Below are 72,089 nucleotides of genomic sequence, written 5' to 3' on the forward strand. Positions count from 1 at the left end.
GTAGAGAAGTAGTGCTGATACATTAATTTCTGGTAGTGAACAAAATATTAGACCAAGCTGTCTGAGAGCTACATTATTAATATTCTGATACTTTTTGAGTTTTCTTAAGAAAAAGGAACAATGAAGAGTTGCTATTCTCCAGGAACCTGTATCTTCCATTTATTAAGGGTGCTATGAGGTGTTTCAAGTTGTTTCTAATTGAAAAGATTTTGCTTGGACTTTTTCATATAAAATCAACACTGCTATATACTTGAAGTGAATGACTCCAAGTCAGATGTGTTCTGGAGAGGAAAAGACTTATATCAAGTAAAGATGCCAATCTCTGTTTAATGATAAATTGTTTTGATATAATACGATAATTGGGCTTTCTATGGAGAAATATATCAGAGATTAAAATTACTTGATCTTTCTTTATTCTTTACAGCAGACAGCAAATAAAGTTAGATTTTCATGAAATGTTATATGCCTACAGAAACTGATAGGAAATGGGGAATAAATTTTACTCTGTAGCCCCTTTATGAAATACAAATGAATTTTCCATTGTCTGCTTCCATTCATAGACTAATGCATTTATTTTTAAACACTAATTTAACACCTGAAAGTTTTTGTTCTCTTCTGATCAAAGGCTCCATGCAGTTTAATATGATATTAACTGAATTTGCTAATGAAAGCTGTGGGTTTTTCTCCTGCTGAGGCTCAGTTTTCCTTACAAACATTCTTTTATTAATATAAGCTTTTCTCTTCATGTAATAGTGAGAAATACATTTTCACCACTTAATTGATTTTTTAATAAAACAAAATAAATGCCCCAATGGTAATTTTAACCAGGCTAGAGAAAAACAAAACCTAGGATAATATAGTACATAACACCACAATTCATGAGAAAATCTGGCATGATGCCCAATTATTTTAAAACATAACAACTTTGATTTGATTTTATTCACACCCAGCTCATGTTTTCAGGATATGTAAGAAGGCATGCTGTTAGGTTATATTATTTCCACACAAATATGGATTTTTTAAATGAAGTAGGAAATATGACCTTGGAATTAAGACAATGGGGTTAGACTCTGTTCACACTTGGTAGATCTGGGTTCAGTTTATGGCTCAGTCAGATTTTCCAGATGACTTCATTTGATTCTCTTCATGACAGTAAGTGAAGACACTATTAATTCTTTTCTCCATCTTATCTATTCAGCTTGTAAAACTTACAACACAAGGATTGTCTCTTCATATATGTGTGGGCAAGACCTAACAAAGTGGAGTACGAATTGCAGCACCAACTATAGCATTGAGGTGCATCCATCATTATTGTTTTCTTTTTTACTCTTTCTTTTAAGACATCATATCATACATGACCAAATCCTTCACCCTTATATCAATGCATCATTTAATTTTAATACATGTACCTGTTTCTAAGTGAAGGTAGAACTTGGCCCTTTAAACCTGATTGTCATAGCACTTCTCATGTATGGAGATCTTTCTGTGAAGTGGTTGATGAATTTTATTTGATTTTTGCCTTGTATACTTTTAAAATCTATCATAAATACTTAATGTTTCTAGTTTGACAATGTCAATATGCTTCTCTTCCCTGCCATGTCTGGATTTTCTCTAGTTATTATTTAATATTTGGAAAATCTAGACTAAGATTTTGTCTAGAAAGGGAGTCTAAAAGTATCTAAAGGTATCTGAGAGTCTAATCCAAATCCTCCAGACTTTAGGAGTGCCACTCCCTGATTGAATAAAAACAGGTAGTGGAGCATGAGTTATAAGAAAACCCTAGGAAAGGAATGTCACAGGTGAGGTCCTACAGGAGGGCTGTGATCTCCTGAAGGCCCCCTTCTCATGCCAAGTTGGCCCAAGGGCACCCTCAGTTTCTCGCCCGCCACATCTTTGATGTTGAAATATGATAGGGAGGCTTCCTTTTTATGCCGTCTTGGTCACGTCTTGTTGTAGTCTCTGCCCTGTGGACTCCCGGACCCCTCGTGGGTGCCGCTCTACAAATGGGTGCTTCCGGGGCACCTTAGCCTTAGGGGCTATGCGTGGCTCCTACCACCCCAATACCACGCCCCAAGCCTCACAGACAAAATGGACATTATTCTGTCCCTTTCTCTGGTGTTCATGCCCTCTCTGGCACTTGGGCTCTCCTCAGCCCTGTCTCTCACTCTCTCTCCATGCCCTCCCTCTGGGCTCCTCAGTAATCATGCCCCCTTCTCTGGGGCTCCTCCTCACAGTAGTGTGGCCCTCTCTCTCCCGGGGCCTTCTCTGTAAAGCCACTCTTCTCACGGGGCTCTTCTACTGTGCCACCCTCTCTCGGGGCTCTTCTGCATAAAGCTGCCCCCTTCTCCAGGGCTCTTCTATTGTGCTGCCCTCTCTCAGGGCTCTTCTACATAAAGCTGCCCCCTTCTCCGGGGCTCACCGCACTGCTGCCCAATTCTCTGGGGCTCACCATGCCCACACTAGGGCTTCTCAGTAATGCCCCTTCTCTGGGGTTGGGGTCCATGCACCCCAAATGCCATGCCCTCACTGGTGCTGGGATTCCCACACTGCTGTGGGTCCCCTATGAGGCCTCTTCCAACCCCTAATAGCCTCACCCAAGCCACCCGTGATAAACAGCAACACAAATGCAAGCCCTTAGGCTATAACTCAAACTGAAGCGGCCTGGCCATAACAACATTCAATCCTACTGGTGACTCTTTTGCTCTCAGCAATGTTAGGTGCTGCTCCTGTATCAGGCTTCCTCTCTCTCCCATAGCAAAGAGCTCCTTCCTCCTCAGCAGCTGGCAGGAAACTGCCAGCCTGGCCTCAGCCCCTGGGCTTTATAAGGGCCAGGCCCTGCCCCTTACAGTCAGCTGACCGCTGGCAGGTGTGATTGCTTCTAGCTCCAGTTGCCCTGGCAACCCACAGCTGGGCTCATCACTCACTCATTGCTACGGTCCCTTCCCTAGCAGTTTCTCCTCTTTAGGAGCAGGGCACCTCAGTGCTCTGCAACAGGGAATTTATACAAGTTTTTTTTCTAGATAGTGCCATCAAAGGAAACGTGGCCTTCCTCCACTCCTGATTGCACAACCATTTTAAATGGGGAGGGTTTTTTGTTTCCTAATGAACTGAAGTAAGTCTGTGATTTCCTGCAGAGCAACTGCACTGTGCTTAAAGAAGAGAGATACCTGATCAAAATGGATTAATAGGTAACAAAAAGTCAAGTAAGAGAAAGAAAATGCTGGCCAGGAAAGCAAAAGGATTAATCTGTATCAAACTAAGAGTTTCATTTTTTCTTACTGACAGTCAGGAGGCTGTCATGCTGTTGTTGTATAAAGAATTACAATGGTGATTTTGCAATGTAGGCAGAAAGTACTAGGGAAAATTGCACGGGAAACTGACCCTAACGTATTGGTCAGATAGGAATTACTGGAGTCCACTGAACATTCATCCTAGGATTAGTTACAATTTTGCAACAGAGAAATTACTCTGGGAATTAGATTGAATTGCCCAAAATACCCTTTCACAAGATCCTATGTCCCTAGACCAGAATGTTTGTTTAATAGAGATTGTTGAAAATTTTCTGAGAAAACATTTTTTTTTTCCAACAGAATTTACTGTTTTATTGCAATGACATGATTTAGTTGGATTTCAAATATGTTCCACAGGAAGGTCAAAAGTACTGTGGCAGAATCCTTCCTGTTTTCCAGCTACCCCCCTTGCTTACCTCCTCTGCAGCCTGTCTAGTGAGCTCACTGAAAGCCAAGAGCCCAAAAACTTTAGGAATACTGGCTCCCAAGCTATGGTTCCTTGGCAGCCCAGACTTTCAAGGCTATTGTGACTGACAATACATTAACATTTTAGCCTTCAGTTTGAAATAACTATTGGATAGAAGAGGTCAGTGGTGATGTATAGGGGGTGCACATGCACCCCCTGTGAGCACTGGTGCACGCCCTGACAAACAGCATTCCTCACTTAGGCAGTGGGTGGGGGGGCAGGTAAGAGTACTGGTTCCCCTCCTGAGAGCACCATCCAGGGAGTGTGGACATCAGGAGAAGTGATCCCTGTGGTTCCCCCATGGCCAATCACGCTGACCGAGGGGGGGGGGGGATTCCCCTGCAGCCAATCATGCCGACCCAGAAGTGCCACTTTGAGGAACCCCCCCCAGTCAGCACAATTGGCTGTGGGGAACCCCACACCCCCAGTCAGTGCAATCAGCTGTGAGGGGACCCTCCCCCGGTTGCTGACTGGATGCTGGAGGGGCAAGTGCCCCGCTTGACTCAGGAGGCACCAGTCACCCATGGAAGAGGTGAGTCCCCTAGATTTCTTTAAATGTAGACTGAAGTGCTTGAAGCATTCTACCTAGTAACTAAATTTAATAAGGGCTTTCATTTAATACTTTTATTTTCATTTGCTTATAATTTACAACTTTCTTTATGGAGACATACTTTCCATCACTGGTCTGATGCCCAAAGAGATTTAGGTTTGACTTTGTGTTCAGTTCGCCTATACAAGTATAATGAATGCTGGTCTCACAAACCTAAAAATTTTGTGGGGGTGTCTTACTGACATGGCACATGTAGTCTTTATTTATAATTAATATGTACCTCAAGCTGTATTTAGCTTAATTATCCTTGGGCGCCTACACATATACAGGGAAGTTGTTCTGATGTGCTTTAATTATGCTTAAGTAATCAAGTCTGTTGGAGCGTGGTAATTACCGTGCCCCAGTAGACTCCAGCATCACATGTATCAGTGTCCCCACCCTGAAAAATGGCAGTGTGGGCATTTTAACTAAAGCTCATTTGACAAGCTTTACTTAAAGCACCCTGCCACCATTTTTCAGCATGGGGAAACTAATAAATGTGGCACTCTGGGTGCTTTAACTAGAGCAGCTATCAGAGATACTCTAATTAAAGCTCTCCCCCACCCCCAATATGTTTATCTGAATTGTGGTATTTGATATTAAATGTATTTCTTATGGGGCCAAAATTGCACAATAAGTTAAAGACTTTCAAGTGATAAATAATGAGTTTGTTTGGCTGAAAGCTTAAATGGCTGAAAAGCAGTAATAGCTTAGAATTAGCATCTGACAAGAGTGTGTTTCAGATAATGAAAAATGTAGTTTTTAAAAGGAAAAAAAATCCTAATGTGATTAACACCTAGGACAAGGAAGAATATTTCCAACTCAGGGAAAATTAGGCAAGAGGCAGGATGCTGGATTAGTTTTCTTCATGTCTGAAAGAATGCACATATTTCTCTGGTCTTTCTTAGATAAGCAAAAAAAAAATTAGCCTGGTAAGCACATGCACCTTTGTGAGGAGCAGGAATAATAGGCATAATGTGCACTCCCCAAAAATCCAATGGGCAACATATATAAATTGCCAGATAAGACACTATAATTAAGCCTTGCCTTGAGAGCAGAATATTATCTCTCATTTTCCTGGTACAGGGAAGGCTGGCCCTCAACCAGGTGGTGAGTAAAGCAAGATGACGAGGCAGACATGAGCTGTTTCCTAGCCTGGTGACCTGAATAGGAACTGCATCCTTGGGTTTATGAACAGGAAATTGTTCTCATATTTTCTTTTGTTTGGTTATTCTTATACCCCTATCTGTATCTTAGCAAATGCTTACTGATTTCTTATGCTTATTTTTTATTTTTATAATAAATATTTTTGTTATCTTTTTAACCCACTTATTGTCAGTGATTTCCAGAGCATTAGAACATACTAGCAAGTATCTTCTTATGAAGAGGGGCTATATCTTTTCTGAGAGCATGACCAGACAAGGGTATGAGGCTTTTAGCTGGCAAAATCCCTTCTGCTAAGACCTGGCATGATGTGGGGGAGATGATGTAGTGGGTTCAGAGATTTACTCACTCAAAAACAGAATCTTTCAGATTTGTTTGAAGTCTTTTAACACTGACTTTATTCCTCTGGGGCAAATCCCTCCCAGCAGGAGTCAACATAAACAACACCTTTGGTGCCTGCCACCTTAAGGGCATAAAGCTAGCTGCAGAACAGCCTACAAGTGGCTCCGCTCCCCAGTGAGGAGTCACATGACCAGCAGGGGATTGCCTGATTGGGGAAGATGGCTCAGCTGCTGGCAATAAGAGAAGGCCTGAGCAGCGGAGCCAGCAGTTTGCTGGATGCAGTCATGGAGAGAACACCACTCAACTGGAGGTGCAGCTCACAACACCTTGGAAGTAAGGGAAGGAGCTATGGGGATGGCAGGAGGCTCCTGGTCCTGGGGAATGACTGAAAACTACACCCTGCTAGGGTAGGATGGTGTGGTGGGTCCACGCATTGCAGGGCAGTCCCTAGGAAATGCCACACCAGTTCCCTCCCTAGTGAACGGCAAGTAAGGGGGTGCCTTATAGCTCCAGCCCCCACAACCTGGTGGCTAACCCTTATGTAGGGTAGGCACGGGGGCCACGCACTCCTAGGGAGTGGCACATGAGCCCCCATAGGGTGCAAGACTCTAGAGGCCCCAGTGAAAGAGGACAAGAGAGTGGTCCAAGTAAGGTGGCAGAAGTATGGGTAGAGGCCCTCACAGAGTAGGGTTTGTGCGCCCTGAAGGGCTGTGTAATAGGGGGTGTGCAAAGCTTCAGTCTACAATTTGATTTGGAGAAGATTCAACCCAATTTGGAAGTCAAATCTCCAAATCAGAATTGAATCAGGAGAAAAAATAAACAAGCCTCTGAATCGATTTGAAAAAGATTCAGAAAAGATTCGGAGATTTGGAAGGCAGTCTTTCAGGGTAACAGAAACTGAGAAGAGGGATGGGGAGTGGGAGGAAAAACTGACATCTCTATCTGGCCAGTGACTGTGATCTTTTCCTGAGTCCCCTTCCAATCACAGTGCTGTGGGGGAGGGACATAGAAACAACATATAAGCCTCTGTCTGCAGACTTTCTGTGCCTTTTGAGCACTTTTTATACCTGAGCAATAGCATCTGAAAGGTATTGGACTGGATGGCTTCCTAACCTTGTCAGACTCCTGCTATTTTCTGTTCTTGGAAAGTATTGGATATAGCTTACTAAGTAGAATCCCTCTACTTATCCCTATCCAATCATTTTTTTTTCAATTTATATTTGTTCTTGTCCATCTCTTTCCCCCCCCTCCCCCTCCACAAATATACTTTTTTTTTTTTTTTAAAGCTGTGTTTTCCCTGGCAGTGTGATCCATCACTGTGCAGGCAAGCACATACAATAGACACACTCACAAACATACATCATAGAAGAAGTCAGATATTAGTAAACAGAGCACAACACAGAAGAATTCAGAAAGTCATAGAAGAAGAAGAAGAGATATTATTTTAGTTACACACACAACAGTAAGCACAACACAGAAGAAGTCAGGCATAGTTATACATCAGAGAAGAAGAAAAAGAGATATATTATTAGTTAATTACACACACAGACACATTTTCCAGCACAAGAAAGATTAATATGAAATGTGCTGGAAAGGCAGGTGCCAGGTCTTCTGCCAGGGGAGGGAGAGGGGCTAGATGGGGTAGAGGGAGAGTTAGAGCTGCATGTTCCCCTCACCCCACACAAAAATAGACACACCTTCTTTTCTGGCAGCCATGAGTCTTATGCTGCCAGTGAAAGCAAGGATGTGGGAGCAATACCTGTCCCTGCACCTGCACCAGGTCCCCTAACACCAGAAATAGGTACCACCAGCAGAATGACAGTCTACTCCACTCAAATTTCATCTCCCAGCATGAGCCTTCCACTGCCAGAGGAGGAGCTGGATCTGGAACCAGGGAACCTGAACACCCTAGCTAAACAAAATCTGGGGACCAAGGGGGAAACTGAGTTTGTGTCCTCACCCCTCAAAGTTATCCTAGACCCAGGTATCCTTCTCAGGAAGGCACCTCAGAGGAGGTTTTGGAGGCAAGTGGTTCAGCTGAGCCTGCTGATGAGCAGGATAAGGAAGGATCCCCACTCTCAAACCAGAAGCAGGGGGGTAGTGTAGTATGGGATCATTTTGAAGTGGTAGATGATCCCATGCATGCTATCTGCGAGCACTGCCAAAGGTAGATCATCCAGGGCAAGGAGGTGAAACACTTCACCACCATGACGATGCTGCTGCATCTAGGAGGCACCACCCCCTTGCCCTTCTTCCTCCTCAGCCTGGCACCAGTGGGAACATTCCCAAAGGGAAGTCCCCCCAATCGCTCCAAAGCCATCATCCCCCCAAAGCAGAGGCAGGCCACCCTGGAGCAGTGAGGGAAATCCACAAAGGGTGGCACATTGGAAGGGTGAGCAAGGTCACCCAGAGCATTGAGAAGATGCTTGCTCTGGATGGCCAGCTCTTCTTAGTTGAGCGGCCAGGGTTCAGGCAGCTCGTGGTGCTTTTGGTTCCATCCTACCACATGTAACCACTCAGGCCATCAGTGAGATCTCCTTTGAGCTGAGGTGATGGATGAGTCCTACACAGCAAGAGAGATCATGGTGGCCATGAACCACATGGTCCAGGGGTGGCTCATTGGGCAAGGTAAGCTCACCTGTGGATTAATGGCCACCAACAGTGGGGCCAATATGATCAAGGCTGTCCATGATGCCAACTTTGTTGGCATCTGCTGTGTGGCACAAAAGCTGTAACTTCTAGTCAGGGATGCCTTGGAGGGGAACAAGGCTGTCGGTGATAGCGCCATCACTACCACCCAGCTGATTTCAAAATGCAGGACTATGGTGAGCTACTTTCACCACAGCATCAAGGGAGGGCAAGATGCTGTGGGAGAAACAGACATAGCTGAGCATCCTGCAACACAATATCATGGTGGAGCTCCACATACCCTATGCTGGAAAGGTTGGTGGAGGAACAGAAGGCCATCCATGAGATGGCCTTGCTCTGGAAGATTGGGATCAGTGGCCCCCTTAACAGAGCTGAGTAGCATACCATCTCCCAGATCTTGGTGGTCCTCAAGCCATTCTTTGAGGCCACTGAGACTCTCAGCACTGGCAATGCCCTCAGCCAGATGATCCCCATAGTGAGGGAACTTGAAAACCAAATGGAGAAGTTCAAGGGGATCAATGTTCCTGCCGGGGGTAAGCCACCACCACTAGTTGTGCAGACACTGGTGAGGTGGCTGAAGGAAGGCATCAGGAGATGCCTGGGTATCTTGAGGTCCAGTACAGTCCACATGCTGGTGGGCATGCGCGGCCCGAGGGTGAAGGGGAACAAGTGCACTGGCAGCACCAAACCCCTCGATCACTGAATGGAGGTGCTGGTCAACAGTCAGGGAAGCAGAAAGGTAGAGCTAAGGGGATGTGTAAGAGGGGGATCCACTTTCCCATGCCAGCATTCCCAGAACCAGCACCAACCAGCCTCCTCCACACCAGCCACTGCCAATATGGGCCAAGGACATGCCTTCCATGTTGGGGTCCAGACGCACCATACCTCAGTCTCAGGCAGGTAGCGCCGAGACTTCATGGCTACCTATCCCACCGAGGATGTAGAGCCTCTGGACTTCAACCCTTTGGCCTATTGGGCAACCCACAGCCAGATGTGGCAGGATCTGGTTGTCTGGGAACATCTGTCCTGTCAAACTATCAGTGTTCTGAGTGAGAAGGTGTTCAGCATTGCTGTGGGTGTTATTACACCCCACTGCACCAGCTTGGATCCTGGTTCAGTGGAGCAGCTGGTGTTTCTCAAGGTGAACATCCCACTCCTGGGGTTTATCCCTAAGTTCCACCTGCAGATGGAGTGTGTGACACCCTCCTCACTCTGCTCACACATATTGCCATTTTTTTTTTTTTAAACCAGTTAATGCCCTGCTCTCTGAGCTGGAGGTGAGACTCGCTGCATCACCAGCCAGCAGGGGAAGAACATGTCCCTGCTGAGCTGCCATGCCAGTATGAACTTGGAGGTATGAGCTGGGGCTATGGTGAACGAGGATGTCCCAGGTCCTTGTATGACCAGTAAAACTGCACTCTACCAGGTTCAGGAAGCCTGGTGGGACTGCTGGAGGTGTGGCAGCCCCAAGAAATGCCAGGACCAAGGATGCCCCTGGTGAAAGGTGGGCAGGAGGTGCCATGATCTCCAGCCACCACACACATACGCACAGTCCTGGCTGGGGAAAGCCCAGACCTGTTACGTTTTTGACAGGCCTGAAGCTTGCTGGTTGTAGTAGAGTTCTGAGGCTCCAGGTGAGCTCAGCTTAGCTGCCTGGGATGCCAGCTTTTGGGTTGAAAACCCCTTTTTCATGCTGAGGAAGCATTTGCAGTTGGGCAGGGGGTGTGTTTTGTTCCTAGATGGAAGGAATAGTAAAGAAGCCAGAGACTGGCATGTAATCCAGGAAAGAAAGCCAGTCAGTGAAAATGGAAATCAAGGCATCGGGGGTGTGAGACAGGCTGGTGGAGTAGGAGGAAATGGGATGTAGCAGGTAAAAGTGGAGAGATACCTGGGGAGTCAGATGTCTGGCACTACACTAAGTCACAGTGTGTCATAAATCCAATGTCTATATTGAGTCCATGAGTTTCTGTACCTAGGAGGCTGATGAAGTGAAGTTCCTAGGCCCAGCTGTGAAAAGTGGTTTGTAAATTTCCTTTCAGGATCAGGCCTGGGAGACTACAGACAGAGTGTTTTGTTTTGTTTTGTTTTTGTGTGTGTGAGAAATGTGCCCCCATGGGTAGTTGGGTATTGTCTTTGATAGATTCTGGTGCACAGCTGGTGGGGGTACTGGAGATATGTTGGCAGGTTTTGTGTTTTGAGCTGTAGAAAGTTGGTTTCTGGTGATGAGGTTTGCAAGGTTTGGTGCTTGTTTGAATTTACAAACCACTTTTCACAGCTGGGCCTATGAACTTTACTTCATCAGCCTCCTAGGTACAGAAACTCATGGACTCAATATAGACATTGGATTTATGAAACACTACAATGTGCCAGACATCTGACTCCCCAGGTACCTCTCCACTTTTACCTGCTATGCCCCCCTTCTCCCCTAGCCCAGTGTATCTCTCTCACCTCCTGATGCCTCCACTTCCACTTTCACTTACTGGCTTTCTTCCCTGAATTGCATGCCAGTCTCAGGCTTCTTTATTATTCCTTCCATCCACGAACAGTACACATAACTGCAGGTGCTTCCTCAGCTTGATGAAGGATTTTTCAACCTGAAAGCTTGCTAAAATATATTTCTCTAACCATTCAGTTGGTCTATTAAAAGATACCAGATTGACCCAAATAACCTTGTCTGCCAGTGCCATGTCCTTAGGCCAATACCCCTACCACCTGTCCCCAGTCAGGTGACCAGGCTGACATGGGGCCCTGGGCACATCTAAGCCCCAGGGCTGAGGCTGGCAGGGAGAGTTCTCTGGCAGCTGCTGGAGAAGAAGCTCTTGCAGAAAAGGAAAGAAAGGCTCTGTGACAGTTTGACTGCCTGAGATGCTAGTGATACTATGCTGCATTGCACTACTTATCTGTTGCCATTTAAAGTGGTGGACCAGGATGAGCCTCTAGGGGAGGATGAAGCCTCATTGGGGCACACTACCGTGTCGTGAAGAGGTGCCAGCACCAGTGAGGGCATACCTTAACACACACACACAGTAACACAGTGAGGGTGTGCCTTAACACACACACACACACACACACACACACACACACACACATAGATTCATAGATTCGTAGATGTTAGGGTCGGAAGGGACCTCAATAGATCATTGAGTCCAATCCCCTGCATAGGCAGGACAGAGTGCTGGGTCTAGATGACTCCAGCTAGATGCTTATCTAACCTCCTCTTGAAGACCCCCAGGGTAGGGGAGAGCACCACCTCCCTTGGGAGCCCGTTCCAGACCTTGGCCACTCGAACTGTGAAGAAGTTCTTTCTAATGTCTAGTCTAAATCTGCTCTCTGCTAGCTTGTGGCCCTTATTTCTTGTAACCCCCGGGGGCGCCTTGGTGAATAAGACCTCACCAATTCCCTTCTGTGCCCCCGTGATGAACTTATAGGCAGCCACAAGGTCGCCTCTCAACCTTCTCTTGCAGAGGCTGAAAAGGTCCAGGTTCTCTAGTCTCTCCTTGTGGGGCTTGGCCTGCAAGCCCTTAACCATACAAGTGGTCCTTCTCTGGACTCTCTCCAGGTTATCCGCATCTCTCTTGAAGTGCGGCGCCCAGAATTACACGCAGTACTCCAACTGTGGTCTGACCAGTGCCCGATAGAGGGAAGTATCACCTCCTTGGACCTATTCGTCATGCATCTGCTGATGCACGATAAAATGCCATTAGCTTTTCTGATGGCTTCGTCACACTGCCGACTCATGCTCATCTTGGAGTCCACTAGGACTCCAAGATCCCTTTCCACTTCCATGCCACCCAGCAGGTCATTCCCTAGGCTGTAGGTGTGCTGGACATTTTTCCTCCCTAGGTGCAGCACTTTGCATTTCTCCTTGTTGAACTGCATTCTGTTGTTTTCTGCCCACTTGTCCAACCTGTCCAGGTCTGCTTGCAGCTGTTCCCTGCCCTCCAGTGCGTCCACTTCTCCCCATAGCTTTGTGTCATCTGCAAATTTGGACAGAGTACATTTGACTCCCTCGTCCAAGTCGCTGATGAAGACATTAAAGAGTATCGGTCCAAGGACCGAGCCCTGCGGGACCCCACTGCCCACACCCTTCCAGGTCGAAACCGACCCATCCACCACGACTCTCTGGGTGCGACCCTCTAGCCAATTCACCACCCGCCGGACTGTGTAGTCATCCAAGTCACAGCCTCTTAACTTGTTCACCAGTATGGGGTGGGATACCGTATCGAAGGCCTTCCTGAAGTCTAAGTATACGACATCCACCCCTCCTCCTGTGTCCAGGCGTTTCGTAACCTGGTCATAAAAAGAGACTAGATTAGTCAGGCACGATCTGCCTGCTACGAACCCGTGCTGGTTTCCCCTCAGCATAATTTGTCCTGCCGGGCTCTCGCAAATGTGAGCCTTGATAATTTTTTCAATGATTTTGCCAAGGATGGAGGTGAGACTGACTGGCTTATAGTTGCCCGGGTCCTCCTTCCTCCCCTTTTTGAAAATGGGGACCAGATTGGCCCTTTTCCAGTCCTCCGGGACTTGGCCCATGCACCACGAGCGTTCAAATATTCCCGCCAGTGGCTCTGCAATGATGTCGGCCAGTGCCTTCAGCACCCTCGGATGGAGCTCATCCGGGCCTGCCGACTTAAAGGCATCCGGTTCTTCCAAGTGACTCTGCACCATCTCAGAGTCTACGCATGGAAGTCTGGTGCCTTGCTGCTGTCTCTCTACAAACCCAGTGAGAGACTTGTCGTGCTCCTTGCTTAGGAACACTGAGGCAAAGAACTCATTGAGGAGTTCAGCCTTGTCCCCCCTGTCTGTCACCAATTGTTTCTGCCCATTTAGCAGGGGTCCTATTCCTCCCTGGGCCTTCCTTTTACTCCCTATATATCTAAAAAACAATTTCTTGTTATCCTTTACTTGGGATGCCATCCTCAGCTCCATGGTAGCTTTGGCCCATCTAACTGCCTCCCTACAAGCGCGAGCAGAGGAGGTATATTCGTCTTTGGTGATCTCTCCCTGTTTCCACTTTTTATGTGCTCCCCTTTTGGCCCTTAGGCTGCCCTGGATTTCTTTGGTCAGCCAAGGAAGCCTCCTGGTCCCTTTCCGTCTTTTTCCTCGCATCGGGATCGTCTCGCTTTGTGCCCGAAGAATCATTTCCTTAAGGCACAGCCACCCTTCTTGGGCTCCCATCACTTCAAAACTCCTACTCTGCAGTGCATCCTTGACTAATCACCTGAGTTCATTGAAATCAGCTTTCCTAAAGTCTAGCACTTTCACCCTACTAGTTACCTTACCCACTCGATGTCATATGAAGAATTCTATTATTAGGTGATCACTATCCCCCAGATGGCTACCGATCTGTAGGTCCCCTACCATGTCATCCCCCGTTGCCAATACCAGATCCAGTATGGCATTCCCCCTAGTGGGACCATGTACCTTCTGTGTCAGGTGGAAGTCCTGTACACAGGTTAGAAACCTGCGTGAATGGTGGGACTTTGCTGTCTGTGTCTGTCAGCAGATGTCTGGGTAGTTTAGGTCCCCCATGACTACCGCCTCTTCAGCTTTTATGGTCTCCGAGAGCTGCCTCAGGAGCCCCGCATCTATTTCTTCCCCTTGATGTGGGGGCCTGTAGCAGACCCCTACCACCAAATCCCTTTCTCCTTGCCCCCCATGTAGCCTAACCCACAATCCTTCTTCCTCATTCTTGGATTCCATCTTGATGAGGGTCGATGTATATTGCTCATTGACATAGAGCGCAACCCCTCCCCCTTTTATCCCCACCCTGTCCTTTCTGTACAATCTATAACCCTCAATATGTACCGCCCAGTCATGGGATGAATCCCACCAGGTTTCCGTTAGCCCTACTAAGTCATAGGTGTTTTGTGCAAGCAGGAGCGCTAGTTCATCCTGCTTGTTCCCCATGCTCCTAGCATTAGTATATAGGCACTTGAGCCCTGCGACTGGTGCCTTTGCTGCCCCCCCCCGCTTCGAATCCCAAGGGGCCCCTTATTTCTTATCTTCTCGTTGCTTACCTGTGCTGTAGTGCTGGCCACCCCATGGCTTGCAGGTTCCCAATGTTCTCCTTCTTCAGGCTGGGCTGTCCTTGTGGGTGCCACATGGTTTGGTGATCCACAGCTTCCCCCGCCCCCATCTTCCCCTCCCCCCAATGAGCCTAGTTTAAAGCCCGCCGGAGGAGATCCACCAACCTAGAAGAAAACACACTCTTACCTTTGGGGGACAGGTGAAGCCCATCCCAACTGAGCATGTCCCTCGTCGTAATGTGCGGGTCGCTGTCCAGGAAGCCAAAGCCTGCCTCGAGACACCACTGCCGAAGCCGCCAGTTGGTCTCTCTGATGCAGTTCTCATGCCGTCTTCCGCATCTGTTCACTGGTAGGATGGAAGGGTGCACCTTAACACACAATGAGGGTGCACCTTAACACACATGCTGGATAAGAAGCTCCTGTAGGAGAGGAAAGAAGGGCTCTGTCATAGTTTGGCTGCTTGAGATGCTGCTGGTGCTACTGTGCTAGTGCTCACTAAGTTATTTTATTCCCTGTTGTCATTTAAAATGGTGGACTGGACTGAGGCTTTAGGGGAGGAGAAGACCTAATTGGGGCACACTGCCATGTCATGTAGAGGCCCCAGCACCAGTGAGGGCACAGGTTAACACACACACAGTGTCACACATGTCATGAGTTTTGCTTTTCAGAAGCTTGAGGTGCAGTTTCCCAGAAACGCCTGCAACTATCTCTTTGAAACCTGGCAGGATTCATGGCCTCATCAGGAGCTAGCATGCCTGCAGTTTTCACCCCACTGAGCCTTAACACACACAGTCACACATGTCACAAGTTTTGCTTGTCAGCAGCGTGAGGTGCAGTTTCCCAGAAACCCCTGTACCTACCTCCTTGAAACTTGGCAGACTTCATACCCTCAGAAGGGGCTACTGTCCCTGAAATTTTTATCTAAATCAGCCAAGAATGAAAAAGTTATAGGTATTTCAGTGATTCCCCATTATAGTCTGTGGCCAAATCTCTAAATCTCGCTGAATCAGCATTGGAAGTTTGGTCAAATCGATTTGGGACAGTGATCTGAATTTCCAAAGTGAATCACTGTCCTCTGAATCAGTTGAATCCAAATCAAAATTGAATACTTCCCTATTCACACATACCTACTGCATAAAGGCATTCATAGTAGGACCTGTATGGCCTGAAGGACTGCACATGGGCTGGCCCCAATGGTTTCAGAGAGTGTGCAGTGTCACATCTGAGGATACCTAAGGTTAATTTGGGCCAGAGGCTGAGGGGACCCCAGTGAGAGGGTGTGCAATGGCATGTGTAAGGATACCTAGGACCAAGGTGGGCCAGAGGCAGAGTTGGGCCTCAGTGAGAGGGTGTGCAGTGCATGTCTGAGGATACCTGAGGCAAGTGGAGCCAAAAGCTGAGGGTGTCCAGTAAGGGGCCAGGGGAAAGTAGATTTTGAATGCCACCTGAGAAGCATGGGACATGGTGTAGAGGAGGTCAAAGCCATGTATAATGCCCTAGGCATCGGGGCACTACATGGGTAGCCTCCCACACTTCAACATCCAGTTTATTACACCAAGTCATGGCAGGAGAGAAAGGGCAGGCTGCCCCAGACAGGTGGACAGTCCATAGATGAGACTAGCATCATGATGGCCCTGTCACAAACACAATTAGGGTGGCCAACTCTGTTTGAATATATTCAGGGAGGTTTCATATGGCAGTAATTATGGCATGTAGACTTTGTCAGGAAGGAAAGTGCATGTTACTGTTACATTTTAAAAACCCACTGAGTACTGTAAAAATTGGATTCAACATTTATCTCCCAGGTGACTCTCAGCAGTCTCATGGAGATTTATATCTAATTCCTGGAGACTCCAGGGCAATCCCGGAGGGTTGACAACCCTGAACCCAACTTGTAACAAAACACTTATATCACACAAGGCCTTCTTACAGACCTGAAGAGTCCTCAGGTGTGGTTTTGCTGCCACTTGCCCTCTAGTCCCTTCAGTCACAGAATGGGGTCAATTACAGTATTTTGCTGCACTTGTGGTCCTCTCAGAGAGGGGCACTCCTGGCATTGTTCCTGGGCTCCTCCATGATCTGACCCACTGGCTCTCTCCCTCTCAATATTCCACTCTTGTTTTTAGCTCTCCAGCTTCCCACTCTCAGTTTCCAGATCACAGCTCTATCTGTGTGTCTTAGGACACTGACTCTCTTTCTCTTTAAGAGTTTTCTGCCTTCCTCAGCTCTCTCCCCATAACTGACTGTTCCCTTGGAGTTGTTTTAGCTGCCTAGATGACAGCTAGTTATCTGCCTCATCTTGGCCCATTCCCTAGGCAGCCTGTAATCAGGTGTGGTTGCCTAAAGCTGGGCTAGTCCTCCTATCAAGCCTGCAATCAACTGCTTACTGGATACAGCTGGCTGCAGCCCCTGGAAGCATACAGGCTGCTATAAGTCCCTTGAAAACATGCAGCCTGTTACAGATCAGTAGAGGTTGAGGTGTCACAGGCCATGATGTTGGCTTCTGTCACATCTCAGCTGGTTCTCAGTGGTCAAGCAGCAGATAGCAGAGAGAGGTTTGCAGCTCAATGATGCCCCTGAAAGTGTGAGAGCACCCTGGGAATATGTCTTGAATGCCATCTCAGAGCTGGATATGATTTTTTTTTCCCCCCTGACATTAAGAAATAGCTATTATGGAACAACTTTTCTTTTTGTTCTGTCTACTGGGGCCAACTGCCCCAGGATAATATGGCATGGGTGAAGTTTAGGCTTAAGTTTAGGTACTATGGAAACTACCAAAAGCAGTGAGTAATGACATCCTAATGAGATCTAGTATAATCAAATGATTCCTTTCCAAATCCATCTAAATTTATGGCCTTGTTACATGGTAAGTTTAGGCAGCTTCTGGCACTCTTAGACCCTGGACTGGAAACATGTTAAAACCATTAAGTGGCTTAAAGCATGTATTATTCATCTTAAAGTTACAGAACTCCAGGGCAGATTCTCTCTAACCCACCTAATTTTGCTCCTGTTCCATTAAGTTTTGGCCACCTCCTACAAAAGTACTTCTGTAGGGGTGCGTGAAAGAAGCTGTATTCAATTTGGATTTGGATTCAACCTGAATCAGGGACATTGATTCCATATGTTGATTTGGATCACTGTCCCCAATTCGATTCGGCCAAATTTGAAGATTCAATACTGATTCAGAGAATCAGCGATTCAGCCATCGACACAACTTTAAATGTTTTTTCTACATACTTCAAAGTACCAGGTGCAGCTCATGAACACTGCGATGCTGGGGCACATGGAGTGTCCCACAGGAGTGTGGGCAGGCAGCCCTGCATGCTCGATGGAGAACTCTGAAGTGAACCTGTCCACTTCTTTGTCCACCAGGGAGTGCACAGGGGATCCCCCTGTGCCCCCCTCAGCTCACCGATTGGCCAGAGGGGGGACCGTGGGTGCTCCCCCCAGACCCAGGAGGCACCAGTCACTGAGCTGGAGGGGGTGGGGAGGCCCCCAGCATGCTCCCCAGTGGACCCGGAAGTGGACCAGAAGTCCTCCAGCATCCCAAGATGTAGTGGCCCTCTTGAGTCAGGGCAAGCAGGGATGTCAGGTTACAGTGAGGCTGAGCATGACCCTTCACTCCCTAGGTATGTTGAGCAGAGTTAGTGTGCACTGGACTGGCCCGCTGCTCCTGCCAGCAGTAGCATGGTGCGGGGGGAGCAAGATCCAGAGAAAAAAGAATTGAGCTCCTAAGAGCTCAGCTGGCACCCAGCTGGCCAGCTGCTCACTGCCCCATGCAGTGTCACCCACCATACACTGCCTGAGCTCTGAGGGGCATGATCCTTTTTTTCTCCAGAGCTTGCCCCCCACATGCCACCACCAGGCAGGCTGCTGGTTGACCAGGTACCACCTGAGCTCTGAGGCACTCAATCCTTTTTGAAGCTCAGGTGACACCCAGATGGCTGGCACCCTCGGTAGGGGTGGTGTAGCAGGATGAGCTGCCATCCAGCCAGGCGCTGCTTGTGCTCCAAGGGCATTGATCCTTTTTTTTTCTTTGCAGCTTGCCTCCCAGTGTTGCTGCTGGCTGAGCTGCTGACAGCATGCCAGGCAACACTCGCACTCTTTCCTGCCTATGCAAGGGGTCGGACTGGATGATCTATTGAGGTCCCTTCTGACTCTAACATCTATGAATCTATGAAACACCTGAGCTCTGGGAGGGTCAATCCTTTTTGGAGCTCAGATGACACTCAGCTCGCTAGCAGCCTGAATAGAGGTGTGTGAGAGTTAAGCTATGCCCACAAAATAAATCACTGTCTCTTGTTTTAATATGAACTGGTTAATTTCCCTTATTTCTCACCCACCATGACTTTGATGGAATAAGGTATGGAAATAAACACGGTCCTGAGAGATGAGGAAGATATTGTGACTGCGGTTCATCAAAAATAACTCTTCTGCACAAGTATTATGTCTCTTTAGATAAATAACATCTTATTTACATTTAGTTTCCTCTCTCTTTGAGAACTCTCAGTTTCTTGGTTGCTTGCCCCGTTCTCCTCCGCACCGGTCCCAAGCAAATATCAATCCTAATCCTATGTCATCTTGTATTTTACTACTGATATCAAAATTGTGGTGTTCTCTTCTCTTTGTTAGTTTTCATCCACTCTCATTCCTTTCTCTTTATGTTAAGTCTCTGGGATGTTACTCTATTTCTCCAGCTATCAGACTCACTGACTCAAAGTTCTCCTTCATTAACTCACTTCAGCTTCCCAAGTAAGTCTCTCTCCAGGACCTTCTTACATTCCTTTTCTCTCCCTTGTAGTTTCTCCCTGTTTCTTCTGGGTTGCTTTCTTCTCTTTTCCAGCTAATCCTGGGTTACTTCCCCCTTAAATCCTTCCAGCCATCTTCTGCCTTTCCCGCAGCCCCACTCTCTCCCTTCGCACATGCTGCTCTTTGTTTATGTTTTCCTCCGGGTCTCTCTCTCCCCATCCGGGTAGCCCCACCCCTTTTCTCCTGAGACTGGTTGCTAAGGTAAGTTTTCTGTTTTCCTTCACTCCCCCGAAGTTCTGTGATTGGGCAGACTTGGTGCCCCATCACAAGGTGGCATGGGGAGGGGTGGGGTGGGAGGAGGAGCGGCAAGACAGCCTGGTGCTACCTGAGCTCCAAGGGGCCTAATCTTTTTTATTTCTCTGGAGCTTGCCTCCCTGTGGTGCTGTTAGCTGGGATGCTGCTGGCAGGGCAGGCACCCCCTGAGCTCCAAGGGGTCTGATCCTTCTCAGAGCTCAGGTGCTGCCCATCCCATCCAAGGATGATGTGGGAGGGCAGGCTCCAGATAAAAAATAATCAGGCCCCTCAGAGCTCAAGCAGTGAGCTGGTCCTCTCTCTAGCCCCTAGTCCTGCCTCTGCTCACCAAGCCTCTAGTGACAAGTTACAGCTGTGCAGGTGAAGGACAGTCAGAGATGGCTCTTTGCCTTAAGGTGTCACTGCTTGTGACAGACAGCCTGGGGCACTCTGTCACTTTAAGAGCAAAGCATGCCAGGGAGAGCCCTGCATGACAGGCAGGTTGCAACTTGGACTGGGTTGCTATAGAGGTGAGCTAATGAGATTAATTAGTAGGTACCTGCAAGCAACACAGGGGAGTGACCTGACCAGAATGGGGCAGGGCCCTAGCCAGGACAGTCAGTGTGGCCATGAAGTCTGAGCAGGGAAGAGCACTCCAGAGGTGCCTTTGACTGAGAGGCAAACTGAGTGTGCTAGGTCCAGAGACAGTGAGAGAGATTGACGGTCAGCAAGTAATAAGATCCAGGTTTAGGTAGTAGTTTTGTTGTAGCTAGAAGGGCTTGTGTTGGATGATTTTAGTTCAGTTTGGTCCAGTGCCTCAGGGGATAGGGGACAGAACCAGGAGGGTCATAGATGCTTGAAAGAAGGCCCTGTAGTTTGCAGGGACTTGGAGGTCTGAGAGCACCTAATGGGGTATAGCAATGCCACAGCACCTGCAGGGGCATACCTAGCATGCCCAGAGGAGTGATCTCATAGAGCCCAAGAGGTGCGATCCTTAATGCCCAAGAGGTATAAGGCAGATTTTGGAACAGATAGGCCTGGGGATTGGGGCCAGGGAACGCAGAGCCCAATAAGGGCAAAACTTGAACTTAGGGGCAAAAGTGCCCGAAGCCCAGAGCAGGGCAAAGACAGGGCCTGGGGCCTAGATTCAGAGAGAGCGAGCCCAGGGAGGCTCAGCAGAGGGCACAGACAAAGGCCTTGGAAAGCCAAAAAAAAAAGGTGGGAACTCTGAAGCTCAGTTTGGTCAGTCGACTAGAGCTAGAGGTCTCAGTGAGAGCAAAAGGGTGGAGGCTGAGAAGGCCCACACAGGAACAATGACAGGCTCACTCTAGGTCCCTCAGTCAGCCTCCCTCCTTTCCACATAATAACATAAAAGACATGGTGGGTGGGTAAAGGAGTTGAGGGGCCCTAGATTTGGAGTTGGGCAGGAATTGTTTGGCCACCAGGAGGCAATGTGGTCTCTCCTACTACCTGAATTTGTTACACTACTCCACTAACCTGAACAACACTAAGCCTATTAACATTTGTTCAGCTTATAGTGTAAAGTATAGCAAGCCCCTTACATGCACACATAAACCAAATCTTTAATCAGAAAATAAACAACTTGATCTCAAACATTTCCCTTATTAGAGATTGAAAAGCAGTTATGGCCACCAATTTGCAAGACTATTTTGAACCTATTTTAAAAGGTTTGTTTAGAAATCATATATCTTTCTCCCCTCTCAAGTTTTTTTTTTCATTTATTGTGAACCCTTTTTTCCCCCACTGATATCTATTCTTTGCTTCATCCTAATCAGTATTAGGATGATACTGCAATATTAATTGAAAGTTTGTAAAAATGTGTATACTTTATGAAGATTGGTTAGGACATATATTTTCCCAATCAAGTCTACGTCCTGTTATAATTTTTTTAAATAATTGCCTTAGGAGATGGCAGTGTGTTTGTTTATCTATCCTGCCAGCTTTTGGACACTTATTTTGATCAGTTTACTTACTTTTTGCTGAATTTATCACTAACTCATTTCTTAGGACTAAGCAAAACATATGTATTGTGATAAAGAAAAGAGAAAATATAAATGACCAAACGCCAAGCATGAGAGCAAGTTGTGCTCGTGGCGTGGGGGAAGTAGTGGGCGCGGCCTGATAGCCGTGAGATCGGCGGTCCCGGGCTGATTGGCAGGGGGCGGGCGGATGCAGCCCGTTTAAAAGAAAAAGTGCGCACACCAAAAAGCTGGGACCCATGCCATATCGGTGAGGCCTGATCACCCTCACTGGAGGTCCTGCGTCCACGAAATCCCTTCCCCCTGGACACCCCCATCAAGACCGAATTAGAGCTCTCGAGTTAACAGCGAGTTTATTCTTGAAACTGCTGTAAAGGAAACCACCTATACGGAAGTGTGAGGAAAGCATTTATTTGTTATACCACCTCCTTGGTGTTTTCTGTCAACGGAGGGGGAGACAGGAGAAGGAGGAACAAGGCCCAGTAACCCTTTTGTTCCTGTCCTGTTCGCGTAATATTTTTCTGGGTCCAACCACCCACTGTCAGGTTGGTCATGTATGAAAATTGTCCCCTAATACCTCAAGGAAAAATGTTTCCTTTCTATGTCATTCCTCAATTTTTATTCCAGTCAATATAAAGATAATTTAAATCTTCCTTGATCGCTGTTCTTGCCTGGAATCTTATCCTGCCCTAGAGCTCTTCTACATTTCTAAAAGTATGTCTTTCACTTCAGTACAAATTGCCTGTGCTGTTGTAGTCAGCCTGCATATGCCATTTCTTCCTCTGACATCAGATACTCCTCCTTCTTTGGTATATTCTTACACCCTCTTTCCTGTCTATTGGAATCTGTCCTTTCTGTAGAATCTGTGGTCTGGAAGTTAAATAGTTATGTCAGATTCCTGATTAAACTAAATCTCTCTCTCTGCCACTTACTTCATGTTCCTTTTTAAATTCACGTTTGCAGCTCATTCTTGTTTATTATGTTCCTTGCATGAATAGAGAAAGAACAGAAGGTACATTGCTCAATGTGTCACTCTCTTCTAAATGATCATCCTTAATCCCATCTTTTTTACTTACTACCTGTGGCCTCATTATTTCTTTCTGGTTCAATAACACTTATCCATCAGTGTCTTTTTTCCTGAATTCCATAGGCCTCCTTTTTATCCATCTAAATCCCTTTGTTTTATTTCAGATTCTATTTGTATAGTATTCAGTGTGAGTAGCTAGTGTATAGCCTTTTCTATTGAGATGAAAACTACTTTCTTCTTAACTAGATAGTTTGATATGGAAAGCAGAATACCATGTGTTTATGTTGCCTTATATAGATGTCCCTTAACTGACCCCCAAAATCAGTGCTGTAGTAAAATAGCCAGTTGGTATAAGTATATATTGTAAGTGTCAGCATAAATTGCACAGGACATTTTAAGGCACTAGAAAAATGCATTTATGTAAGTCATATGAGAAACAAAGAGTCAATGTGAATATCACCCATTTTGAAAACTATAAAAATGACAGAAATGTTTCCTGATTTAGGATCAGACTTGGAACCCTTTCCTCATGCTGACCTCTGGGTTCATATCTCTCCATAAGTAGTTGAAATATATCTGCCTAAGGTTCATCGCAAAGCTCAAGATCATATGTTAGCCTTGACTTTTAGCCATATCCATGCCACATCCTTGCTTTGGAATCTTTCCATGCTAGGGAAATCACTGAGAAGCTGTTTAAGTGGTGGAGCAGGACCGAAGTGTGAACCAGGATTGAGTGTTTTGTGTTCTCTACTGAGCTGTAATTGGATACATTTTTATTTAGCAGTCTTTATAATACCACCAAGCAGATTTCCAGTAGAATGCCTCACTAGTGATAATTGGCTGGTTGTAATTATTCTGAAAGTCATGGGATCCACGATCCACATGACTTGATCTATTCTTCATTTTACTGGTCTTTGACATTTTCTTTCATCATTTTGCTCTGTCTTTAGCATTCATTTGCATGTGCAGTGCTAACAATAGGGCATAGCCACTAGCCATCTTTTCTAATATCTTCCATACCTTGCTTATGAAGATAGGTGACAGAGGAAGCACAACAAACTGTTTCTTCTTTGTTCCTTTTTTGGGTGCTAATACTCAACTGCCTGACCTGAAAACAAAGAGGCTTTATTTCTCCTAAACTGTTTCCTGAGTTATTTGGAAGCAGTAGAAGGAAAACCTTGAAACAGTGGTCATCTTTTTTTGTACTCAACGGACCCCTTGTTAAATGCAAGGTATCCCTTCAGAAATGCCTGCTCTTAGTTCTCCGTGGGGGTTCTTGAAATCTGCTATCTGCAGAAAACCCCAGAAAAATGCAGAATTTGCCTTTTCCACACACACCCCTGCCAATTTATGGTTTTTTCCAGAGATTTTTTTGTTGTTTTTTTTTCCTGCAGAAAACTAGGGTCCCTGGTTCTCAGTCAGTTTTTGACTACAGAAAAATAGTAGAGTAATTTGTCTATTGCAAAATAACTCACAACAGGTTAGAATGTTCTTGACACTATGAATTCCTATTTGAAATCTCTGGTTATATGTGGTGAATTATGCTTGCACACCTAACAGTGGTAACACTGAGTGGCACCCCATGGAACCCTTAAAAAAATCTCAAGGAACCAGAAGTTTCCATGGTACCCTGGTGGAGAATCACTGCTTTAGAACAAAAGATCCAAACCCTTAATAAAATAAAACTGTGAATGTATTATACTGGGGAAGCAAAGAGTACACAAGCATGAAATAGGCAGCAATAGAGCTCTTAAAGTCTGATCTTGGTACACAACCATCCATCATGTGCTGTCATGCAGATCTAAGAATAATTTAGAGTGGAGATACTATTATTTTTATAATCCTTATCAGACATCAGTGTGAATCTAATAATATGCAATATTTACATTTTAACAGTGTGAGTGGCAGTTTGCACCTGGAATCTTCCTTTGATCCCTAAAATGATTTCTATTGAAATGTTAGTTAAAGGCATAATTGTATAATCCCTATAATTGCATGTTGCCCTCTCATATGCATTCAGATATGATTAAAATAATCTTTTCTGTCATCCACTTTGTATATTCCTAAAGGTCAAATGTGTTCTTAGGCTGTATTATTCAGCTGCAGGGTACAGAACATTGTACAGTAGCTGTAAGGTGAGACACACAAAATTCCTTTCTGCTTGCAAAATAACGCCTACTCCTCTCCAGGGTCAAAGGCACTTTTCTTTCTTATTCAGTTGATTGAAAGTCATGGTGCTGATTCCAGCTAAGCTAAAGAAAAGTGTTGAACTTGATTGGAAATCTAGTGTATCGCCTTAACAATACCACCTATTGAAATGCTCCTTCTTTTAAGGGACATTTTTTCTTTTAGTCCTTACTTTCACATTGCATGCAGAAAGTTCGTTTCACCAGCTGTTCTATTAAGCAGAAACATGTATTCAGGAACATTTTTCTCTATATTTTCCCCTTTTCTTTGCAGAAGAAATAAATCACACAATTAAAAGATGTCTTTTTTATATATATATTTAGTACACAGCATGAATTGGAAAGCACAGTTTGTTTTAACTCATCATTGTTTTCCAATGTGAAAACTTCATCATCATTCTTACTATATTTCTGTTGTTTTCCTGGAGGAATAAGAGCTCCCACTGACAGCTAGGATAACACCTGGACATGCGTACTTGCCAACAAGCAAAGAGTGATTCCAGAGCACTGTGCAACATGTTGAACTATATGCATGTAATTTTCACAAATGTTTGCAATGCTCCAGAGAGGTCAGAAAGGTTTCTGTTAGGGTAACACTATGTGTTTTTTCAGGGAGCACTGAATCTGCAGATGGAACAAGGCTTTAACCTGTGGCCTAGCAAAAGCTGCTGACCACAAGGCAGAATTGTCTTATGCTAAGTAACCATTTTAACTGTATCAACCATTTTCAAGTGAGTCTGTGTGAGTTTGTGTGCTGCTAATGACGTAAAGCCTAAGGAATGTAGAAGATGGTACAAAGTGGGACAGAAAAACAGATTGAAATGTGAAAAACAACATGTGATTGGTAACAGAATCCAAAATGAACATATGCAAAAAGGTGAATGGTAATTGGTGAAGAAGCCTCCAAAAGCTTACAGGTTTTGGTCAAAGTCCACCCACTGACTGAAGAAGAGAAGTCAAAGTCTTAGGCATTTTCTTATAGCAAAAAGACATGTAAATGAGTGAAATGCATAGGTGATTCCATGCTAATGAAGCAAACAGTAAACAGGCAGAGCTTGAGATGGGAGGAGAAATGGGTGGAACAGGAAAAGGGACGAAGGTGGAGTGAATGTTAATGAGTCTAAACCAAAGTGTATAAATGTGGGGAAAAAACTATTGTTCAGTGCAGGTTCCCGGTTTGCTGTTTTTTTGGGACCTTTGTCTGAAGCTGTCTCCATTCTGAATAAAGCTGTTTTGAGCAATGTGTGCTGGTGTTTGCTCCCTGCTTTCTCTGGCTAATGAGTAACAGGACCCATGAGCAATTGGATGGTCATCTCCCTAGTCATTGGGTGTCGCATGGAGATGGGGTCTAACAGTTTTGTTTGTCTCTTGAGGAAATGCAAGAACACAGATACATGGTCTATCAGTTTTATGTGAAATACACCTTTAAATATAAAAAAGATATTTTACCAACTAACAAGGGGTAAGAGTTATTCAGAAGTTCAAAACATAATACACACTTGTATTCCAGTTGCAGATATTGTAGCCATTCCAAAAACAGTATTAAATACCATGTTAAATGCAATGTGACAGTGGGATTCAAACATGCAAGATTTAGAGTGCTTAAGTAGTAACAGACTTGATCCTGAGCACTAGGTTAAGAGTCTGGTTTCCATCTCCAGATCTGTAACAGACTTCCTGAGCACTTCTAAGAAAACAACTTAATCCTTCTGTGTTAGGGCTCTCCATGTCCAAAATTTACCCTTGCTTTTTTCCATTCCTTAACCTGTGCTATTTAGCTTATTGTCTGGCTTGCTTCACTTTGGGTCCAGACCTTCTTTATACTTGCTACTGTTCATCATGTATTGTGGAAGGTCTGGCCAGGAGCTTCCCAAATTCAGTCATGGCAGATTATTGCACTGGACGGTGTATGTATGATATACTTAAGCAAGTTCATTGACTTTATCTGGGAAGATGGCCTTTCAAATGATTGCTTTCTTCAATGGTATAGGTCCTAGGTTTATTCTTAGATATGTTCCTTATGTCTTACTCTTTGAGCTCTATATGACCAATTTAATTACTGTCTAACAGATGTTTGGTTGTCTTACCCATTTTGCTTAGCTTTCTATTCATGGCAGACAGAATTTTGAAAAGGAACGTGCAGATGGTGAGGTGCATCATCACATGAAAGTTATCACACATTTTTCTCCATTTAAAAATAAACTAGAAGCTTTCCTAATATGATAGGGGCCTAGGGCTATATTATTTAGTTTATGGAAGCAGAAACAAATATAACGTCATTGGAATGATTTAAAAACAGTCTACAGGGCTGTGAAATAGGAGTTTCTCAATCAACAGCAGCTAACAGACAACGGAATTGCAGAAGAAAGGATATCTTGATTGGTGGAACATCAAGATCATTAAAATAAGAGCAGCTCATTAACACCTGTGGAATGAAGAGTCTAGAAGGGATCAGGTAGATTATAATGATGCATGAAGTCAATTGACTCAGCACTGCCTGACTAGAAATGCTGCTGCCATTACCAAGCACTTATTTTTAAAAGAATTAAAAGGGGGTGAGTACAAGTGTATCCCCCTAGATCCACCCCTGATTCTATCCCCTCATCCCCTTTCCTCCCCTCCCCTCCACAATTATCAGTTGCATGGGAGTTGTTGGTAATATCATCAGAGAAAACCCTGATACAATTATAATAAATAATTATAAAAGACAAGGAAGCAAGTAACATACACTGAACCGTGGATTCCACAGATACATAACAAAACTTAAAAGAACTCTAATGCTAACCTATGAAATATTTGCTTTTCTTGTAATCTGCATTTTTTAAAATATATTTGCAGATGCACATTGGACAAAATCCTAAATCCATTACTATGGTGAGAGTCTGAATAACTGTAGGAAACTAAACAGAGATACACTGATCTAAGTGAAAGTAGAATCCAGCCGTTTTATTGCTGCTGTGTTTCTACTTAGTTAGAATACTTTGGTGAGCAGAGTTCAGCTATAAAAAACTAGTATGTGACAGCGTCCCTCTAACACCAACCTGCAAAGCTCATTAGGATTTTACAGAATACTTCAAATTGAAATAAACTTACCTACTTGGACATTGGCTTAGATCCACTCCAGTCCTAATATAGCACTTTTCACATCTTTCAGGTGTTGCATCTCAGTGCTTTAAAATGAACGAAATGAGAAAATTGAGTGGGTTTCTATTCTTTGCTTCTCTCAGCAGATAATTTATCGCATGGCTGCACCAATGACAAACCATGAGACTTAGCTTCTTCACAAACGTATGAATTCTAGCAGATGCCTGGAGAAACATGGACTTATGATGAAAAAAAAATGCAGCATAAGTTCATAATCAATATAGAGACCAGGTAAGAAAAGAGCTTCATTCTGTCACATGATCTGGTTAAGCCAGTCTCTGACTTAAAAATCAGGATGATACATCAGGAGGGTGAAGGGGTAGAGCCTGTATATATAACCAAAGTGGGGTTCTTAAACCTTATTTGAAGCACCTAGTGCCAGTTGTTTTCAATGACAGGATTCTGGATAAAAAGGATCTTGAATCATATCCAGTAGAGTAGGGGTGTCAAATATCCTAGTGCCAGGCTGCATCTAAACTTGGGGAGCTCCTCCTAGGCTTGATGCTATATTCCTGAGCAGTGATACTAGAAATATTCATTATAAACAAGATTATAAACCTGTCCTTGAATTTTATCAAAATAGGGGTGATATGTTGGAAGGTTGAGAAGCCAGAAAGCTGATAGGAAGTAAAAGGAAGGCCCAGGGAGGAATAGGACCCCTGCTAAATGGGCAGAAACAATTGGTGACAGACAGGGGGGACAAGGCTGAACTCCTCAACGAGTTCTTTGCCTCAGTGTTCCTAAGTGAGGGACACGACAAGTCTCTCACTGGGGTTGTAGAGAGGCAGCAGCAAGGCGCCAGACTTCCATGCGTAGATCCTGAGATGGTGCAGAGTCACTTGGAAGAACTGGATGCCTTTAAGTTGGCAGGCCCGGATGAGTTCCATCCGAGGGTGCTGAAGGCACTGGCCGACATCATTGCAAAGCCACTGGCGGGAATATTCTAACACTCGTGGTGCACGGGCCAAGTCCCGGAGGACTGGAAAAGGGCTAACGTGGTCCCCATTTTCAAAAAGGGGAGGAAGGAGGACCCAGGCAACTATAGGCCAGTCAGTCTCACCTCCATCCTTGGTAAAGTCTTTGAAAAAATTATCAAGGCTCACATTTGTGAGAGCCCAGCAGGGCAAATTATGCTGAGGGGAAACCAGCACGGGTTTGTGGCGGGCAGATCTTGCCTGACCAATCTAGTCTCTTTCTATGACCAGGTTACGAAACGCCTGGACACAGGAGGAGGGGTGGATGTCGTATACTTAGACTTCAGGAAGGCCTTCGATACGGTATCCCACCCCATACTGGTGAACAAGTTAAGAGGCTGTGATGTGGATGACTACACAGTCCGGTGGGTGGCGAACTGGCTAGAGGGTCGCACCCAGAGAGTCGTGGTGGATGGGTCGGTCTCGACCTGGAAGAGTGTGGGCAGTGGGGTCCCGCAGGGCTCGGTCCTTGGACCGATACTCTTTAATGTCTTCATCAGTGACTTGGATGAGGGAGTGAAATGTACTCTGTCCAAGTTTGCAGATGACACAAAGCTATGGGGAGATGTGGACACGCCGGAGGGCAGGGAACAGCTGCAGGCAGACCTGGATAGGTTGGACAAGTGGGCAGAAAACAACAGGATGCAGTTCAACAAGGAGAAATGCAAAGTGCTGCACCTAGGGAAGAAAAATGTCCAGCACACCTACAGCCTAGGGAATGACCTGCTGGGTGGCACAGAGGTGGAAAGGGATCTTGGAGTCCTAGTGGACTCCAAGATGAACATGAGTCGGCAGTGTGACGAAGCCATCAAAAAAGCCAATGGCACTTTATCGTGCATCAGCAGATGCATGACGAATAGGTCCAAGGAGGTAATACTTCCCCTCTATCGAGCGCTGGTCAGACTGTAGTTGGAGTACTGCGTGCAATTCTGGGTGCCACACTTCAAGAAGGATGCGGATAACCTGGAGAGGGTCCAGAGAAGGGCAACTCATATGGTCAGGGGCCTGCAGACCAAGCCCTACGAGGAGAGACTAGAGAAATTGGACCTTTTCAGCCTCCGCAAGAGAAGGTTGAGAGGCGACCTTGTGGCTGCCTATAAGTTCATCACGGAGGCACAGAAGGGAATTGGTGAGTATTTATTCACCAAGGCGCCCCCGGGGGTTACAAGAAACAATGGCCACAAGCTAGCAGAGAGCAGATTTAGATTGGACATTAGGAAGAACTTCTTCACAGTTTTAGTGGCCAAGGTCTGGAACGGACTCCCAAGGGAGGTGGTGCTCTCCCCTACCCTGGGGGTCTTCAAGATGAGGTTAGATGAGTATCTAGCTGGGGTCATCTAGACCCAGCACTCTTTCCTGCTTATGCAGGGGGTCGGACTCGATGATCTATTGAGGTCCCTTCCGACCCTAACATCTATGAATCTATGAATCTATGACAGTGATGTACCCACTGGTACACATGAGAGTTAATACCAAGTTACATCTGTAGCAGGGTTAGTTTTTATTTTCTTAAAAATCAGTTGGACTGTTTTCATTTGATACCTAAGTGACTATATATAGCCCCTGAAATTTTTGAGTCAAGTTGTATAGGCAAAATAAATAACTAAATAACCTGTTGTTTTAGGAGATATCCACCAGTGACTCACTGTCTCACTTCTTCAGAATATTCCTCTGTCCTTTTTTAAAAGGGAAGAGGCTTCCAGGATGACAGGTCTCTTAATTATCAACTTTTCAACATGGTGATTTTTCACCCTTTCAACAATTTATCTATTATTGAGCATCAGCTTTGTGGGATGTGATCTCACTACCTCCGACCATGTAAGCACTATTAAATAATCAACTTTTGATTCCTAAAAGCATCTCTTTCAGTTGTTTTCAAGACAAATTGTCAAAAAGCTATTTTTTAGTTCGCTATTTGTGTGCATTTATTTTTAGTTTCTCACTGTAGTTTGTTCTAGTATTTATCCCTCAATCATAGAAGGACTTCTTGGCCTATCACTAAAGACCAGATCTTCCCCTCTGTCTGTCTGCATTAAGGAAGACAGCAAATGCATGGTATTCACAAAAATCAGGTCCAGAGTCACAGGACAGTGACAGCTCTGCCTGATCACCTCTTTTCATAAGTTTCTTATCTTTAACTTTGTTAGTCCCCCCAATTTCACCCACACACACAGACACACACAATCACAGACACACACACACACATACACACACGACTGGCCTGCTGGTCCATAGGACAAAGACCAACTTGACAATGCCCTCTTGCCTGTGGTACAGCGAGAGCTGCAGAAGGGGCTTCTCTCCCACCCCTTATAACTCCTCCCAAGGGCTCTTCAGGCAGCATCTCCTGAGTCTCTTGAAAGAGTCCAAAGCATCAACTTAAAAAAAACCCCCAAAAAACAATTTCCTCTGCACACTCCTGGCATGCTGAGGAAAATGTCTCTACATGTCACTCTTTGCAACATGTGCCAGGGGTTGCCTATCCCTGCCATAATTTATTAACAACAAAAGGAAAATACAATTAAAATTTGAATTTTTACATCACAGCTTTAGATTGAGGAGAAAGGAGGCATGTAACACAATGATCTGGGAAGACATTATGCTTATGATAAGAAGAACAAAGGAATGGGGAAGAGAAGATTCTGTTGAGTAAATTGTGTTTATACCATACATCGGTTGTAATAAAGTGGAGACAACCAGGACACAAAGTTTGGGCACCAGATCCAGGTACCAGGTTGGGGAGGAGTGCAAAAATAGTGGTCACCACCACTCTCCTGGCTGTTGTACTGTCAGTGGCAGCCAGGACACAGGCCACGTCCCATGCACCACTGCTGTCTAGGGTGCAAAATTGCACAGTGACACCTCTCCTAAACATAGACGACTGATTTGTGACAGCCTTGGTTGTAAGTACTGTTTGGCAATCATTAATGCATAGCACAAGCATCCCTTCAGCTGGCAACTGTGACGCTGTTTGAGAGAGAATCTTGAAAAAAAATGCATGGGTTTGATTCTCCTCCTAATTAGAGATTTTTAATCCATGTAACTTCATTAGCTTTAACTACTCTTATTCTATGTCAATATACTGCCAAGTCAAGCTAAATCAGTTTGAATTATAAGGAGAAAGGGTTTCTGAACTTAAGCTACTTTTAAGAGGCCCAAGAAATACACCAAAACATTTGCAAAATCTTCAATTTCAAAAGGTTGATCGGTTTCTAATTGAAAATACAAACTTGGCCTACAAGTGTTTATATGAACAGAAAGATGATAATTAAACCATGCAGACTATAATGGAATATCTTGACAAGAAACCTTATAATGCATTTTCTTCTTAGTGGGTTCTTCGATATATTGGGTAAAATGCCTGAATTCAACTGAAACAGCTAGTCAAACAATATGAACTCTGGTTTTCAGCAACTGAACAGAATTCCACTATTTCTCTTGCATACACTGTTTCCCAGAAGCCATGGACATTCTATGGTGGTAAGGTAACCCTGTGTTATGTAATGTGTGTTAAGTATTCTCTGAAGAATATGAGATATTTTTAGTGCTTGAGAGGTATTTGTCAGACTATTGAAATAATGCCCTCTGCTGGTAACAATGGCAACTTGTAAATTGAAGATGTTATTCAAAAATTCAAATGAAGTATCAACACTTTTATATATATGACTTTATTACTCTGAGACTGTTGAGATTTTTAATTTTGTGGTTACCCCACCTGCTATTTCTTTATAGAAAACTTAGGTCTGCTTAATAAAAAATGCATTTTGCAGTCAGATCACATAGGTTCTATAATTTTGTATGCATGAGTATCCCAAGGCAGACAAAGTTCCTTCGGTGAATTTGATATCTTTTATTAGACCAACCCAAATGGTTGGAGAATAGTTATTAAGCAAGTTTTCGGGTTCAAAAACCCTTCATCAGGCTAAGGAAGCTGCAGCAGTTGGTGTGTGCTCTTCCTGGATGGAATGAAAAGTAAACAAGCCAGGGGCTGGGCTGGGCTGAGGAGTCAGTTGCCAGGCAGATTATAATGTATCAAAAATCCAATGTCTATGTTTAGTCCATGATCTCTAGTATCCAGCAGGCTGATGAAATGGAGCTCATAGGCTCATCTCTGGGAAGTGTTGTGTAAATTTCCCTTGAGGATCAGGACTGAGAGATTGGAGAGAGAGTGGCCCTCCTGTGAGAAATGTGCTCCCACCAGTAATTGAGTGTTTCTGTCTTTGATGGGTTTCCGGTGTGCATTCATTCTGGTGCGCAGATGTTGTTTGGTCTCTCCTACATATCTTGCATCAGGGCATTTGGTGCATTGGATGAGGTATATTACATTTCTGGAGGTGCAGCTGTAAGATCCTGGGATGCTGATAGCTCTGTTGTGGGGTGTAGTAATAGTGGGGGTGGTGGAGATGTGTTGGCAGGTTTTGCATTTCTTGTCCTGGCACGGTCTGGATCCTTTTGGTGTGTTCTGGGCTTGAGGAAGTTTGCTTCTGGTGATGAGATCCCAAGGCACTTCTGTGTAACTAAAATATATATATATATTTAAATCCTGATATGTGTGTTTAACTTGTGAAAAAACAAAATGGCAAATGGAAACAAGGAGAATTACACATGGCGTCTAGATAAGAGTTGATGTAATGAAAATACCTTTCCTATAATATAACACAAACATACCCTCTCAAACACAGAATACATGTTAACAGGTACTTTTTTGAACACTTAAACAGTTATGACATGCCAAAATGTGTGGGAGTTAAAATATCAACTTTTTTTCTCAGAAAACTATGGATAAAACGTTTGTAGCTTGCAAAGACTATATATTAATTTTGTCAATTATATTTATTATACCCACATCTCATTAGGAGAGGATTAATGAATAGAGTGTACTCACACTGTGTTCAACTGAAGATAGAGCTCCTAGGACTATAACCTCCCTTCACTAGTTCCCAGCTGTGATTGAAACCTGTTCTATTTCTAGCAATAGAATGTCTGATAGGAACTGTGATAGGTTTATGCCTGGCACTGCTGCCCCAGCATCACAGGCATGCCCTGCACCCTTAGCTACATCACACCTGGCCCACTCACCTGCCAGGACTTGATGTTTCAAGATGACATTGTACTCACTTGGAGGTTATCCAATGTTTATCTGTGGGCTGGATGTGACCATAAGTGCATTTTCTGTGTGGGTCCTCCACCCCTATACCCCACCCCTTTCCATTCAGGTGCTATTGATGTTCATTGGGAGATCAGAAGTGTTAGCCACATGGGATCCCCTCCAAGTGTTAGGCTGTGGCTTGGATCTTTAGGGGCCCATCCCTTGCTCAGGTTGATATAGGAATATAAAAGAATGACAACTAAACAAATAAGACAAACTCAAAACAACTTGGTTTGGCAGCCAGGCAGGGCATTACTGCCCTGCTGACCCAAGCTTCTTGTCCCTTTTTGGAGTACGAGTTACTTTGGGCCTTACACTGCTCTCATCTTCCTACTTGGCCCCTTGTACCCCTTAGGTAGATGCCTTCTCTGGGTGAACCCTTCTCCAGTTGGCACCAGGCCAGGTCTGGCTTCAACCTCAGGGTAGTCACTCCTGTGCCCCCATGAGGCCTGTGTTTCCTGCCAGCCACTTGCTGGTGATTCCCTGGTCTGTGGACATCACTGCTGGGCCCATGCAGTTTGAGCACTGCTTTGATGAGGTTTTCCCCAGTTATCCACTGTGGGTGACCCCTGGGTACCTGTTGCTGCTGGGCTAGGGTCGTCAGGTAGATGTTTCCAGGCATGTGGTTGGCCTTTGTTGTGCTGCGGGTAGGGACTGGCTCAGTGCCATCTGCCAAGGGGTCTGCTGGTGGTTTCTCCAGTGCTCCTGATGGGCACCACACTCACTGTGGCCCCATGAATCTCCTCCAGGTGAGATCCTGCTGTACCCTCCACCACCATGTGGGACATGGCTACCAGGCTAGCCCCTGTGAGACACCCAGCTCACACCTCCTTTGCTTCCCCAGCAGTGCGGAGAGAGTTCTGTGCTCCGGTGGAGAGGAGAATGGCCGGATCCATTTCCGGTCACTCAGCTGCCATTTATCCTTGCCCCCTGTCTCTGGCATGTTTTTGGGCCATTGCCATGGGGCTCTGGAACACACTTGAAGCTGGCATGGTGCCGGCTTAGCCACCTGGGCTCCACACGTCTGTACCACCATGGAAAGGTGAGTCAGGTGAGGGGCTGTCACAAGAACAGTCAAGTCTTTTATAAATGCTAACAGTGCAAACACATGTCTCCAGGACCTGGGACTTTAAAAAACACATCGGGCACATCTATATGTGGTGACTTAGGGTGCATTAGCCATTTTTAAAGTGCATTAAGGGCACAGGTCTCATAATTTCATAGTTGGTAGGGTCAGAAGGGACCTGAGCAGATCATCAAGTCCAACCCCCTACCATGGCAGGAAAGAGTACTGGGGTCAAACGACCCTGGCAAGGTGTTCATCCAGCCTCCTCTTAAAGACCCCCAAGGTAGGAGCCAGCACCAGTTCTCTTGGAAGTTGGTTCCAGATCCTAGCTGCCCTGACAGTGAAGTAGTGCCTCTGGATATCTAGCCTAAATATACCCTCTGTCAGCTTGTGACCATTATTTCTTGTCACTCCTGGTAGTGCTCGGGGGAGCAGGGACTCCCCCAGTGTCTGTTGGTCCCCCCTGACTAGTTTGTAAATGGCCACTAGATTCTCCCTCAGCCTTCTCTTGTGGAGGCTGAACAGGTTCAGGTCCCTTAAGCTCTCCTCGTAGGACCTGCCCTGCTGACTCCTGGTCATGCGGGTGGCCGTCCTCTGGACCCTCTCCATGTTGTCCACATCCCTCCTGAAGTGTGGCACCCAGAACTGGATGCAGCACTACAACTGTGGCCTGACCAGTGTCACATAGATGGGGAGGATCACCTCCTTGGACCTGCTTGAGATGCATCTGTGGATGCATGACAAGGTACGGTTGGCCTTCCTGACGGCTTCCCCACACTGTTGGCCCATGTTCATTTTGGCATCAATAATGACTCCAAGATCCTTTTCTGCTTCTGCAGTGACAAGAAGGGAGTTCCCCAGCCTGTAGGTATGCTGCTGGTTCTTCGTCCCCAGGTGCAGTATCTCGCACTCATCAGTGTTGAAACCCATCCTGTTCTTATCCACCCACCCCTGTAACCTGTCTAGGTCCAATTGCAGCCTATTCCTCCCTTCTGGCATGCCCACTTCTCCCCACATCTTAGTGTCGTCTGCGAATTTGAACAGGGTGCTTTTTACATCACCATCCAAGTCTCTGATGAAGATGTTGAAAGTCTATACATATGCATCCTTAATGAGCCTTACAAATGGAGATTTTAGATTAATCGCACCTAAATTTAATACCTGCATAAAGCAAGTACAAAATTTAGGCTTGATTAGGTGCCCTAACCCACGTGTAGATTCCAGAAGGCATCTTAATGCTATGTAACGGAGTAGGCGAGAGCTGAGCCTGCATGACCCTGCTGCTCTGCTGCTGGGTGCCACCAAGAAGAAGACATGGTGGGTGCTGTTCTGCAGGGGAAGGGAGCAGCACAGCACAGGCAGGGCCTTTGCTTAGCAGTTCCCCTGCACCTCTCCCTTGCAGCAGTTTTGCTGCTGGGCAGTGCAGGGGTGGGAAGCCTCCTGGAATTCAGGGACATTTAGAAGCCCACACTGGGGCTCCTGCCTGGGACAGCAGGCAGGTTGGGACTGTGCCTTCCCTTAGTGCCCAATACGGCTTTCCCTGCTCCACCCACCTCCATCCTGGGCAAGCACCTGGTCTCCATGCCAGACACCGTGGGTAGGAGAAACAGGGTCAGCACCTGGGGGCTCTGTGCAGGTCAGCCCTGGCAGGTTGGGTGCAACATGGGTGGGGTCTTGGCTCTCTCCTTGGCCCACCTGATCTAAGTCCAACCCCCAACCTGCGTTGCACCCAGCCTGCCAGGGCTGAGCTGTGCAGAGCCCCCAGGATCTGGTGCTGCCTCTCTCACCTCCAGTGTTCAGCATGGAGCCTAGGAGGGAGAGGATCAGGGGAGCTGCTAGCAAAGACCCTGCCTGTACCACAGTTCCCCTGTCTCCTGCAGAACATCACCCACCATGTCTTATTCTTGATGGCATCTGGTGGCAGTGCAGGGCCCCATGGGCTCAACTGCAGCATGGTCTCATGTGATGCTGGGGAGGCTGGAACATAGGGAGGGGGTTAAAGCAGTGGCCAGGACTGGGCCAACTGTGTCTAGGTGTACTGGAGGATCCCACCCCCTTGGCCAGTACTGGGCTGCACCACCCACTATGCTGGCACGGACCTCCTGGGCTGTCCATGGTTCTGGCCAGGGCAAGCTGCCCAGCAAGCCACATTAAGGTGCCTCAAGGTGTCCATGTATAGACGCATGCCTGAATCGCCTTAATGCACCTTAGGCTAAGGCCCGAAAGAGGTCTGTCATGCCACAGACTGCATAGCCCTGCATGTCTGGATGTGGCCAGTATTGAATTTATTACTTCCACTCCAAGAAAGACTGGTGTCAACTATGGTCTCTTAGATGCAGTATGGTATCCATATCCAGTTGGTCTCAGAAATTCCAGAACTTTTGATTGCATAATATTTATTACCCACAATGTATCCACTATCCACAATGCATCCACATTTGATCAGTCTTAAACACATATGTATACCTCCTTCTCCCTCACCCCCAAAAGATTCAAGGTGAATCTACACCTGATCTGACATAGGCCATGCAAATTCCATAATGTCCTTTGAAAAAAGGAAGTAATCCATGAAGTTCCACCGCTGAAACAAATTAGGAGACAGGAGTTCTGGTGGAACTTCTACATTTGTGTACTTTTAAAATAGGATTTTTTAATTTCTGTACCTAAGCCAGAATTGATCTAAGTTATGTGATTTTCTGTAAGTAGTGTAATTTAGATCTGTAGCAAACAGAACACACATTTGCCCTGGGGGATAATGGGCAAATCTCAGACTGGGTTCTGCCATTTTAAAACCAGTCTATGTGTGCTGAACTTCTGTTTTATGGGCCAAACCTCTGTTCTGTTACATGTATAGACTGGTTTCTGATCACTTATATCAGTAAAAGTATAATGTCTGTACTTGGCCATTGGCTCTAATACAGCACAGCTTTTAATCCAGTGCTTCTTAACCTCATTAGACTCAAAGTACCCTCAGAAAATGCAAGCTCTTAGGTTTCACTTGTTTTTGACTGCAGAAAAATAATACAACATTTCTTCTGTTGCAAAGAACCGAAGCTACAACAGGTCAAAATGTTTTGGCACTATGAATTCCTGTTTGAAGTCTCTCGGGTTATCTTGTGAATCACATGTAGGTGTTTGCATACCGAACATTGCTAATATTGCATGCCACTCCATGACACCCTGGAAGTGACGTATGATACGCTCATTGTTGTAAACATAAACGTCACATTAAACATGTTAAGAAGGTATACGAAATCAGTGTAAGTCCTCATTCACATTAAACACATGCTTAAAGACTTTTCTAAATGGGGACTTTAAGGCCTAATCCAAAGGAAGCTGAAGTCAAAGGAGGGTCTCTTTCTGACTTCAACAGATTCTGAATCAAGTCCTTAGCTCCTACAAGTAGAGAAAAGAATAAAAATTAAGCCTGGAATAAGACTTTATTGCACAATCTACCTATGTTAGGCTACCTAGAAAAGCTGTTGTAAGTCGTGCATGAAAGACCTCAGAGAAATTGTTAACATGTATTCATGTGGGATATTTATAGAAAAGTTGTTAAGGAGAAATTGATATGGCATCATTTCCAACTAGATATAAAGCATTTCCTTTTAAGAAAATAAAATGAGTCCAATACTTCTATTTTATTTATTGTTGTATATTAATCACTTATTGTGTGTATAATGCTTTGACATACAGCAAAGGGAGAATGAAAGTGTAAAGTGTTGTGGTCAATATAGGGATGTTGACTGGAGTTTTGAAAAATCATTTTTGTTGAAAATGCTCAAGAAATAAAAGCAGGAAAAAGAATAGAAACATAGTGGTGCACTGGTTTAATTCTGAATGCAAAAAATTATAGTGAGCGTGTATGTGTATGTGAGCCCATGGACAATATATATATATCTATATCTATATCTATATATAGATATATATGGGTTTTAAAATTAATTTACAGTTTGAAGTTGTAAACATTGATCATACAGTCATTTGCCTACAATCATATTGAAACATATATTGAAACATATGAGTAAATAAGGTACCCACGTAGTTGCAGGCCTGAGTTAGATCAGACAAATGTGACTAGTCCTGTAAAACATGTCTAGTTCTGATCTACACTAACAGCTGAACATACATAGCTTTGTGATAGACTTACCAGCTGTTTCTTGACCACTGCTGGAGACTTTTGCCCCTTAATATATTCTTGCATTGTGTGAAGAGGCCTGCAGCACGTCTTCAGAGGAGAAATATGATCTCTGCCGAGGCTTACCTGAGACAGCAGTGATGATGCTGAGGAGGGAACTTCCGGTGTGCCCAAGACTGAATTTACCAGAACGCCATGTGCATTGGATTGGATCCTCCCGGTGCCCGGGGCTACTTTGGCCAGGAGTTTTCTCTGGTGAAGAAGAGCAGTGAGGAGAGATGATACTGGCAGGACAGAATCTCTGGTTAAGGGCGAAGATACCCCCAGGAATGGGGTTTGAGACTGAGATGGTCTGTGAGCTCAGAGGAGCTCTGTGAAGGCTGCTGTCTGTCAAGCACAGTGGCAGCGAGGGTTTAAAGCCTGAGAGGGTGGACTGCAAAGGGAAGCCTGAATATACAGGGAGGGTTGTTTTTTTTCCTTTGAGTTTCACTGGCAATGTGGATCATGAGACTGTGTACCCCCAGTGGGGCATTGACTCACATTAATAAAGGCAATTAGTGGAGTCCCTGAGGGAAGCCTAACCAGCCAAAGAGCGATTGTGGATTTAAGGTACCACACCTGCGGGGCAGCATCAGTAGAAGCACTGAGTTTGATTTTTTGTGTGTGTTTTTTTCTCTTCTTAGTAAGATTTCATAGATTTCATAGACATTAGGGCTGGAAGGGACGTCAGAAGATCATCGAGTCCAGCCCCCCGCCCAAAGGGAAGGAAGTCAGCTGGGGTCATAGGATCCCAGCAAGATAAGCTCCAGTTTCATCTTGAAGGTGTTCAATGAAGGCGCTTGAACAACCTCCGGTGGCAGGCTGTTCCAGACCTTGGGGGCTCTGACAGTAAAGAAATTCTTCCTTATGTCCAGCCTGAAACGATCTTGTAGTAGTTTGTGACCATTCGACCTCGTCATCCCTTGGGGCGCTCTGGTGAACAAACGTTCCCCCAGATACTGGTGGTCACCCCTGATAAACTTGTAGGTGGCCATCAGATCACCCCTGAGCCTGCGCTTTTCCAGGCTAAAGAGCCCCAGGGCTCTCAGCCTGTCATCGTAGGGTCTGCTTCCCTGACCTCTGATCATGCGCGTGGCTCTTCTCTGGACTCTCTCAAGCTTCTCCACATCCTTTTTGAATTCTGGAGCCCAAAACTGGACGCGGTACTCCAGCTGCGGCCTCACTAAGGCCGAGTACAGGGGGAGAATGACGTCCCGGGATTTGCTTGAGAAGCATCTATGGATTCAAGCCAGCGTTTTGGTCGCTTTACTAGCCGCAGCATCGCATTGCAGGCTTATGTTCATCTTGTGGTCAATGATGACCCCCAAGTCTCTTTCTTCCATAGTGCTAGCCAAAATAGCACTGCCGAGCCTATAAGGATGCTGCGGGTTTTTTTTCCCAAGGTGGAGAACCTTGCATTTATCGGCTTTGAACACCATCAGATTCTCGTCCGCCCACTTGCTGAGCCTGTCCAGGTCAGCCTGGATCATCCGCCTGTCCTCTGGTGTGGATGCTTTGCCCCAAAGTTTGGTGTCATCTGCGAACTTGGCCAGTCTGCTTCTGACTCCAGTGTCTGCATCATTAATGAAGATGTTGAACAGTATGGGTCCAAGGACAGAGCCCTGGGGGACCCCACTGGTCACAGGACACCACGATGAGTGACTTCCATCAATTACTACCCTCTGGGTCCGACCCCGGAGCCAATTTTCCAGCCAGTGGATCGTTGAGGACCAAAGGTGACAATTGGCCAGTTTCTCCAAGAGACGATCATGGGACACCAGATCGAAGGCTTTTTTGAAGTCAAGATATATGACATCAATCTCATCTCCCTTGTCCAGGTGATAGGGCACCTGGTCGTAGAAGGAAATGAGATTGGTCAAGCAAGACCTACCCGCAACAAACCCGTGCTGGCTATCCCTTAAGATGTTGGCGTTGGCCAGTCCATTAAGGATGGCCTCCTTAATAAACTTTTCTAAGATCTTCCCTGGGATAGAAGTCAGGTTAATGGGCCTATAGTTAGCCGGATCCACTTTCCTCCCTTTCTTGAAGATAGGCACCACATTGGCCTTCTTCCAGTCTTCGGGCACTACACCAGAGCGCCAAGAGTTTTCAAAGATCCGCGCTAGAGGCTGGGCTATGATGCTCGCCAGCTCCTTGAGTACCCTGGGGTGAAGATTGTCAGGGCCGGCTGACTTGAAGGTATCCAGCTTCTCAAGATGTTCCTTCATGAAGTCAGCATCAATGGAGGGCAGGGGATCACCCTCACCCGGACTTCCCAGCCCTGTAGCGGACATGGGCATCCCATGGGGCTGATGAAAGACTGACGCAAAGTACCTATTTAATAGGTTGGCTTTTTCCTGGGCATCAGTTGTCAGTTGCCCCATCTGGTTCAGCAGGGGTCCAACGTTGCCCCTGCTTTTCCTCCGGCTCCCCACATATCTGAAAAAGGACTTTTTATTGTCCTTGATGCTCAAAGCTAGCTGGAGTTCAGTTGCAGCCTTGGCTTTCCTGGTCAGCTCCCTACAGGACCGGACCAGTGCAGAATAATCCTCCTTGGAGGTGACTCCCATCCTCCATCCTTTGTAGGCCTTTCTTTTTAGCCTCAGGAGGTCTGCTAGGTCCCTGGAGAGCCAGGGGGGCTGCTGTGCCCTCTTACTGCCTTTCCTCCGAGATGGAATAGACTTAGTTTGTGCATTGAGGATCGCTCCCTTGAGGAGCAACCACTCTTCTTGAACTCCCCTCTCCCTGTGGTCACAGTCCCTTAGAGCCTCACTGACAAGCCTCCTGAGCTTGTCAAAGTCGGCTTTCCTGAAGTCAAGGACTTGCGTGTTGCTGACTGACTTGCCAGCTTTTTGGCGGATGGTGAAGGTGATCATCTCATGGTCGCTGTCACCCAGCTTCCCATCGATCACTAGATCGCCGACTAGGTCATCCCCAGTAGCCAGTACCAGGTCGAGCAGCACTTTGCCTCTCATTGGCCCATAGACTTCTTGAGTCAGGTAGAGGTCATCCACGCACGAGAGGAAGCTCTGCGACCGCTCAGATTTTGCTGAGCGATCCTCCCACGAGATGTCTGGGTAATTGAAGTCACCCATGACAACCATGGTTCTGGAGCAAGCTGCCTCAGCCAGTTCCTGGGCAAACTCCTGGTCAAGCTCAGGACTTTGGGTGGGAGGTCTGTAATAGACTCCCACCATTGTGTCCCCTGTGCCGTGTTCCCCACGGATTTTAACCCAGAGGGTCTCCAGCCGTCCACCCTGGTTGCCAATATCGGCTTGCAGGGACGCGTAGCTTTCCTTAACATAGAGAGCTACACCCCCGCCCCTTTTCTGTACATGATCCCTCCTGTACAGGGTATAGCCATCTATCCCCGTGGTCCAGTCAGAAGCGGAAGATTCCCCAGGGCAGTTTTTCTTTGTCACGCCAAGTAAAGGAATCCCTTCTGGATGGCTGGATCCTGGGCATTCAGCCCAAGAAAACAGGTGAACAAAAGACAAGAAGAGAGATAGGATTTGCTCAATTTATCAGACCAGGCAAACAAGCCTGGGGGCTGAGTTCTGGACAGTTTAAAAACTGTTTCCCATACCAGAGGTAATTAACCTAAAGAAGAAACAATAACTGGCCTTGAGTTAGAGAAAACAGTCAGGCCAACTACATCCATATGCTAACAACTGGTTGGTGCATGGCTGGGGTGAAAGAGGAGGTTGGAGCCCCATTTGGAGGGTGCCTTGCTCCATAACAAGACTCAGGAAGGCAATATTACCTCCCATAAGAACAATCCATCAAGTCACGGCAGGAGAGAATTAAGTGGAAATCAGAGTCTGATTGGCTGGGACAAGGCATTCCTGACAACCATGTACAGGTGAATGTCAGCAGGACATTGCGGGCCATGCCTTTACATTGTGGTCCCACAACATATTGGAAAAAATAAAATTACCCTTCAGGCCAGGCTACCAACAAGACTTTATTCTTTGTGGGTCCAACAGGGCCAGGATGAAGCTCTAGCCTACAAGGAGCCAGAAGTTAAAAAAAAAAAAAATTGTTGGACAATTGAGCAGCCTTAGAATTTGAACCCAGAACCCCTCTCTTCATTTAATGACTGATGACCAAGTAGGAATTATTTATGTTGCTTTATTAGGCAGTCACCTCTGTTTCTTGTTGATTAACTATTTAAAGACTGATATAAAATTCACAACACAAGTTGTTGTGCTGCCACATGTTCTAACCATGGCATCAACAAGAGGAAGCTATAGTGAAAAGACAGGCTTAGATGACCTGGAAGGAACACCCTGTCACTGTTTACATTACATTTCCCACTGCTGCTACTCACAATCCCTATAAAATTTTCAGACCAAATTTCATGAGTGAAGAAACTTTCCAAGGTCACTGCACAAAGCATTTTGCAATCCTACCTGTTCAAGGCTTGTTTTATTTCACTGGTCATAGTCCTACCATTTAATAATGAAAATGTATATAGAGCAACAGCTACAAGGTACTAAGGAGAATAAGAAGTCATACTGATCATGCTTATCCTATATGTGATTAGGATTTACACTAAATATCAAAATACCATTACTGATCAATGTGCAATACATAGAGCAGGAGTATCAAACATGGGATGGATTCATCCTACAGAGCCATTCTATCAGTGGGCCACTAGAAATTAGAGCCAAGTCCAGGGGAGTAGCCTACCACAGAATCTAGGGCCCTTGAGCTCCCATGGACATGGTGATAGGTGGCAAAAAGGTGGGTGAGGGCTGATACAGCTCCAGTTGCCCTCCAGTTGCTTTATCCATCACTACCCAACCTCCTGTGCCAATAGTCCTGCTGCCACCATGGGCTGCCTCCCCTGTGCAGGAGCCAGCACTTCTTTTGCCATGTATTCTGTATGTTCCTGGTAAGGCATGAGGAACATGGCAGCAGAAGCAGTTCCAATTCCAGGATGGAACAAGCCATAGACAACGCATAGGGAGGGCACAGGGGAACATGGCCCAGATTGGTCACCACGGAAGCCACTGCCAGCTTTTGTGCATGGTCACTGCCTCCCTCCTTGCCACTGACATGGCCGCTGGTGGGTGTGGGCAGTCCTGGCTCTCTGCCCACCTCTCACCAACCCCCAACCCCCTCACTGCTGCAGCAGCCTGAGGGTGGTCCCAGCTCACTGCCACCACACCCCTGCCACTGCCACTGCCACTGCCGTCGCTGCCTGCAAGTCGTTTCCATGCCCCACCAGCCTCTGGGGACACACATCATTCGTGGAACATGTAGTGGGAGCCAGAGCCAATTTTGCCAATGCTGCTGCATGCACTAGGCAAGGACCAGAGCTGCCATCATGACATCTGGAGCTACCTCCTGGTCCCAGGCTGGATCTGGCCCACAAGAAACCCCACAGTCCAGATCTAGCCTGAGGCATGAGATGAGTTTGACACCTCTGACACAGAACATCCATGCAGGGTTTGGAAGGTGAACAAAGCAAAAATTTTGCCCTAGGCACCCACCTGTTATAGAATACCCTTCCTAGTTCTCTGTCTTGCTCCCTTGCTACAGCTGAGGGTTTCTCAGGAGAGATTCTGGTGAAAGATAATTGAATATAGCCTGTTTTAGCCTTTGAAACTGAAATTCAGTCTCCTCTCATCCAAACTGTAATGTGATGATAAAAAGAGATTGAGTCTGAAGATTGTAGCAATACCCTACAATATGAGGCATCTTCGAAGGTTTTGATCTTTAAAATTGTATTTAAAAAATGTAACTAATTTAGAAGTAGAACAGATCACTTCAGGGAAACTTCTGGTAATGCTGCACATATAGTACTTGTTCTGCAGAAAAAAAGAATGATAATGCCCTAGTGTAAAATACTGGCTCCATGGATATTCAATGGGAATTTTGCCATTGATTTCAAAGGGGCCTAGATTTCACTCCAGGGCAGTTCACATGGTTCCCATCCCCTGCAAAGTTTCATTAAAATGAGATTAAAAAAATAAAGAAGAGGAAAAGATTTAGGACCTGTGATTTTAAGGTCCCCATCTTACACTTGGGAAGATCAGTGTAACATAATTGAATTGGCTTCAGAAGGGTGTTAAGTGTGGGTGAACATTTCCTTTCATATACGGAGTTAATTGCAGGATCAGGCCCAAGACAGGCAAAACCATGTGTGTGAACATATTTGCCATTGATTTTTAAAATTTGTTTTCTATAATAATTAGTAATTGTGGTTTTTCCCTCCCCTCCCCTTCTGCCCAGCAGATCAAGGACCAGATTGTATTTCACCATTTGGGCGGCTAAGTGTGATTCCATTCTACTCCAATGCAAGCCCCATCCTCTTCCTTCTAACTGCTTTTTTGTTTCTCAGTCTTAAGGGTAAGATGATGGTTAAAAATATAGATGTATTAATGAATTTTCAAGGATGTATACCTGGTAGAATAGGATCATATTTAGGCACCTAAATTCACTTAGATGCCCACGATCTGGCCCATAATCTTTTCCAAAAAATCAGAAATAATCCAGCTTTTTGATCCCCCTACTGGCTTTGCAAAAATTCTATTCATACCTTTATTGCTCTGAAAATTATCAGGTAAGGTCAAGTTATGTATAACGATCTGAGAGTTATATTGTAAATAATATGCATGGTTAGAGAGCATCTGGATTGCTCACTGACACAAGCTTTTGGTTTATGCCTTTTCTAAGAGTATCATTTTTATCCAGTCTCTGCTTTTCTGCACTTTGCTTTGGGAATGAAAAAAAAAGAAAAAAAAACCCCAACCAAACAAACAAAAAACACCATGAATTTTGAAATGGCATAGCTAGAACTGAAAACCTTTTAAAGGAAATACCTTTTTTTTATTATTGAAACCAAATAAACATCCCTAGTGCCTCCCTAAAATATAAATTAGTTATCTTGCTCCTCTGTTATGTCCCTTGATTAAATAATTAATCATGGCCAGATGCAGCTTGTTGGATTTGTTGTTCCCAAGAAATAGAGTAGCATATAAGAGACAGGGAAAAGCTGCTCTGGGAAAATGTTGCAGAAAAGCAGCTGACTATGAGAGCTGTTGATTTCTCCTATGGCTCCTTAGTATGAGTCTGTAGAAGTTTCTAGCTTTACCAATATATTCCCAGTGGAAAAATATCTTTTTTGATTTATTCTGTGAGCATGCATGTACATGCCTTTTCTGAGAACAGCTCTGAATGCACTTGGCAATGCCTTTGGTCTCCTCTGTGGCAATGGGTAAGAAAAAATGAGAGGAAGAATTTGCACTTTTAAAAAGGAAGGAGGGAATAGCACTCAGCAATTCAGTGGAATAGTAGCAATTCAGTGGAATAGCAATTCAGTAGATAGTACAGTAAGATTATCTAAAGAGTAGCTGCTTAAACCAAGAACCTATTGGCTTCACTCAATAAAACCATAGTCAGGATGAAACAACGTCTTGTATAACTTCTTGTCATAAGAATAAGAGGGGAAATCAGTTTAAACAGTTTGCATTCAGATTAAGGACAACTTTTACTTGATTCTATATTTGCCCTGGTATGAATTAGAAGTGGAATTATTCAGGAGTAAATGAGATCTAAATCAGGTACCATCACCCATTCCAAAGTAGGGTCCTAGTAATCATGCCAATACTGTTTCTCTTTTCATGTACACAGGCACAGACTGGTTCAAGATAATAAACATTTCATTTGTGTACCTAAAAGAAAAACAAGGCCTCGATATAATCCTACAGGCACACAAAAAAGAGTATTTATGTCCTGAGTTTCATGGAAGGAGCATGTTCAATGGTATGAGGGGACACTACAACCAATCTGTATCAATAACCATGCAACTGCAATTGCTGTTAGCCATACCATACTGATTTTGTGCAGTAAATGTAGTAAAAACAGGGTTGTTTTGTTTGTTTGTTTGCTTGTTTGCTTTCTTGCTTTTTTTTTTCTTGTTTGTTTTAATTTAAAAACCTAACAGAACAAAGAAGTCCATAGAAACTGAAAACCAAAGACAGCTATTTTGGCTTTTGGGTGTCTTTCTGTGTAAAAAAAAAAACTTCATCTTCCTTGTGAAGGAAACAGGTCATCACAATTTTTACAGGCTCTTTGACACAATGGCATACTTAGAAACTATCATTTTGTTTTACTATGCAGTCTGTGGCTTCTTTGTTTTAGAAGAAATACTTTTCAAGGAGAGATTTTTAGACAGTGATAAAATGACACTGAGCTCCACATTTTCCTTTCATTAAAATCACTGCAAATCTGTGCAGCATCATTTATTTCAGTGGTATTAGGGGGAGAGAGAGAGAGAGAGAGAGAGAAAGAAATCTACCTTCCAGTCAGAAAGACTGTTCCAGCAACTGCAAGCAAGGAAGGAACTGACATTATGGTGCTTTGGAGAATAATTCTGTCGAGAAAGGAGGAATGTTTGGCAAACAACAGCATTTCTTTCCATGCAAAATATTACTCTGCCTATCCAGGAAATTTTGAAATACCAATTCCAACTAGTGCTAAACATAATGAATCAACCCTCCTCCACAAGATTCATTAGAAAGTAGTGATTTAGTAACATTTCTCTAAAATTAATGTCTTCATATACATTGCAAAATCGATGCCTATTTCTCTAGCTAAAATTCTGTTTACAACATACAACATGATTTTGGAACTTAAGGCTGCAGACTCCTGGCAGTCTGTGGTTTCCAGAGGTTACAGTCAAATGTCTTGATTCTCATCTATTCTAATATTGCCTTGCTGACTTGACACATGTCAGATCAATGTTCGGGATCTCAATATCACACTGTTAGGCAGGAAGGCGTGACATAAAATTATACATGTACACACAAACTCCACATACAACACTATGGGTTCACACCCTTATGCACATATACAAACATGCAAACACACAGTTCTGTGGCTGTGCGTTAACACTAGGGGGTGCTTGGGGTTACTTGGGGTCACTTGGTCCCCAGGCTACTTGGGGTCACTTGGAACCTGGGGTTGTTGCCCTGTGGTGTCAGGCCAACTCTCAGGATCTCAATATTGTGCTGTTAGACAGGAGGGCATGGTGTACAATTGCACAGGCACACACTCAAAAATCAATTAGGTGCATAAACACACATTAGGCACATGCATACACTCTAGGTGAATGCACCCCCACCAGGCGTGCGCACACACACTACCAATCCACGTACGTACACATCCAAAATTACCAGCCTAGGCAAATGCATGCCTATCACCAATTCAAGCACCTACATACACACTATACAGACCAAAAGAAATTAGACCAGAATCAATTACCAATACCTGCACAACTAATACACATATCACTCATTCATATATCATGCACACAGTGACATACATGTATATCAGTTCACATACATACCACTCACCTACACATGCACACAGATGAGTTTCTAATCTGTGGTGTGTATGTATGTGCTTGGTGTACTTGGGATACCTGGGGGTAGGTTAAGGTAAGAGAGAGAGAAAGAGAGTGAAAGTGTACAAAGTGAAAGTTGCCAGGACCAGGATTAGAACCAGTAGACTTAGAAAGAGTTGGGCTGAGGAGCTGAGGCTTGGAGTTACTTCAGATTACTGCTGGTGGAGACTGAGCTAAAAGTTGCCAGTGTCAGGATTAGAAGTGACAGACAGGAAGGAAGTTAGGGTAACAAGGTTAATTGTGTTAAATGAAAGCAGAAAGCTGGCAGAGCAAAGGAGCGATGCTGGGGAGAAGCCCAGAAGCTGGAGCCGAAGCCAGAGCAAGGAGACTATGGGGGAGCTGAGAGGTATGTGGGGAGAGGAAAACTGGGAACAGGGCTGAGAGCTTGCACAAAAGGGGCAAAAAGGAGGCAAAAAGTGGTGGGAGCAAGGCTCAGAGATGGCAGAAATCAACAGGGATAAGAGCTGTCAGAAAGCCACAGGGCTGAGAGGTTGCAGAAAGCAACAGGCCTAAGAGGAGGCAAAAAGTGGCAGGAGTGGGGTTAAGAGCTTGCAGAAAATGACAGGGCTGAGAGGAGGCAAAAAGTGGTGGGAGCAGGGTTAAGAGCTTGCAGAAAATAAGAGGGCTGACAGATTGCAGAAAGCAACAGGGCTAAGAGAAGGCAAAGTGGCGGGAGTGGGGCTAAGAATCTGCAGAGAGCGACAGGGCTGAGAGATTGGAGAAAAGGGACAAAGAGAAGCTGGGAGCTTGCAGAAAGCAACAGAGCTAAGAGCTTGCAGAAAATGGACAAAGAGGAGCTGAGAGGTGGCAGAAAAGGAGAGACAGAATTGAGAGATCAGGAAAATTGGAGGGGAACTGGAGCTGAGAGAAAAAGAGAGAAACAGAGACCAGAATTTAAGATAGGGAAGAGACCGGGGCCTAGTAAAACACCACCCAAGTCGGCGTTACAAATGATAGTGGTTTTATTGAAGAGGGGAGATGGTGACACGATATTTTATTGGTTCATTTGCACAAACACACACACACAGACAATGGCAGCAGGGGTTAAAGAGGCTTGGTGCAGGGACTGAATTCTGGGAGGAAAGACAGAGAGTTCAAATTGGAGGAGGAAATATGCAGGTGATATCTATCTATCCCAGGCTGAAAGTGGGTTCTTGACGGCCAGTCAGGGTCTCCTTCAGCTTGGTGTTGTCCAGAAGGGGGTCACCAGCAGGGCCTCTGGGGTGAATAGGTCGTGTGACATGGAGCTGGTCTGGTCCAGACGGAAATGGCATTCCCAAGGAGTCAGTCTTCACTACCCCTTTTATTGGGCAGACTACCTCTGATCTCCTATGGGGAGGACCTGTCCAGGCAATGCCAGTCCTGTTCCAGAGGGTTCCAGGTGTTCTTACTGAGCATGTGCAGCCTGGCACAATGGTGGGTTGCCTCATCTTTTGTTTCTTGAATGCTGAGGGTGGTTCCAAGGGCTGGGTCATTGGTCCAGGTATTGGTGTTGATGGTTCGGTCATTCAGAGGGAGCTATTTTTAGACCTACTGCCATTGTCTGTCAAGCACCCTCATTCATCCCCACTCATTCAGGAACTAAGTTACATAGGAGAGGTATTATAAGTCATAGGTTATACAACTGGGCATGGGGAAAAGATGGAGGCTTGACATTACAAGATGGAAACTTGACACGACTTATGCTAACTGACATATATAGGCCTAAAACAGTAATCACGCAATATAAAAGCAGTAAAAAAAAAATCAATACAAACATAATAATCATCACTTATAAAACAGTGGATATCTATATCAAAATAGCAGGGCACTTATTTGCAAAGAGGGGAGAGAAAATAAAACTTACTACCTAAAATACAATGTTAAAGCTTATCCTACATCTTAGCTTACTTATTCTTATCTATAGGGAATAGAGAGGGAGAGAAAAAGTCAGACATGGTTGGGGAAGGGGAGGGAATGCATTTTAAAATAAAAATAAGAAATACTGGGGATTTTGCTACAGAGTTACTTGGGGTCACTTGGTGCTCTGGGGTGAAGGCTAGGAAAAAAGCCAGGGACAGAAACAGCGGAATGGGCAGTGAAGCTGGGGTAGAGAGAGAGAGAGAGCAGGATGGCAGCGAGAAGCTGCAGAGCAGGAGGTAAAGGGTGCTGGAGCAGAAACCGGTCAGAGAAGCCGGGGCCAGGAGGCAGCTGTGAGGTGGAGGGAATCAGTAGCTGAGAGGAAACAGGGGAGAGGCAGCGGTGAGCAGAGGAAAGGAAGCTGGGGCCAGGAGAGCTGGGAGACGGCAGGGTCAAAAGCTGGGAGGTGGCGGAGGCAGGGGAGAGGTGGCAGCAAGCAGAGGAGAGGAAGCTAGGGCCGGGAGAGGCAGGAGAGGGCAGGGGCAAAAGCTGGGAGGCAGCAGAGACAAGGGAGAGGTGGCAGCAAAAGCCAGAGCTGGGAGGCAGCCAGGAGGTAAAGGCAATCGTGAGCTGGGAGGAAGCAGGAGGAGGCAGGGGAGAGGTGGTGGTGAGCAGAAGAGAGGAAGCCAGGGCTGGGAGAGTTAGGAGATGGCAGGGGTGAAAGCCAGGAAATGGTGAAGGCAGGGGAGAGGTGGCGGCGAGCAGAAGAGAGGAAGCTGGAGCCAGGAAAGCTGGGAGACAGCAGGGGCAAAAGCCGGGAGGTGGTGAAGGGAGAGGAGAAGCGGCAGCGAAACCCAGGGCCGGGAAAAGCAGTTTTAGATAAATTTTTGGAGGTAAAACTAAATAAAGTCTTGCCAAGTTTCATATGGCTTCCATTTCCTTGGCATTGTATTTAAGTCAGATTCTCAGGAGAATGCACAGAGATTCAACAAACATGTTTCCCTGACTTTAGGGTTTTGTTACTCGAGTTTTTCCCAACCACCAATACACCATGGTAAATCTGTGTGGGTGAAGATCTGTAACATGAGAAGGATTCTTTTTATCAGAATCCTTGCATAATCCTTGCATAATTCCTCACAGCAAAAAAGCTGGTACTTAATACAGAGGCAATGCTGTGGCTGCTTCCACTCATTTTGTGAATCCAAGTTTAGATGAAGGAAGCAATCCCATCCATCTAAAACTGTGGGATATCCCACTCTAGCAAGGATTCCCATGTACTTAAGGAGCTGTACAATATAGCACCTGCTTCCTAAGGATAAAATCCACCCATAAAATCCAGCACAACTCCAGTAACTCCAAAGCCCAAACAAACTGGAAACTCAAAGACAAAATGGCTCACTTGTATCTCTGTTTAGAATGGTGTTTCATCTGGCATCTTCAATTCATCTGAAATGCAAGTGCCATTTTACAATTGAAATCAGACCATCCTCATTTTAAGGCTTCATTATTGCTGGGTAAATCTGTAAGGTAAAATGGATACATTTAAAAAAAATAAAGTTTGTAATTCACTTTTCCTGGATTTTAGATATTAAGAACATTATGCATATGCATTAATATTATTAAAATCCAAAACTCTGAAAAATAGGAATAGCATGTCCTTCTTTATTATGCACTGGGATTACAATACATATTTCATTAAAATATGCATGCAAAGGTCATGTCCATTTTATTGGCTTCTTACTGGTAATATATTATTATTTAAAATTCAGCTATATTATCCCCATGGGCTTGGATTAAAAGAACTTTAATATGAAGCTTTGTGTAGTATCTCTAGTGCATAAAATCCAGGGCCAGACTGATGTCAGGCTGTGAAGTGTCATGGGAATACAGATTTGGTTCTGTTCTGAATCTTTTACCTCACAGGTTTGTAATGAGAGCTGCTACACGTCCCAGTGAGTTCACCAGTTAACACTCATAAGGGCCTGACATTGAAGTCAGCCCTAGCTCTTGGGTTACCGGCACTACATGCTGTCATGGGTTCTCCAGGTGAGAACTTGCTTGGGGCCCACAGGTTTATATAGTCTCTTTGAATGCCCCCCTCATGGCTTCTAGAGGGAGTGAGCCCCTGGCTCCTTGGGCTCCAAGACTGGCCTTTTGGTCCCTAACCCCCCTGATTATCTGTGGCCCCTCAGAGGATTGTTTCTAGATTAGCTCTGGGTAAGAAAGATTACTTCTCTAAAAAAACAGAGTGCACCTGAAAACATATGCATCAAAACAGGCACCTCTTCTTAAACAAAAACAGTATTTATTGTCAACAACAGTACACAGAGGCAAAACATAGGGGCTGCACGTGGGTGGTCGCCACCCGCCAACCTTGCTACCAACAGTACCGGCAGCATCTGCGGGAGCTCTGCGTTTACTGCCGCCACGCTCTGGCGCCACCAGCACAGCCGTGCCTCCCCCTACCCCAGTCGCTGGGGCCACTCGTCATTCATGACAGTATAGCAGGCAGAGTACTTGGGTCCAAAGCCCAGGGATGCTCTGTGAGGAGAAACAGCTCTATCTGTTCCTTTTCAGTCTTCTTTCCTCCAGTCCATCTCTTTCTGTCTCTCCCCATCTCGTCTCAAGGTCTTTCTCTCTTCTCTCTTTGCGCTGTACTTCTCAAGTGCCTCCTCTTCAGCATTGGAGGTTTCTTCAGGTGCAGGGGCCTGATGTGTTGCCATATCCATATCAGCGCATTAGTTAGTGATGGCCCAAACTCGAATAACAAGAATAACAGGTCTTCTCCCACAGACAGTTAACCTTTTCTTTCCCCATGTACAAGCCAATTAGGGAAACTGATATATCAGTGTAATGGAAACACATTTAATCCCAAAATATTCTAACAAAACCATAGTCTGTCACATATCTATACAACCTTTACTTGAAGAGAAATGGAAGAGACTTCAGATCCATGCAAAAATCTCCACTCCGGTGTCTGCACTTCAAAAGCCCTTGGCTCTTGTTCTGACCTACAGCTGGTTGGAACATTTTCCACAAAATAAAATGTAATCAAACCTGGAATGTTTCATGGGGCCTAATTATGAGGGACAGAGGGAAGTAAAAACAGAGAGAGTAAAATATTTTGGGAATTGCTTGGTATGTGAAAAACTTGGGTTCAAGTTCCTGCTCCACTTGGTTCAGGATGATCCAAGATGAAGAGCTCTGTTCTGAACCATGGCCCTCATGCCCTCATATAAACTGTCTGTCCCCTCACTCATACATTTTTCAGGTTTTGAGCTGAAAATTAACTTTCCATAAAATTTGGTTCATATATGAAATGAAGGTACATTTCAAAAGTTATCAGGGCAGGAAATTATTATTCCCTGCCCACCTTTAGTCAGCTCTCTCAAAGCCATATGATGGTCCTCAGAATTTCATCTTCCTTCCCCATTTTGCTTTCTTGTACAGGCAACCCCCACTTAATGCAGTTTCACTTAGTGCTATTTCACTATAGCACTCATTTAAAATACATAACTGATTTCACTGAGCACTGAGCCAGTTTCTTTATAGCACTCAGTGAAGGAGCAGCGGCAGCAAGAAGCGGTGAGTGGCAGTGAGTGGGTGGGCAGGCATGAACTCGGGACATGGTCTGCAGCAGCCCTGGGCAGGGCAGCAGGAGCAGGGGGCCCGGGCTGGCACTTGGTTCTGGAGTAGCTGGTGGGCAGAGCGGGGTGGGGAGAAGCGGCAGTGGCAAGAAGCAGCAAGTGGAGGAGCAGGCATGAGTGCAGGCCCTTCCCAGTGCCAGCAGGGGTCCAGGGTGGGGCAGCAGGAGCATGGGGCCCAGGCTGACACAAGGTGCTGGAGTGGCTGGTGGGCAGTGGGGTGGGGAGAAGCGGCGGCGAGGAGAACCAATGAGTGCGGGGCCCTGTGGTGCCAGAACTGGCAGGAAAGCAGACCATGGGCTAGCACGTGGGGCCAGAGCAGCCAGCAAGCAGGCAGAGGGGTGGGGAGAGGCAGCAGTGATGGGGAGAATCTATGGTAAGAAGTGGCAGTAACCAATTATTTCTATTTACATTAATGCCTATGGGAAAATTGCTTTTGCTTAACGCTCAGTTTTCCCGGAACCAATTAAGAGCATTAAGCGGGGGTTGCCTGTACTGTTCTATGAAGCCTAATAATTGTAGCACTCAGATCTCTGTTGTAGTAGTGGCAACTTTGTTTTGACTGATGGTCACTGTCTGCCCAGTAGAAGAAGGTTTCTGCCACCTAAAAGAAAGTGTGTGAAAACTTTCCAGCTTCTTCTGCTGCTGCCTGCTACATTCTCATCAATAGCTGCTTCTCTGCTAGGTCCACTTCACATTCTGACAGAACAGCTACTTAATGAAGCCATATGGAGCTCCTAGAAATGCCTGAGTGCACATGTACTTTGGTGGATTAACAATGATAGCTGCTGTATAGTGCTAGAGCCTCTGGTGGTAAAGGAGGGGTGGGAAGATAGCATAGACCAGACCAGGGAGACAGCCACCAAGAACAAGAGGTGAACTTTTTTAACTTGCCAGTTCCTTTATCATGCGCTCCCCTTCTCAACCTCAAAGTCCAATGCAGATACTCAAGGTACATATCTGATGATATGTTGCTGTTACAAGATCATGTGGAAGGAAAGGAGACAACTCATTGCTTTTTACAAAGGAATAGAAAATATACACACTACCTGTTAGACCTCGACTCCATATGACGCCCAACAACTAGGGAGACAATGGATCGATGCCATCATGCATCACCTGCACACATTGCTCATCAATAGCTTTATTCAAAATGGAAACAGCTTCAGACTAGCTCCAACAAACCTGGGAGCCATCCCGAACATTAGTTCTTTCCACATTTATACACCTTGGTTCATGTTTATTAACATTTACTCCATCTTTGTCCCTCCTTTGTTCCACCCATATTCCCTCCTATATTAAGCTCAGCATCCATTTACTGTTTATTTCATTAGCATGGAATTACCTATGCATTTCACTTATTTACATGTATTTTTGCTATGAGCGCATGCCTAAGACCATGACCCTGGCTTCTTTCGGTCATTTGCGGTTTCTTGCTGATTTCTTCACCATCCCCGAGGTCTTGCTTCTGTTTTGTCTCTAATGCTAGCTGGTAGTCTGCATCCTGTTCTCCTTACACAATGGGCTATATATCTAACAACACTACTACAGTTAGGAAAATGCTTGCCTAAGCGTCTTGCTATGTTACTTTTAATATATCATTCTGCCTTGTGATTAGCAGCTTTGCTAGGCCACAGGTTATAGCCTTCTATTCAGCTGCAAATCCAAGGCTACCTAAATTTCAAATACAGTCACCCTAACCCTATGCACTTTTGACTGCTTGTATTTGTTTGCTTTCTGCCAAAACTTTTGGATTTTTGGTCCAAAATGGTGGCAAAAAGAGAACAGGGAAGGCACTGTAAATTGGAGGTTTAGCTTCAGATAAAGGCAAGGAGATACATATAGATGTATGATAACTGATTCTAGATCTCTCTTCCAAGGAAGCCTATTCTCAGGGCCTTGTCATATAGGATGCTTAGCCCACATTTTATCTAATATCACTGTACTTTATCCTATTAAGAGTTAGATCGTGTTCTGAGCAGTTACACGATGATGCTTACTACAATCTCAAACATGAACAGATCTCTGATTGTAGGTCCCATCCTGAGCACCACACCAGAATCCAAAACTGGTTCAGCTGATTGTTGGTCCCAGCTCCAGTGCCACACTGGTGTCTTCAATTCATATTATCTCTGTGTAGCAATCCAACAGTAGCTAAACACATGTTGCTTAATACAATCTGGAGATACTCCTTGCATAAGAAGTTGTAACTTCACCACAATAGGATCACAGTTAACATGTTTTCTTTTTTGACCACAGGTTTTAAGTGCAAATAACAAGTCCTAAGTATCTCATACAACCAGGCTCTCAGCCTCAGCCCTTTTTAGCCACCTACAGAACACTGCAGATAGACTTAGTCTTGTTTTTCTTGTAGGATTGTAGTTTAGAACATTGATTCTCAACCACGGTGCCATGAAATAATTTTAAGGGTATCCCTGAGTGTCATGCAGTATTAGCACCATTAGATGAGCAAAGATCTACAAATGATTCAGCAGACAAACCCAAAGGGCATTTGTACACATGCTTTCTGCTATAGCACTGGGTGCTTTTAAAAGCACCTGGAGCTGTGGCTCATGCAGTTGTGTAAGTGGTGAAATGTGCTTTGGCACTGAGAAAATGATGGTAGCACTTTTGAACTAAACCACATCAGAGGTGTTTTAGTTCAAAGGCACACCGCCACCATTTTCTATGCACTGACGTACATTTCACCACTTACACAACTACATGCGATGTAGCACAGTGAACATCAGCTCACAAGCAGAACAGACTTGATTAATCAAGTCTGCTCTGCTGTACCAGATCTCCAGTGCATCCCAGCACAAAAATGTATGTGTATATATGCCCCAAAATTTCTAATAGAACTTCGTAGGGTCAAACCTGTTGTGGCCTTTCTGAGGTCTTCGCAACAGAAGATTTCCTCTGTTATTCTTCTGCTGTTAAAAATTGAGTGCAAGCTAAAACTGGCATTTTCCCAAGGAGTGCCTTGAGTCTAATGAAGGGTGTCTTGGGTCAAAAATGGTTGAGAACTACTGGCCTAGAAGCATAGCAGGTAAAACATTTTAACATGTAAGCAGGTAATGGCAAATAATTTAAGAACTTCCAGTTATCCTTCCCATCCCCCTCCAAACTATGTGTCTTTAACTAGAACCTTTTTCTGATGTTGCACCTGGTCCAGCTCCATTTGCCTGGTGTGTGTAACATTATGTGATTTTCAACATAGACACAAGGAGTTATTGAAAAGTAGGTAAACAACCCACTATCAAAATCTCTTTAAAAAAATGTTCAATCACAAGTAAGTTAACAGTCTAATTCTTAGCCCATATTTGAAATTAGGGGCAGAGGGGAACCCTGGCTAATGACAGAAAAGAACTGGGCTGTTTTTACTAAATTCTGGGACACACAGGAGGAACAAATGCAGACTTGCTTGTGATGAACTGGCCATTGAATGAATAGAGCAGGAAGGGGGCTTCACTATCTGTGAAATGTGGTACAGCTAGAAAACCAGTGATGCCTTGACAAGTGAGATGTGGGGGAAGGAAGAAATAACAACATTAGGACACTTGGCAGTACACAGTCCCACAGGGGATATACAGAACAGTTGGAGAGACTCAGAAGAGAACAGAAAACAATAATGAAGGTTATTCCAGCCTGCAGAGTGAATTGCTGGCCCACCTTAAAAAAATCTAATTACATCTCATGCATCTAAAGATAGTGTTAAAATGTGCAAGCATTTGTAAATGCAAGAACCTTTCCACTGAAGTACAACATTATTTTCCTTCTCTGTTGGAGCCTCATTTCAGTAAGGATGACAGCTCTCTTCCTGGGGTGGGGGGAAACTTATCATTTATTTTAAAATAATTTAAAATAGGAAACATAGAAAATGGGATGAATGGAGAAAAATCATTGTGATCTGCCAGTAATAAAAACTGTATTAGAAAAAAAAGCACTTAAAAAAAAAATAACAATTGTGTGCAAACACCTAAGGTACATACTCTGTTTATTAGGCTCATTGGTGCTACTCTGATGTGCAAGTACAGTCCTATTTCACCTTGTTTAAGCCCTTGAAAAATTGTTAATGCTGAGAGTGTGGGGGTTCATCTCCCCATTTCTCTTTTTGTGACAGCTAAAATAAAACCATATCACAAAAGTAGAGGAATTAACATTTTTTTCAGAAACTCAAACAAGGTGTAATAGGATTGCAATTTAACACTCTTAGGTTCCTAACTACCACTTAGATACCTAAGCAAATGTACATAATTAGTTTAAAACAGAATGTATTTCCAGCTGAAAAAGGGATTAATAGAAGGGATCCTGAAACTCTCTTTCCCAGCTGGCAATATACCAATAATTTGAAGATTGCAGGCAGGGGTGATAAACCTCAGTGCCTCCTCCCTCCTAAGCAGCTAAGCTGAGATCACAGTTCAGGATCTTCCAGTTCTACTGCTGCTTTTTCAAATGTATTAGTACAAGTCCTCCCTCCTGCCTATATTTAATCAAAACCCAGAGTGTTTCAGTTCCAAGTGTATGAGATTTAAATAGCTACTGCCAGGCATATTTTGTCAGCTGATGTAAGTTGTTATACTTCCAATGAAGTCAATGAAGCTATACTTATTTATCCCAGAGGAGAATCTGCCCCAGGGAAGAAATTAACTTGTAGCATTGGTGACTCTTTCTCCATCAAGCTCCTAGATATTTGAAGAAATGAAACAATTTAATTATGAGAGGGAGGAGAACGTAATCTGAAGTCAAGTGGTTTAGATAGATTCTAAAAATGATAATCAGAAACTCCAGGTACTAAACTGGACAAGAGTTGTATTTAAAGCTAAGGAGCTAATGTATATTTGAGCTTTACCTTGCCTTTGACTCTTATTAAATTGATTATTTACATGTAATACTGATATGTGGTATGTTTCATTTTAATAAAAGTCCTGTAGTTGTTCTAACCCTATGGGTTACTCAGGTGGTATGAAATGATGTAGTTCCTTTGACTTCAGTGAGTTTAGACCAAGGGTGGGCAAAATGGCAGATCTGGCCAGCGGCCAGACTCCATTTCCCAGCAGCCCTTGCCCATGTTGCTGTAGCCAGTCTCCATGGAGACCCCAGGAGTGGTGGTGTCATGACAGCATGGGGCCAGAGTTTCTATGGAAACTGGCCCCACCAGTGCTGGCAAGACATTCAGATGGCTTGGAGAGCTGCTCTGGGGCCGGGGCTGGGATCTTGCAGTGGTGACAACGTAGTCCAAAGCTGGGGAAAAGCCACAATCCACTGCCTGCACTCCCCTGTCCATTGCATGCAAACAGTGGATCTCAGCTCTGCCCTGGATCTGGACCATGCTGTCACTGCTGCAAGATCCCAGCCCTGGAGCAGCTCCCTGCCCAGCCACACACCCTGCCAATGCTGCTGGGGCCAGTCTCCATTGAAAACCCTGGCCCTGTGCTGTCACAGTGCCCTCTCCTGGGGTCTCCCTGGAAACTGGCCACAGCAATGCAGGCAGAGGTTAGTGGGAAATGGAGTCTGCTGAAGGCCCAATCTAGCCCGTAGGCCTGACTTTGCCCACCCCTGGGGTAGACTGTTCTCCACCAGCTGACGTTTTGTCCCCCCATAAGCATTAGTTTTAAACTTAAAACCATACATTTGTAGTCTAATTATTAATGATATGGCTGATAGTAAAAGATATCATGTTAATTGAAAAACTTTTTTAGAATTAATAGAGAACAGATGTAGTAACAGAGATCTTCTGGATGTTAGAAGAGACTTTGTAAATAATTTTTCCTGAAAAGAAAAAAAAAATGCTGTGGAAAACTGAAATACTCTAAAGTCAACAGAACTGTATTATCAGGTTTCCAGCCTGTCTCTAAAGGGAAAAATACTGAAAATGAATAAAAAGAAATACAAAATTAATCAAATATTATATGGGGGGGAAGTACATCATATACTTCTTAGGCAACAAAATAATTATGATTCAGGAAAAAATCGTATTGTTTTTAACATCAGCGTTATAACAGTTGGAAAGCTCTAGAGTTGTGCTGAGCATACAAAGGGGAGCAAGGGAATCTCACATATCCCTCAAAGATAAAAGTCACTCCAGTAACAGCTTACAGAAACTTGTTCAAGGCAAAATTTAAAGAGAAGGAAAGGAAGCATTTTTACCCACTGAATATAAGAAGATAAATACAGCCTAGGCATGTACACATCCAACTTCAAGAGTAGTGTAACCTAGAGTACATTTAGAAAAAAATATAGGTTTGTTAAATCTCACATTCCTAGGTCAGCAGAAGAAAAGAGTCCAGATAGTGTCCTTATGAACTGGAATCCTTCCTGCAGCTTTAGCTTACCTGAAATGTGTTGGTTATCTCAGTCCATTTTCTAGTGAGCAAACAACTGCATCATCTTGTCCAGCAAAGTCCCCTGACTATTATTCATTTTTTATCATTGTGCCTGTAACCCATTATACTAGGCACTGTACAAACAGAACAAAAAGACGGTCCCTCCTCCAGATATCTTTTAATCTAAGTATAAAATGAGAAACAGAGGTGGATACAGACAGAATACCAGAAAACAAGGTCATCATAAACAACAGTAGTCTCAGCTCACCAGTAGTATAACTTTGTCTTTTTTTTTCTTTTGTGGGCAGCATGACAAGGGAGAGTTTTAAGCAGTTTTTTTTTTTAAAGTCCAGCAATAGAGTTCTTTAGATGTTTACAGGGAGCTCCTCACAAGTACAAGAAACATACTAGGAAAAAGAAGAAAAGTGTTTGTTTCAAAATGTGACAACCAAGAACTAGAAAAGACTGGGCTACACAGTGTCATACTTGCTCATCTATTCAAGGGGGCTCCAGATTTAAAACTGAACACTTAGACCTGCTGCTTTTCTCTATGGCTAAAGCCCTGCTGTTCTGGGGATATTTTGATCAATTAGTTTTTCTATAAAGGAAAGGTTATGGAGTAACTTGTAAGGAAGGTTCAAGGTCCCTTAATGTTCTTAGAGAACAAAGCAAAAGCCAGACATGTGGCTGGCTCATGCTAACATATATTATCTTATTATTTTAAGGATAGATTGTTATTGGCACTTGTGTTGTGTGGCAACAAGGCCTTTTCTTTAGGGAGCTGAATGAGCTCCCAAAGAGGGAGGAGAGGAGACAGATCTGTGTTTCTGTCCTACCAACAAACATAGAAATCTGGGCACAGTCCCTGCAGACAATACATCTTGAAACTCACCCTGAGGCAGTGCCTAATCAGTGTAGCCCATAGTAATTAGAAATGAGTGAATGCAGGAGACAACATCTCTTTAATTTTTTAGTGTCCAAATTAGTTTTGGCTATGCTTGCTGTCCTTTTATGTTCACTTTTCTTGGCTGTTTATTCAGCAGTTTTACTGGCAGGACTAAGCAAGTGTGTCAAAGGCAAAAAAGAAACATTTTAAAGCTGCATATTGAATGTCCATGAAGAAACTGCTTGTGCCTTCATAAGGTAACAAAATTGAAATAGTCCCACATGATTTAACTGATTGGCTACAAGCAAGCAACAAAGCGTATACAGCAAATTAGGAAAACAACAGTAGTGCTGAGTGATTTCTCCTTTCAGATCTACAGAGCCCTAACCACATAGAGAGGGGTTAAGTGGCAGACCAGCAAATGCAGATGGAGGTCCTTAGCATGCAAGACCCAGCTGTCAAGAATAATAAGGGAGAAGAGAGCTCTCTGGGAGAACTGGGGTTTGGGCTGAGATGGTGTTGTATTGGTGGTTTTCAAGGGTAGGCTTTCATTTTTATTTTAAATTCTTTAAAGATAGGAAGGGCCTTGCTTTTAGCTTGTTCTGTGAGTTACTCACATAGTTGGGAAAAAAGAGGTAGCCATGTGCTAGATAGATATATTATGCATTGTGAATTAATCACTGAACCCTAGTAAAGATGTCTAGTTGAGAAACAGCTAGATCTTGGGGAAATTGCTATCCTTAGCAAATAGAGCCACTGTAGCAAAGTGAACTGACAATATAGCTTGGTGCTGTTATGTGTGATAATGTGTCTGAACACCAAAAGAGTAGTAATTAAGCTAATGAGCACTAAAGCACTTGGCATGCATACTTTTAATTCTGGAACACCTGCATAAAAAGGTCTCCTGGGGAGAACATTAAACAGTTACTTATCTTAACTTGAGCTTCAGTAGCCCTGGTCAACAGTACTTCGGGTATCTGATCTAACTATAGTTAGCTTTGCATCTTTTTCACCACATTCTTCACACTCAGATAATCCTGCCAGTCTGAAGACTACAGTAAGGTTAAAGGAGGAAATCAACAAAAACTTGAGATCAATAGAGCAGAATTCAATACTTATGAGCACTGAAGTACACTGTGGTGGAATGGGAAAGCAGAAATATGATGGATTCTTGGGTTCACGCTGATTAGAACAAGATTTGCTAGACTGTTCATTGCAGAATGAAGCAGGATTAACATGTGTATTTAGACCCTCCCAACATCAACTGCCAATGACATCAGACTGTCTATAAAACATTCTCTTTGTTCGTGTTTCTTAGGACAATAGATTGATAGTCCCTTAGTCTGCTCTTCTCTTCTGTAGGAGTAGTTTACTACTCTTTCGCCCCACTTTTTTGCTCATGCAAGGTAAGAAAGTATTTTGCCCATGATTTGAAGTTTTACTCAGTCATCCAGCAGTGCAATCACTGTTGCCCTATTTTGCCACTCTTTAAGAGGGTTCCTGGTAGGAATTCAGGCAAGAAATCTAATTCCCATATCCTTATCTGCTTTCAGAATATTGATTCACAGGGTCTTTCACTGACTGGGGTGATAGGTTGGTAATGCTGATGTAGAGAATGATGAAAAAGAAAAACCTTTCAGAGAAGCAGTTGACAGCATACTGGATTAGAACTTCCATGTGAAGGACAAACAGGCCAGTTGAGGCTGTCTACCAAAGTTCAGTTGGAGCAGCAATTTTCACCCTGCTTGTTCTTCTACAAGCATGTATCATTTTTATGTCATCCTCATTTTAATCCTGTAAATTTGGGAGAATTTGCTACTCTTTTGCCTTTCCCTTCTAAACCTAAAGGGGAAAAAGAGAGAAGGCACAGATGCATTTTAATTGGTGGTGGAAATTTTACAGATGACCTTAGTGAAAATCTGTTGTCAAAGCAAAGAATCTTGGGGGGAGATTTCTGTTCCTTATCCTCTAGACATGTCTTGCAAAATGCAATAGTATGAGCACTGAGAGTGTAAGATAGAAACTTATAAAAAAGGTATGAACAGAATGGAGCTTCGATGCAAGAAGAATATCCAGCTTTTAGGACTAGGTAGAACCTATAAAAATAATGCTGACCAATAAAAATGAAGCAGTTGCATGGCTTCCTTATGTGTACCAGTGGTTTACCTGGTGCTCTCTTGACCCACATACATCTTCCTAAGAATGAGTTACATACTAGGGCTGTGCAAGGCTTCGGACCGTGCTTCAGATCTGGAGAAGCTTTGGATGCTTTGGCATCTGAAGCAGCCTGTCCAGATTGAAGCACTGGATTCTCTAGGCTTTCTGAAGTGGTTAAGAGGTTGGGGGAACTGCACCCCAAATTTTTGAAAGCAAAACTCATGTCACATGTATGTATTACACCATGGGGGGGAGGGGGTGTGAAAACTGCAGGGGTGGTAGCCCCTGGTGAGGCCAGGAAGCCTCGTTAATGAGTTAATTAGCAAGGATTAACACCTACAAAACCACAGACTAAGGAGAGGAAATAATCAATACAATCAAGTGCCCTAAAACAAAGACAGTCAGTTGTACAATCACGCATGTCATGAGTTTTGCCTGTTAGCAGCTAGAGATGCAGGGCCCCAGAACCCAGCAGCCCTTGCACCTGTCTCCTTGACAGCTGGCAGGCTTCATGGCTGCAGAAGGGGTTAGCATCCCTGCAGCTTTCACTCTGCTGCACCTTAACACACACAGTGTCACCCATGTCACGAGTTTTGCTTGTCCGCAGCTTGAGGTGCAGTTCCCCCCAAACTGCTGCATCTATCTCCTTGAAACATGGAAGGCTCTGTGGCCTCACCAGAGGCTACCACCCCTGCAGTTTTCACCCCCCTGTGGTGTAACACATACACGTGACTTGAGTTTTGCTTTCAAGAATTTGGGGTGCAGTTCCCCCTGAACCCCTATACCAATCTTCTTGAAACTTGGTAGACTTCATGTGCTCAGCAGAAGCTACTACCCCTTCAAGTCGCATTCAAATCAGAAAAAAAACAACAAAAGTATAGATATTTCATTGATTCCCCATTATACCCTATGTTCGGATCTCTAAGGCGGCGTGCACACACACACACACACACCCCTCTTATGAAAAAAGTGAAAAAGGGCAGAGAAGAGTCATCCCTCCCAGTAGCCTGAAGGACTCCTGAAATCCCTAAACAGTATTCTGTATATTGTAGTTTCCTTTTCTGGGACACTATTTTTCTTCCCTTACATGTTCATTAATTAAACCAGAGAGACATATGCATCTCAGATAGGTATGTGTGTAATCATCCATATTTGCATATCTATTTTTAGAGTTGCAATTTTTATTTTTTTTTAAGTTAGGGAAGAGGAGAAAAAAATGCTGTCACCATTGTTTCTGTTCCACTGAGACTAATTTGAGCTACTCTTTCTTTAGAAGCAGAGGAATAAATCTAGTGTCCCCTTTCATTTTTACCTGTTTCTACCTTACTTGAGTAAGATTTATTTTCCCTTCATCCTTTCAGTAGCAGAACCCATTGATTGCAGCCTTTGTGCTAGGAATGCAGCAGCTTTCTTTAACAGCGAACAACATCATTACAGCAGTGCAGTAGCTGAAGGAGGTCTCAAGTGAGTTACTCCCCATTGTACTAGGCACTAGGGCTGTAGGAAGCTTCGGTTGCTAATTCAATTCAGAGGAGATTTGGCTCAATTTGGCGGCCAAATCTCTGAATCTACAGTGAATCAGGAGACCAATAGAAATGTCCAAATTGATTCAAAGCCTCTGAATCAACTGGGAAAAGTTTCAGAGAAGATTCAGAGATTTCAGCAGTCCCTGTTCACTGCCGCAGGGAACTGGACCTGGACTCCATGACAGTAAGTAAGTGGGGTGGGGGTGGGGCTGGTAGAGAAGGGAGGGGACCATCGAGGGACCTTCACCAGGCCCTATCCCCTGTCTGTTCCCCCAGCCCCCCTGAATGCCACTTTACTCCTGCCCACTCTCCCAGCCATGTCAATGGCTGCTGCACCCAGCTCCAGCATCCTGGGACTTTCAAAAAAAAAGCCCTGCACCCAGGTAGGTGGTTAGTCCTACCTTTAATAGTTTTAACCCAGATGTAAGATTCTGCTCATCTTGCCAACCTTTGCAGGGTCTGTATTTAGTTAAATGGGCCTTGAAAAAATTAGCCCAGCACTTAATCCAGGTTAGCAAACACTATATAAATGGCTCAGCAACACTCTCAATTGGTTTGATAATTGCATGTTAATTTCCCAGTCAATTTCTTTAAAATCTAATGGGTTTATTTTATATCTCTACTATTAATTACAGAATGTTCTGGACCTCATAAGATACTTTCTTGTTTCTGTTCATCACCACCATCATCATCCTTGGTGGTGAAATACATTTAATACTGTATCTTTTATACATCTTGTGAGCTTTAGCTTTTGTTTGTAATTTCTTGTGGTTGCCAAACAGTTCTATATCCCAAACCATGCTTGGTGTTTTAGGCAACACCTATACAATTGCAATACCATTGTAAACCACCCGGGCCAAGGGAACAAAACACATGAGCACCATGGGGATGCTGATGCATCTCCATAGGCACTACCCCATGCTCTTGCTCATCCTTAGCTTGGCAACAGTGGGAGCATGCCCAAAGGGAAGTCCTCCTCTAGCTTCAAAAACCCGTCCCCTCAAAGCAGAGGCAGGCCACCCTGGAACAGGGGGGGGGGGAAGTCCGCACCCATGATGTCTCTTCCAGCCCTGCTTTCTTATCATTCTATTAAAGTCACTCCCATTCTACCTAGCTGTTAATGGGAACCTGGTCATTTAGGCTGGGGAATCAAAGGCAGCCAAATGTAATACTAGGGATGTCACTACTCTCTTGTATTCCAGAGGGTGTAGAAACTGGTAGACTTAACTATGATGTCCTAATGTGCTCATTTAGCTTAGACAGACCTTTGATTTTTTTTTTTTTTTTATTATTTAGGTTGGACTAAATGAAATCCTTTGGGCTTTAGTCTCTATTAAATAAGTCTTGTGACATAAAAGCTGGAAATAAGAAAAAAAACTGCATTAAAAAGAACAGGACATATACAGGACATAAAGGGCAACTTCAGGAAGACAACTAAGACACTGTGAGATATCACTAATTATATGTGTTTTAATATACATACTGAAGTATGTATCTCAGTAGGGTTGGGAATTCAGGGACACACTGTTCTAAGCACTATGTAAAACACATAGGAAGATGCATTTCCTATCTTTAAGAGCTTGCAATGTAAACAGACAAGTAAAAAAAAATGTAAGAAGGCACTAAATACACTTCAGGGGAAATAAATATATTTCAGGGAGAGGATGTGACATAACAGAGTCATACTCAATGCCAGTGGTAGAGTTGGGAATGGAAGTCAGCATTCAGTGACCTAACAGCAAGTCATACTGCCTCGCGGGAAGAAAGCTCTTGTTGGACTGGATTCCTACACATACAATGGCATTATAGATTCTGACATGGAAGGGGGAGATGCAATACTGAAGTGTTTGGTTTGAATGCAATTCCAGGACTCTATTGTTTGTAAATTTGCCATATGGACCTCAGCTGTGATAAAGATGAAAGTCAATGACTTCGATAAGTCTTGGTTCCAGTGAACATGTTACTGTCTAGCAGCTGGGCAAGTGTGAAGCTGAGAAATCTAGCCTAAATTCAGTCCCACTCATTATTTACATTTGAAGCCTGGTGAACTGATGTGGGTCTTGTTTAAACAGTAAATGTCTCACCAAGAATTACTAAAAGTAGTTAGGCACAAAGCATAGCATTAAATTGATAACAGAGGGGTCAGACAGAGATACATTTAACTTTTTAAACCTTTATTATATATTTAAAAACCCCCAGAAAGGAGAAAGTGCAAAAGAGTATGTGGCGCCTGCTGGAACTGAGCACGAACGGTTTATTAGTAACAAAACACCTATATCACCACAGACTGAAAACCCCTCCCCCTGCAACATCCTTTATAGGTTTATGCATGTAGGAATAGCTGTCCATCTTCCATCTTGCAGAGTGCCACCTTGACGGCCCAACACAACACACTGGTCCATATTTTGTTGCAATTTTAACTGACCAAACTCAAACTCAAACTCAAATGAGATGTGTGTCCAGACCAAGAAGCAGAAGAATTGGAGGGCATTGTTGTAGTCAGCCCCTGAGAGCCAGTTTCTGCAGCTTTTCAGTGTTGGTATGTTGGTCTGGCCCAGCAGGAAACTGTCCAGGTACATGATGCTCCCTTTAGTTACCTGATATTGGATAGAGACAATATATACAGTCCAAGTCCAGAAGGCTAAAAAGGATGCCGAGGGCATCAAAGAGTGACTGCAGCTGGTGGCAGTCCAAGAAGCCATGGGAAAGTCTCCTCCACCTCCTCCTCACAGAAAGGGCAGGCCATCAAATGCAGCCTAAGGGGTGGACAAAGGTGCTCGTATCCAGGGCCCCATACATTATGCATAGAGGTCACCAGTTCTCTTGCCAATGGGCAGCTGGCACAGATGGCACCAGGTTGGGGGGGAGGGTGGTGTTGCTACCATTAGCCTCATCTCCAGGAAGTGTCAGGGTGGGTGGTGAGGTCACAGTTATGATGCACTTTGACTCTCCATGTGTAGAGTGTCTTCCCAAACAGGATCTCGTAGCAGATCCCACCACTGTTTTCATTAGGCATAAAGAAGGACACCAGATTATCAGGTATACCACAGATCTCTGTCCATAGTTGGAGAACTAGGTGGTGTTGAGGGGATGAGGAGGAAGGGAGGGAGAGGGATATGTCTTGTTAGCTGCTATCAGGGAGGGCTTGTCATGTGTGGAGGTGGTCCTCCAGGGCAGCGAGCACATATGTGGGGAAGTAGCAGAAAGCCCCCTTTGTACATTTCCCTTCTGGACATGGGTATAAGAAAAGCCCCTTCTTGCCTGCACCCCCTCCCCCCCCCCACTCACACACACATTTTGTGCATTTATTTTCCTTCTAAGTATTGGCAGAGACCTAGCACACTCATTGCATGGGTGTGGCAAGGCTCAGAGCAAGCCAAAAAGCTGATGTGACATTCTGTAGGAGAAACCTAGAAACTACATTTACATGTCAATTATGTAAGCTCAATCAAGCTCAGTGTTGTTAGTGTGACACTATATGTATCTTGGGAAGCATTGAATCTGCAGCTGAATAAAAGGCTATAGCCTGTGGCCTAGCAAAGCTGATAACCACAAGGCAGAATGATATATTGAAAGTAACATTGCAAGACTCTTTGGCAAGCATTTTTCTAATAACGTGGCAGTGTTGTAAATATGTAGCTCATTCTGTAAAATGTACAGGATGCAGACCACTGGCTATTGTTAGGAGATAAAGCAGAAGCAAGACCTTGGAGATGGTGAAGAAATCAGCAAAAAAACCCACAAATGACTAAAAGAAGCCAGGGTCATAGTTTTAGGCATGCGCCCATAGCAAAAAGACATGTAAATAAGTGAAATGCATAGGTAATTCCATGCTAATGAAACAAACAGTAAACAGGGGTGGCGCTTGAGACAGGAGGGATTATGAGTTGGACGAAGATGGAGTAAATGTTAATGAGCATGAACCAAGGTGTATAAATGTGGAAAGAACTAATGTTCACAGCAGGTCCCTGGTTTTTTGGAGTTAGTCCGAAGCTGTCTCCATTTTGAATAAAGCTGTTGACAAGCTATGTGTGCAGGTAATGCATGGTGGTATCCATCTGTTGTCTCCCTAGTCATTAGGCATCACATGGAGTCGAGGTCTAACGAGTGTCACTAAAGAAAACAAAAGAACTAAAATATCCACTGCAAAGAAAGTAAATATATCCTGGTGCTAACTCTTAAGGAATGTGCCCCATGTAGAATAAAGTTACAGCCTGGACTATTGTTAAAAATGCATTGAAATTGCATACGTAAAGTGATAAAATATTTTATATTGTGTGGTCCCTTGTGTGAATGTGAGTGAATGATGATCATCAGTAGACAATAGCCTAGCTAAAGGAAGTCCATTTTAAGCTAATCAAGCTAAAGAACTGATTCCTGGAATTGAGCACCTACCCTATTGACTATTCCTGCAACTCTAAACAATACCATTGTTAATTAATCAAAATTATAAACTGACTCCTGAAACTGCACTACCAGCAGGCAAGATCCCTGTGACTAATAGCTGTCAGGTACTACTCAAGACCCACATGAGACAGCAACCTCTGGATTCGGCAGCCAAGATGATGCTGGGGGATCACACAAGTCTGCCAGAAAGGGATAAAAGGCAGTGAAGCATGACCCTCAGTGGTGCCCTCTCATCCAGCACCTGACCTACTGAGACAGAAGGACAAGCAGGCGATCCGACATCACCTTGAAGGAAGCTGACCAGCAACAGCGGACTCCAGGGTCTCGGATTTGTAGATATAGTGACACCAGTGCTTTCACAATCACTACAGCAGTTACTATACAGTATACCATAAGGGTTTGAATGACATGAAAAAATGAGAAAATTCACTTTAGCCAAAAGGCATGAAGGAAAGTGAACAGAATGCAGACTCAGCTAGTCATTTAGGGCTTTGCCAAGAGCCAGTTGGATTAGGCAGAGTCAAGGAGGTAGATCAGGTTTATGGTATGTGACTGAACCAAGAAAGCAATGAGGCTTCTGGAGGTGAGGCTCAATGCCACCTGCTGGAAGGCCAGGTTATGAGCCAAGGACTCTTGGAGCAGGTGTAGAAATTGTAGGTGCCTGCCTTAGGGTCTCAGTCAGAAGGAGGTCTGCCAGGCCAGGGCACAGCTGCAAAAGAAAGGCTGATAGATATCCCAGACAAGGCAATCAAGATCCAAGAGGAAGATTCTCTCTATCAAGCTTGAGACCCACTACACAGTACAGGAAAGCAAATGTTAGCCATCACCAGGGGAAGGGTTCACCAGCACTAAAGAGGTTGAAAACAGAATGTAGCCATGCTGGTAAGAAGGTTGATCAGGCTCTGACACCCCTCATTGCCTGGAGTCAGCAGTATCCATTGCCAATACCCAGAAGAATTTTGAGAATCTTCTGGAGCCTTTTGAGTAGGGCAATGGTGAGTCCAGGATGGTGCACCTACTAGGATGGCCTCTGACAGTGGTAGGAGAGGCTGGGCAGGCACCAGCACCACTACTGTAGTTGTACCTCTTCCTCCTTGATAAGGCCTTCCTAGTTCTTTGCTAGATAAACTGGTGGGATTAGGAAAATGCCCATGACTTTGAATTATGGTGTAATTATTGACTAGGACAGGTGGGTCAGGGGAGAAGTTAGCCCAGGTGCCTGGCAGAAACATGTCTCTTTTGGCCCATTTGATATGGGCTGTGGTGATATGCTTATAGGTCCATTGACACTTGACAAGGGACTGGATGTCACCCTCATTGATTACAAAACAGTCATATTAATTGGCATACATCAACACCTAACTTGGGGGGACCAATGAATGAGCTACAAGTGGTGGGAGAGCCAGGCTTGTCAGGTGCCACCACAGCACATGGAGAAGTAGCTTGATAGTTAAAGCATAGAGCATTCTGGAAAGGGGGCATATGCTATCATTCACATGTTATTTGGTTTTTAATATTATAAATTGCTATTAACATGTACTTAAAGTTACTTTTAGGCTGCTTGATTTTGGTGAGACAGGCTTCTCAAACCTCCCTTGCTCCCTAGAATATAGCTTGGAAAACAAAAATAGTTCTTCCTGATTTAATTTACATTGGAATATATAACAAAATAAAAGTCACCATGAACACCCACAGGATTAATCAAGCCCTGCATTTACTTAGACTCTGGCAAAGACTTTCTGTTCTGCTTGAACATTACCCATTGCACAAAAGTGCTTTGTTCCTTGAATAGTTCCTATATGCTATTGCTGGACAAAACAACAACTATTTGTAAATACATTTAAGGGGCCAGATGCCAACTCCTATAAATATATAGCCAGTCGTCTTGAATGAAACAATAATTAACCTAAACATATCTGTAAAGTTGAAGTGAACTCAAACTACATTTTTGCATAATTATTTTGCATGTCCCTTCTTATCTTGATTATAGCTAGAATAAATATAAATCATGATACATAATCTAGTAAATTACCAGTATAGTTTGTGACCACTTGACACCTCTTTCTACCCAGCAGAGTTACAGATAGTGTGCAGTTCTTGGTAATCAAAAAACACATTTGTTCATGGAAATCCTTTGCCTGTATCAGTGTTTATAGTAGCTCTGTATGATAAATACTTTCTGTCTAAAATCAATTATTTTTCCAGATATATCAAGTGCAGAACTTGAAACAACAGTATACCACTTAGAGGCTGTTTTGGTAATACTTCAAGCCTCACTGGTAGCAGGTATGAATGTTGCCAGAATAATGGTTAGCAGAAAGATGTTGCCAGAAACCTGTGCTTGTGAAATTTCCAGCTTAGTTTTGCAACAGTACTTTCCATACAACAAACCTCTAAAATTTTGAACCTGGAACAACATTTCAGATGAGCAGTTGCTAAAGTATTTGCTTTTATCATATGAAAATGATTCTATAGTCTTATACATATACAGTTCCACCTGGGTCTTTAAACTCCGATTGTTATAAGCATATCTAGTAAAGGGCCTACATTGAAGACTCCAAACCCTAGGAAATTAAAGATGGGGGTTGGGGAAG

This window comes from Alligator mississippiensis, chromosome 6, assembly GCF_030867095.1.
Source record: "Alligator mississippiensis isolate rAllMis1 chromosome 6, rAllMis1, whole genome shotgun sequence".
NCBI lineage: Eukaryota > Metazoa > Chordata > Crocodylia > Alligatoridae > Alligator > Alligator mississippiensis.